General features: G+C 44.7%; 1 protein-coding gene across 1 annotated transcript; it reads right to left on the bottom strand.

Annotated features, from left to right (window-relative positions):
- Positions 1 to 9,687: 9,687 nt before the first annotated feature.
- Positions 9,688 to 39,864, bottom strand: YAF2 (YY1 associated factor 2). Its single transcript, XM_075600083.1, has 4 exons — positions 39,690 to 39,864; positions 35,452 to 35,577; positions 14,424 to 14,576; positions 9,688 to 12,259 (listed from the first exon to the last, which is right to left on the bottom strand). The coding sequence occupies exons 1-4, from the start codon at positions 39,713 to 39,715 to the stop codon at positions 12,025 to 12,027; spliced, it is 540 nt and encodes a 179-aa protein (XP_075456198.1). The 5' UTR covers positions 39,716 to 39,864; the 3' UTR covers positions 9,688 to 12,024.
- Between the last annotated feature and the right edge of the window lie 32,225 nt (positions 39,865 to 72,089).

Here is a 72,089-nt window from a genome sequence, read left to right on the forward strand (position 1 = left end):
TGGATAAAAGCACAGTTCCTCTTAACCATGGGCAAGGGAAGGTGATTTAAGCCATGTGTACCTCCCTGGGAAGCCACCTAGCACCCAGGGAAGAAGTATGTATGAAGCATTGTCTTGTGTCAATAAAGAAACCTGTTTGTCACACAAAGTCCCTGGCGCCCTTCTTAGGCCTCGGCCATGGTTCCTGATTGCGGGCGGAGGCACGCTGAGGCTGAGGGAAAGCGGGTGCTTTCCCTGGCCTTAGACAGCGCGCCGTCCGTGGGCGTGTCGGGGGCGTGTCGGCGGGCGGGCCAGTGACGTCACGGAGCTGGTTCGCCCTCATTGGGCAAACCGCTCACGTGACCGGCCCTGCGCTACGGCGAGCGGGAAAATTTAAAATTTTCTTAAGACCTGCGCTTCCGCATGCTTGCAGAAGCGTAGACGAGCCCCTACTAAAGCCGCTCTCACTGCGGCTGTAGGGGCTCAGTGCCGAGCGGAAGCGCGCCTCCGCCCGCAAGCACTATCCATGGACGTGGCCTTACACAGCTTGCAGAACCAGCTAGCACAGACACCAGCACCCTGGGAAAGAGGTATGAGAGTCTGCACCTATGTCTCTACCTCACTTAATTGTGACCCTCCTTAGGCTGCGGTCCCAGTAACTGCTACAGCTCACACCTCGGCGTGCGCTGTGCGTATAAGCACCGCCCCTCAATGGGGCTGGGCCCAGTACGCACCTTCCCGCTGAAGGTGCAGCCGCGCCGTACTGCCAGGTTTTTGAAACTCAATGAAATGGAGTTTAGTTCCGGCGACGGAGGCGTGGCCACGGCCCTGCCGGCGGTTCACCCAATGAGGGTGAACCAGCAGCGTGAGGTCATGGCCACGCCCCGTAAAACTTCCACCACGAGGCCCCCCCCCGTCGGAATCTCTCTCTCCCTGGAGGACTGCAGATTGCGGTTAGCGCCGTGCACGCGCCGCCCCCCCCCCCCCCCCCTCCGGGCACACGTGCCACAGTGCTGACTGGGAACGCAGCCCCACTGCCGCTGACCGCGCTTAGCGCAGTTACGTCTGCAAAGGTTGATCCTCACAGCCACGCTCACGCGGTGCGCGCTCATGCTCTCCCAAGATTTGTGGGAGACAAGGGAGCTATACTTTCGGGCACAGGGCAGGGTCACATGATCCTGCTCTGACCAATGGAGAGAGAGGGCGTGTTTTAATGTGTTGTCACTTTCAGCTCACAAACACAACATGGAGCAAACACAACATGGAATTTAGCGGAGAGAGGTAGAGGGGGGGAGGAGACAAAGGAGGGAAGGGGGGAGAGAGAGAGGCGGGTAGGGGGGAGAGAGAGAGGCGGGAAGGGGGGAGAGAGAGAGGCGGGAAGGGGGGAGAGAGAGGCGGGAAGGGGGGAGAGAGAGGCGGGAAGGGGGATGAGAGAGGCAGGAAGGGGGAGAGAGAGGATGGAAGGGGAAGAGAAAGCAAGGGGGAGAGAGAAACGAGAGATGGGGGAGTGTAACGTACGGGCTTGCCACAAACAAGGAGGGACCCCGAAACTGAGGTGAGATGGGTAACAAACTGCACCCACAGCTACGGGGACACGCCTGAAAAGTGGAAAATAGGCATCTGTAACCGTCTGGGAGTATAAGATAAAGTAAGATACTCGCCAGACGAGAAAGGAGATTGCAGAAGATAGGTGGTACCGAGAGCCTGGGGTCCAGAGCCGGGAGGTAGGTAGGAACTCGCAAACTGAGGTAAAAGGGTCGAGAAGTCCAAGAGGTCAGGATACAAGGCAGGAGACGAGAGTGGATCCACATCCAGGCCGGTTCGGTATGCAAGGGGATCACTAAAAAGACAAAGAGACAGAAACTGAGGTAGGCACGAGAAGATAGGAAACGCTGGGGAAACCAGCGTAGCCGCTACAGCGCTGCGAAGGCGAAGTCTGCCAGGAACAAGGAAAGCAGCGCCGGGGCTGCTATGCAAGAAGGCCTTGGGATGCGACAGGAACTGAGGCAGACACGCCACAGGAAACGCTGGGGAAACCAGCGTAGCTGCTACAGCGCAGTGAAAGCGAAGTCTGCCAAGAACAAGGAAAGCAGCGCCGGGGCTGCTATGCAAGAAGGCCTTGGGATGCCGGGGACTGGAAGCAGGATACAAGGCACAAGTAGCCCAGCAGGCCAAACACGGAGTCTGTGACATGCACTGTTACTTGCAAGTTGGATTGCAAAATCTATGTCCAGCAACTTCCTGAGGGCGGGGCAGGCACTAAATAGCACAGGAGGCCAATCAGGCCAGATCTGCACAGGAGGCAGGTGATTGCAGAGGCAGGGAATAGATTGTCTGGAACCTGCAAAGCTCCGGGTGGAAGGGCTCCAGCCAAAGCCAGGAGTGGATTCCTGACAGGGAGGGAGAGGAGGGAAGGGAGAGAGGAGAGGAGAAAGGGGGGGGGGGTCAGGAGCATGGGGGGCTGGAGAAAGCAGGGGGCAGAAGAGAGAGCAATGGGGGGGTGGGGAAGAGGGGGTAGAGAGAAAATGGAGGGACACACAGAAAGACACACACACACACACACAGCCCCGATCCAGTCAATGACACGCTTCCTCCTGTAATAGCCACGCACCCCCCTGCTCATGTTCTAAAAATGTTGCAGGACAGCGATCGCTCATGCTTGGAGAGCTGGTGACGTCACCGCTCTCAAGCATGAGCAAGCTCAGCGGTAGCGGGGCCGGAGCCTTGGTATGAGCCGGGCAAGGAGGGGTTACACGTATAAGCTCTTTGAAGAATGAAATGTCTCTTTATTCTACCATCTGTAATGTAGTGGTATAAAATAACTTACATTTTAGACATTCAGACACATTTAGCCACAAACTCCAAATATATACAAATAAGTTATGGAGAGTGACAAATGGATAAACACCCTGCATCATACAAAGTAATGATAAAGAACACGTCTGAGCACATTCATGTCTCAAACAAATCCCTAAACGTTTGACACAGACTGTTTTTTACAAACTGTGTGAAACAGCAGGTATAAGGTTAAAGTGGATAATATGCATAAAGGGATGCACTATGGATGGGAGTACTCAAAGTGCGGTGCGGGATATCTGCCAGTAACTGCCATTCAATTCAATGGTAGTTACAATCAGATCGGGTATAATATCCGGCATCCCAACTAGCAGCATGAATTTCTCATTTGCATCTCATTACCCATCTCTTGTTGCAGTGGAAGCACTGTATGCTGCGTGAGAAAGCAGCAAAAGCAGGTTCTTGGGGTCTACCTAAGTCCTTTCAGTTTACCTCTGCATTGGCCCAAAGGTGGGACGTATGAAAGGGTTCCCCAAGAACTGCGCTCCTCTGCACAGAACCAGCATGCTAAGAGTTAACATCTGGGATTGCTTGCTGCTATGTATTACCATAACTCTGGGCCCAGGACATACTTGAAAATGAGAGGTAACTTCCTGGTAAAACATTTGATAAATAAAAATAAATACATTTGAATGTGCTCATAAGTGTTCTTTATATTTACTGTACTTTGGGAAATGTTGGGAACACCAACAGGGTTGGCAGTCTCTGCATGCGTCTAGTGTTACCCCGCTGTTTCCTCTCCTGCTGCAGTCTTCTCACCTCCTAGTCCCACGTTCCCTCAGAGTCCCTCCCTTCCCAATCAAGGCGCAAGTACTGCCTGCCTTAACCATATGTATGAGTCACGAGTCATGATGCGACTGTCACATGGCCGACAGCACTGCTTAAATTCTCAAAACACGTTGGGAAGTAAGCAGAATCCTTGACTCTTTCAGTAAATAAGCTGACTTGGTGGAAGTGACGTCAGACCCCATCTGAATTCCTGGAAGTGAAGGTAGATTTACACGCTGAGGACACCAGCATCTAAAAGTTTCTGTGATCAGATTTGTGTGCATTAAATACCTGTGTTTGAGAGTAGATCGTTTCAAGCTTCCTTATATTTATTACAAATACTTAAAAAAAAACTTCATGGTGCAGTGTATTCATCTGTACTCTATCTGTTTAGTACGCTCTTTGGGTTGAATTGCTCCTGGCCTCAGGCTCTATACCCCTTCTCCGGACTCACTGCTGAATATTCCAGGAGAAAGCAGCATGTTTCTGGTTCTGCGCAGGCTGCCACCTTCCCTATGGTACTAGGGAACAGGAAACGCAGTTAAATAACTGCTGACGTTGTCTGATGGTCTCTTTGCAGTCCTTGCTCCAGAGTTAGGCTGCACTGAGGGTGCCAGCGTTGCGAAGTATGCACGCGCTTACGTGTATGCGCACAATCAGGACATTCTAATGTTAAACAATGAGGTATAGCAAGCTAAATGCTCCTCCTGGCGGCCAAGCAGCGCATTGACACTGCAACATTTTGCCAAGACAAGTGAATTTGTTTTCAGGCTGCAGTAGCGTGATGTCAGCTTCATGTGAGCTGGTTCAGCCAATGAGGCCGAACCAGCTCCGTGCCATGTTTGCCACGCCCCCGATCGCATCCCTAATCTCCTGCAGCCCAGTACATGGGATGTTTACACATAGCATGGGAGACGGCCACGTGCACTCTACGTCGCAACACCGGCACCAAGCACAGCCTTAGGCCTTGACCCCGCTGCCTACTACAGCGTCCGCTGCACGGACGAGAGCCCTCCCCTCAATGGCGCCGGGCCCGCTGCGAGGGGGGGCCACAGCGCTGGGGCGAGAGCTGCTCCTGCTCTCAATAGAATTGAGAGCAGGACTCGCGTCGAGCGATACAGCACGCCCCCCGGCGGTTCAGCCAATGAGGGCGAACCTGCCAGGTGATGTCATGGCCGCGCCCCCTTCACTCCCCCGCCACGCACCCCCCGGTCTCTCTTCCTGCAGTGAGCTGTAGACCAGGTAATCAGCTGCACGCGCCGCCAATCTCTCGGGCGCGCGTTGCAGCAGAGATACCGGGGCCTTAGCCTTAGGCTCAGTATTGATTAAGATGCCAGAGTTGGGGCCTGGCGGAAACTGGTAGCCTGGAGTCTGAAATCAGCAGCAGCCGCTCCCGGGGGTATTAACAGTGTGTATTTGTAAATTTCACTGCTGCTGCAAATATTCAATTATTTGTAATAAATATAAGGAAGCTTGAAACCATCTACTCACAAACACAGGTATTTAATGCACACAAATCTGATCACAGAAACTTTAGGTGCCGGTGTCCTCAGCGTGTAAATCTACCTTCATTTCCAGGTATTCAGATGGCATCTGACGTCACTGCCACCAAGTCAGCTTGTTTACTGAAAGAGCCAAGGATTCTGCTTACTTCCCAACGCATTTCGAGGATTACTATTCTTGCCCCCAGATTGAGGCATATTCCTTTATCACTCACCCAGGTGAGGTATCCAGTGTACAGCTTAGCAGTGAACAGCAGCCCTGCTGATTGTGGGGTGGCACCTCCACTATTTGACACCAGTCACCATGGGACCTATATGAGATTGCAGATTGTGTATTAAAGAAAGAAAAAGTCACCAGAGTACCTGTTTTCGTTGCCTTGGTTGGGAGAATTGATACTTTAATATATTTGCACTTATGCCATGAATAAATTTCCAGCCTCTTATTATAAACTTCTTCCAGCCTCTTATTATAAACTTATTATTCACATACTAATGTGGGCACTTGTCTCTAATCAGGTTCTGCTGTACACTAAATTTGCATTGGTTCCTATAAGTGAATGGATAAAATGCCATACTGTGTGATGTTTATGCAGTGGCGAGAAAAAGTTTGTGCACCCCAATGATAATTACAGAAATCCCATAGTTTTTCCATGATAACCAGTCTTTTTGTAAATATCCAATAGGGTTTATTTATATTAATCAATTCCATATTTTTTAAACAAAATGATGTAGGTAATTAAAACCCTGGTTTTGTGAGCTAAATTAAAGGGGCTAATTAGAATCAGGTGTTTAAATAATTAGGTAGATTTTCAGGGGTGAGTTTGGGAAGCCCCACCCTATATAAAGATCAGAAACGTTGTGAGTTTGGTCTTCACCATACAGCTATGTGAAAACACGTCATGCCACGATTAAAATAAATCTCTAAGGACCTCAGAAAAGCAGTTATTGTTGCTCTTAAGTTTAGAAAGGGTTACAAAACCATTTGTAATGATTGGGGGCTCCACCAATCCACTGTCAGACAAAATAGTCTACAAATGAAGCAAGTTCAAGGCCACAGTCACTCTACCCAGGAGCGATCATCCTACCAAAATATCTCCAAGAGCAAACCAGCAAATCATACAGGAATTCACAAAGAACCCGAGTAGCATCCAAAGATCTGCAGGCCACTGTCGCCTTGGCGAATATGAGTGTTCATAATTCAACTATCAGAAAAAGAGTGATCAAGACTGGTGTTCAAGGAAGGATAGCTAAGAGGAAACCACTGCTCTATAAAAAGAACATTGCTGCCCAAAGAACACTTCTGGAACAATGTCCTCTGGACAGACAAGACAAAGGTACAACTTGTTGGTCTCAATGAGAATCAATGTTTGGAGAAAACCAAACAGTGCGTTCGAACAGACGGACCTCATCCCAACCATCAAGCATGGTGGTGGGAGTGTGATGGTTTGAGGCTGCCTCAAGAACCGGATGGCTTGCCATCATTAGCACATCCATGAATTCTCCCTTGTATCAGAATGTTCTAGAAGAAAATGTCAGGCCAGCCGTCCGTGAGCTGAAACGGAACCGAAAGTGGGTCATGTAGCAAGGCAATTATCCTAAACATACAAGCAGATCTACAAAAGAATGGCTGCAGACAAAGAAATTTCACGTTTTAGAATGGCCTAGTCAAACACCAGACCTAAATCCCATCAAAATGTTGTGGCAGGACCTGAAGCGAGCTGTACAAGCAACGAAGCCCTCAAATGCCAGAGTTGAAACAGTTCTGTAAGGAGGAATGGGCCAAAATTCCTCAAAACCGATGTACGAGACTGACCAGCAGTTATAGGAAAAACTCAAAGTCATTGCTGCTCAAGGGGGGGGCACCAGGTACTTGAATCTAAAGGTTCACATACTTTTTCACACATGGAGATTTAATAATTTCACGAATCATTTATGGATCAATAAATGTTGAAAAGGTATCATGTTTTTGCTTTATCTATTATTAGGACTTAGATTAACATCTATTATCATTTTAGGTTTGAAATGTGAAAATCCTAAAGGGTTCACAAACTTTTTTTTGCACAGCACATGATTATATAGTTGCTATATACACCAAGTGCCCGGTACAGTTGATAGCCTGACGTACATATAAATGCTTGGTGATATACAAGGATTTCTGTGGTCTGGTTCCGCTCTGCTGCTGATCTATTCCCGTGTTGATCGTACACATAAAAAAAAAAAAAAAAAGTCTGTACTTAAGAATTAAATTTCCGTCTTACATGAATGCATGTAATACATAATTTAACATATTAAATGTAAGCATGGGATTAATCAAATCATGAGGTGGGGCTCACTCTTGCCACTGGGTGGTAGTTTGTCAGTCACAGGGGAGGGCCTTAGGGGCAGTACGTGAGTGTGACTGACTGCAGCCTGCTGTAAGTTTATTAACTGCAGAACAAAGTCAGAAAACTTTTAAGAAAACTTTGTTAGGGATTTCCCGCCCCCTCCTCCCCCCCAGGAAATTGTATTTCTTAAACAGTATTTTCCAGGAAATATGTAGGTTTTAAACCAGTACATAAAAAATATTAAAGTGGAAACACTGGTCAATAGGTTAGCTGGCCATGCATTTCGTCACTAGGTTTGCATGAAAAGCGGTGTGAAAGAACAGGTAGACGTTTAAAGCAATCCATGTTAAAGTGTATAGGTAACCCAAAGTTACACACTATGGGGCTGATTCATGAAGCGCTGGTATTGCATTCAAGTCAGTGGGAGTTGACGCCGGATCGGGTGCAGGAAACAATACTACTGCTTGATAAATCTGCCCCAATGGGGTGTACTCATTAACATCCCATTACCCAGAATCCCTGGCTACAACGGAAGCACTGTATGCTGGATGATTATGGACACCGGAGACGTGAATGTGCTCGTAAGTGTTCTCAATCAAAGTACAAGATGTCTTTTTTAAATGATCACCCAAATATTCTGAATTTAAAGTTTAGAGGCTGAGGCATTTTGTATGTCAGAAGACAGTCATTTAGTAAACGTTATTAAACATAGCAAAATGCTGTACTTTCAATGGGATTGACGTCACATGAACGGATACAAGACTATTTTTTTAAAGGAATTTCAGAAACAAAATAGTTTAAAAAGTTAATATAGAATTCATTGATCGCTAATTCATCGATGCAAACAATGTATTGGACTAAAAACACATAAAAAAAAAAGATATGTGCCTGATTTTGGTGTCAAAAGCAGAAGAAAATAATCACAAAGTAATTATCTTGGTGGCTCCACTTAATTTAGCAGTGAGATTATTGATCCCAACTAGGGTGCAGAAATACTCAAACTGGTCAAAATTAGAAGAGATTGTCAGTATCATTTATTTCAATATATTATTCATAATGAAAGTATCCCAATAAATTGTTTATAACAGTTCTTACGAGAGGGGCAAGGAGAAGGCACACAAGACAAAGTCCTCTATTGAAGCCCCTATTTAAAAGGAGCAGTTCCTACTTTTTGTTTTTTTAGCCCCCATGGTTTTTTTAAAAGCATTGTGGGAGCACGTGATCGCACTATCACTGGTGACGGAAGGGGAGGAATTGTCCTCCGTCCATTCCACTTGCTGATAGATCACGTTCTGCGATCTCCCCATGAAAAACGAGCAAGAACATTATGACATAGCTACTACATTATGGACAAAGTACCCATGTCTAAAGGGTATCCTATTAATTAAGCATTGCTAAGTAGTGAGGTACTTTATAGATTATCACCACTTCATAAATTTGTCTCAACAGAATGAAAATATTTTTCAACAGTAGTTACTGAATATTAACCAATTTAGATAACAATCCTCTTAAATGCATTTCAAGTTGTAATCATGAGGCTAGGTCTATTTAGGAGGTGGGGAAATCCTTACACAGATTAGTGTTTGATAGTTTTGTTTGTGTTTGATAGTTTTGTTTTTGTTTGACAAACACTTGGGGGCATTTAATGTATTCATGCCACCATAATCTGGGCCCCGAGTATCTCAGGAAACAAACAGATCAAAAACAAGAGATTTCAATAGTACAACACCACACACACACACAATAATAGTGTTGTACCGATTCCATTCACCCTGTTATTACATGCCATATAGTGGTTCAACTGCAGCCAAGCATTCCGAGTAGGTACATGTGCAGATTGCTGCAGCTTTAGTTTATACCACCATTTTCATTAATGTAAACCTTGCAAAGAATGAATAAGTACTAATTTAATGGACATATAAATAATGCATCATTTTGCTTATTATATCATTAGCAATTGACTATGTGAGGTAGGAAAATAACAAGCTTCAACAAGTCAATTTTGTGGATAAACAAAAGGCATATAAATTATTTTTCTTTTTAATATAACAGTAATTTTCTTCAACTAACTGTATTTCACAACTGGCATCTTACAAAATTCAGTACCATGTGCATGGAGAACTGCGCTTTAACAAATACAGCACTACAATAATCCAAACATCACACATGTCAGGGAATACAAAGGCATTAACTGGGTAACATGACATTTTTATTTTGGATGAAAACATTTCTTGATTGTAAACAAAAATTCAAAAATCTGTATTCATAAAAATATTTTATTGGTACATGTACAGGATACCAATTGGGAATAATGGTTTTCCACAGCAGGCCATTTTCAAATGAACAATGGTAATTTATTGTAGGCTGACACTAGTATAACTTTATGAACATACAGACTGATGTGAGATCATGGAGTGGTCACAGCACAAGACAACTCTGGGCTTCAAAAAAGGGTCAACAATAAAAAGTTCCTCTGATTATTTCATTGTCAAAGAACTGCGACAATATAAGGGTTACTGACTTAACGGCAATAGCAGTAAGTAATCAATGTACATTCATCTGACCTAAACCAAGTGTGTCAAACTGTCCTCAAGGGCCACCAACAGGCCAGGTTTTATGGATATCCTGGCTTAGCACACGATTGAGCCATTTGTGCCTAAGCACGGATACCCATAAAACCTGGACTCTTGGTGGACGGAGTTTGAAATCCCTGACCTAAACAGCCATGAGATCAACATGACGAGGTAATGGGATAAAAAATAAAAGGAAAAACAGGACCATCAAAATGTGGTGTTTAGTGTATGGAAAAAACAAACAACGTCAAAGAGGCAGCCATTCCATATAGGACCCGTCTTCATGTATACATTTCAGATAAAGTTGCTTTTTAAACCAGAAGTGAATTTACCTTTATAGCACCATTCATTTTAATATGTATTTATTGAGAGACCCAAATGTTAACATCACAATGCTAACACCCACTAAAGTATTTCCATTAATCGGGCAGCCATTTTTGAAATACAAGGTCATGGTATTCTTTCTGAAAAATGAATAGCCATAAAAACATGGAGTTGTAGAGTACGGAGTAGAAAACTTGACAACCACCGCTTAAGCTTGTTTCGCAGAACATTGTTGTGTTGCTCTGCAATCGCACAAAGCAACCTAAATACACACCCACATGCCCGGTTAATGGTATGTCAAATATTAAACGGCAATATAAAAACAATATATATTTTCATCCTCACTATTGTGCAACTTTTCATATAATTGTATTAATGCAAATGACAAGTCAAAAAGGTACATATAAACAAAAAAAAAAAAAGCTTTGGGTAACTTGACATTAAGACAACACCATGTAACAGATTTCTGCTTTTTTTCTTCCTAATATGATAGCAAAATACCAAATTTGAAATGTGTATTGGTGTTTTTTTTTTTTGCCAAATAAATCAAAAGAAAGAAATCCAGAGTAAAACAAATACATAGTGTTTTCCAGAGAAACAGCCATCTTATTATATGTTTGCATTGTATAGCAAACATTACATAAGAATATTTAAAATGACAACTTGTTACAGCTAGCAACATAATCCAGAGTAACAGTTAACCAGAAAAATACACGTATACAAGGGGGGAAAGGGGAATTGGCAAAAATTCATACAAAGGCTTTATTTTATATTTTTTTTCCTATTTAAACCACACCAAGTACCAGCAGGTGCATTTAATATAACCACTTTGAAATTCCTGTCTCAGCAATAGTTGATTAAATTGATTTGTTTGACTTGTATACATAACTATGCATCAGAATTTTCCAAATAATACATATTTAGGCAGCTTGAACTATGTTATAAAAGGTTTTTTTATTTCAGTACATGCCCGTAAGAAATATTTCAAGATGTATTAGTATTCACTAACCTAAAAGTGAAGATGGACTTACTAATAACACTGCATAACAAATGATCAACCACATTTCCATGGCACTTCAACATTAATTTGTAACACTTAAGACTAAAAATATTTTGTCTTTAAACCCCATCAGTGCCTGAAAGACGACATTGGATCGCACTGAGGGTGCTAAAGGACATTGCCAACAGCAACTTTAAGAGGGACTCTTGTAAAAAGTCACATTAAAAATGTTTTATTCACTTACACGTTCGTACTTCGTTTAATTTTACACGGCTCAAACTTACTTTTACTGGCTCAAGTCATATTTGCACATGCTCAGAAAGTGAATTGTGGAGATGTCATTAATAAATGGCCTCCCCCCTTTGACTGGTCACATCAGATAAGAGCACATGCTGCACTTTCCGTTCCATTTTCACTGAGCAGGGATTGAACATGAGAAACTAAACACACTGAAGGTATTATTTGTCCAAGCTGACTTGTTACCAAACTCTCACCTTAAGTGTGAACTTGAATACTGCACTTACAAATGTACAGATAAAAAAAAAATAAGTGCATACTTAATTTTCAACAACAACAACAAAAAACATACCAATTTTGCATCAGATAATTTTTTCATGAAAATGTGGTAACTGTTGGCAAACGATGTTTATCTGAATATTGAGCAGAGAAAAGACTAAAGAGACTGGAGAAAATAAACTTTAATGAGATTCTCCATTTACTGATGCTTCTCCTCTGGGTGAAGATGACCTGGATATTCCCCTCTCTGTGTTTTCAGAGCCAGAACCACTCTGACTGTGCTGATCCACGGAAGTAGCGCTGGATGCGGGAGGGGACTTTGTTTTCTCCTTAAAGTCTGTAATAATGACTGTCAGATCTCCCACTGTAACCTCCAAATGTTGTGCACTACTTCTATCCACATTTTTCAATCGTGGTCTAAAGCAGATGGATTAAATAAGAATTATCACACAAATAGAGGAATTGAAGCCTTTATCTCCATGCATTGTTAGTTTAAACTATATGCCTCTTCTGCTAGACACAATCTATAGAAATGTAGATATTCCATAATAGATCATATTTTAAAAGTAGGTCATAAAGGGCTAAATGGTGGCATTGTACTGCTCTTCTAACATCCACAAGTGTATCGATGTGTAGTTTTATTGTAAGCAAAAGTGAATAAATACACCTTCCCATAATGGCTCCCAGATTAATATATGTATGCCCATAATCCCTTTGCAATCAAAAGAATGAGCAATGCAAAGGCAACACTGAGGTTTTACAACTTAAAGATATATATATTTTAATATAGGAACCATAAAAAATGCCTAGAATTTGGTCAACACTTGTGTATAAAATCTGAACTGGACAAATACATCTCTTATACCGACTGAAGAAATTGCCCTCTATGCATGTCCAGTTCTCCCTTACATGATTGAAGGGAGATATCATTTGTAAATATGCCCTACACAGAATATGAAGCAATAATGGTTGTAGGGACAGGTCAACACCACTCTTCAGTGCTCTAATTAAAACATGGACATGCCCAGAAAATAAAAAAGCTTGAAGTCAATGCGACCATACAAAAACCTAAAGCATTGCTCAGCCTAATGGGCACACGTACGAACGCACTGGGCACAAAAAGGAACACACTGTATCATAAAAATAATCTCTGCAAAGCAGACGTGCTACTTGACCGTCAAAAAACACAGGTAGCTGTGGGCGAGGGATTTACAACCTGAACGTGTTCTACCCTTCATCTCTGGCAGGCTTTAAACATTTGTTCTGTTGCCCAGGGTTGCCAAATTCTACTATTTTACTAGGTCACACACGAATTTTATAGTTAAAACCGAATTGAGACTGAAAGTGTTTTAGGCCGTGTGCATGTTGCGGAGCAAGTATTTAAACCGCAATTTCTATAGCCCTAAACCAGAACTAGTTTAAGCTGATGGCATCTTTATGGAGATCAGCAATACGCCGAGATGCAAGTTTATAATGGTAATTATTTCCCATTAAAATGAAAGCGTTTCTAAAATGGACATAATGAGAGGTTATGCCACTATTGTCGTGTAACTATGTGGTAAAACCACTGCAATGATATCCACTTTCTTAAAAAAAACAACAACAAAAAACCATTTCTTAAGATAACTAGGCGGACGAAAGTTTACACTATAAAAGCCCAACTTCACATGCTTTTCTTTGGAGAAATGGATCAGCCAGCTGGGCCTTTCTGCTGTTAATGTGATCATCAGGAAAAGATTTAAAACCCAACATGGGTCCCTTAACAGTACCAACTTCTTCCTACCACAGATGCATCTACATTTTTAGAATTACAATTGTAATACATTTTTGAAGTCCAAAACATACTCTAAAAAAAAAAACGTTTGTATCTTGAGCACAGCAACTGTATTTTTTTTCTCTAAAGTTCAATATAGATGTGAAAACAGCTAATTTACACGATGTAGCAGCTGTGTTAACGGTTATGCTGGTTTTGCATTACAGAAGAACAAAACACGGTCTTTAAAAAAATAAAAAAATAAAAACTTTTTTATATTTAATTTGCCTGCATCTTATATACATTTAGGCATACCCGCATTAACGTACGCAATGGGACCGAAGCATGTATGTAAAGCGAATATGTATTTAAAGTGAAGCACTACCGTTTCCCCCACTTATCGATGATCCATGTACTGTACTGCAATCGTCATATACGTGCATAACTGATGTAAATAACGCATTTGTAACAGGCTCTATAGTCTCCCCCCTTGCGCACAGCTTATGTACAGGTAGGGAGCTGGAACTGCCGTTCAGGACGTGCGGACAAGCGCATGCGCGAGCTGCCGTTTGCCTATTGGGCGATATGTCCTTACTCGCGAGTGTACTTAAAGTGAGTGTCCTTAAACCGGGGTATGCCTGTACACACAAAAAATATAGTGGGTTGTCTTGTGGCACACTTTGAAACTCTATTTTACCATGTGTTTAAAACAGAGTATGGAGCGTCACTTATAAAAACATCTATATAGATATTTAATACAGGAAAGGAAAAATCAGATTCTCTGCACAATACTCCTATATGAAACTTTTCCAAAAGAATAAAATGTACCTGGTTTTCTTATGACTGTTCTTTTTGATAGTTGTTTCCTTTTCACTCTTTTCCTTTTCTATTTTGTCTTTTTTCTCTTTCTTTGATTGCATGGGAGGCACAAATTGCTGTGTTACCTGCTGTGCAACTAACTGGGAAACAGGTCGAGGTTTCCTATATGAAGAAAAATACCGAATTATAGCTGCCATTTTGTAAACACTGTAGTAGCTGTACTCATGAACAGAAGGTATTTTGCAGGCAGGGATACCATTAAGAGTATCTACATCAGGGAAAGGCCAACTCCAGTCCTCAAGGGCCACCAACAGGTCACGTATTAGGGAGATTCCCACTTCAGGACAGGTGGCTTAATCAATGGCCCAAGCAGAATGACATCCACCTGTGCTTAAGCAGGGATAGCCTTAAAACCCGACCTGTAGGTGGCCCTTGAGGACTGGAGTTGGACACCCCTGTTCTACATCAACAACATATTTACATTTGCGTAGGAAATATCAGTGTTAAGTGTTGTAAGGAGACAGCCAGGTAGTAAGAGATAAATAAGGGCAGATATAAGCTGCCACCAACAGCATTTGCTGCTGGAGTAAGGCTACGGCCCCAGTCTTCCCTACTGCATGCACGCCTGGTGGCACGTGCAGGGACTACAGCCGCTATCGGCAGTCTGTAGGGGAGATCTAGGGGGTGCGGGGCCATGACAGGGCATATCTGCCCAGCCACTGGTTGCGTGCAGCCACGTGTCCGCTGCGCATCGCTTTGTGAGCCCACAGAGACACACAACCACCGGGGCCTGCCCCATAGAGGCCTGTGGTGTGTGGCGTGCACGCCGCCGTCAGCCTAAAGGAGTTCCAGTTATGAAATAGCTCTAGAGCTACACAGATCTAGAGATCGAGCGAGACAGACAGGACAGACAGAGAGACAGACCGTTGACTCTTTCAGTGAACTTCTGTAAAATGAACAACAAAAAATAAATTGCTTGACATTCAGACAAGTGCTTTTCACGTATAGTACTTCTGTAATTATGACGTGACCAGAGCAGCAACAGACGTTACTAATCAAATCACTTGCTCCCAATATGACAGCACAGTTGTTCAGCACTCTGTAACCAAATAATGTAACAGTGAGGTGTTCTATGATGGGGAGCAAAACAAAACACCCTTTATTTTTGAGGTGCTTTGTGAAATATAAAAGCAAGTATTAAAAACGGATGTAAAAAGCCTATGTCCTTCTATACCACTAACACATGATTAAACAAAAAGAGAAACTAAAAGGATTTATTTCATCACTAGATTGTATATTTCCCGCCTTTATTTCCTCTTTGCAAATCCTTGCTGACCAGTGCAGCTCCTGCCTCATTTCTCTCTCTATTGTAAGAATTGCTGGGTTTGTTTGGTTTTGGGTGTGAAAGCACATTTACAGGAAAATATCTGAAAGCCATGAGTGTGAAACATGAATATGTTTTCAATGTCATGTTTATGTTCCAAAATAAAATCTTACTTAATATGTAGCTTCATTTTGGCTAAATGTTCTTGGTCAAACTCTGAATCTATATTAAACAAGCATGCTCTATTTTTAACACTTTTTTTGCGTTGGTAGAAGTAGACAGGAAAAGTGTCTTGGGTCCATTTGCTAGGAATGCAGCATGCTGCGAGTATGTGAAGCTAATGTTTTGCTTTACGTACTATACTCAAATTATTTATGTATAACTTTTTTTTACACGACTGGCCACTGAAAAGCTGTTTACATTATGGCAAAGATCGGGCTAAGAAAAACAAAGATATTTTACAATAAAAAAGGATTCATGCACGCAATTTATGCAGCAGTGATATTTAAAAAAAAAAAAATACCAACAACACTTCATACAAGTAAAGCATGTTAGGGCACAACTCACAACCCCGCTTAATAAAAGTAGATACACAAGTAATATGGCAGTGCTTTTTTATATGTCTTGGGGGCAGTGGAAGGGTTAAGAGACCTTTTTGCCCTTTCCAACGTGGTTTTTATTTTTACAATCTGATGCTTCGGATAGCAGTCATAAGTATCAGAAATATCAATTGTCTGGAAGGTTAAAATTAATCTCTTCTCAGAGCCCATTGCAGTCGAAATGTTACCAGGGTAACCCTCAGAAGCTAGAGATCAAGAAAATCGTAATTAAAGCAGCACGTGTGTGTGTGTGAAACAAATAAAATAGGATTTAAAATAAAGACATAGTAGAGACTACTGTGGGAAACAAAAAGCAAGAGCATATCATACAGCTGTGGAAAAACACCAGGTGTGTAAAGGGAATTACTGAGAAAAGCCACATAAGAAAAAATGAACAGACTGGCATTTAAAAATGCTGTTGAAATAAATGTCAATCATCTCCCACCTTACAAATGTAAGTTTAAAACTTTATACTATATCCACAGTGAGTTTACCAACAGCAAACTGGACCAATTTATTTGCTCCTGGTAATCCGTTAAGGTGCAGATCCACATAGCAATATTTATGGAAGTATTTAAAGTATGTCTATTAGCGTTACAAAGTTTGCCCCAAATGCCTGTCAAACATTACAGTTCTAGTCTACAGTAAAGCTATTGTCAGCGCTAGGACTATCTGGTAGAGGAATTGATTGAAGACTCATATCCCAAGCCTGAAAACATGATTTCCCCAATGGTCCTCACCAAACAAGATTTGCAATGATTGTTTTTTCTATTTGCAAAAAACATCTGAATATATGAACACTCCAAGTGTATGTGAACAAAATAAAACAAATAAGTACACAGTTTGCATAAAATTTTTTTGGGACAAAATAGGCTGACAAGCCACTACAGAGGTGGCATTTAACAGATCTACAGGTGTAACAGAGATTATTGCTCCCACTGGCACGTTAGGGTGAGATATTTTGCGATATTCTGTTATCACTGCCACTGAATCCTATTGAAACTGAGATAATCTGCATTTAATGTGATATGCTGTGTTCTCATACTTCTTACTTTCCCACTGTTGCATACATTGTAAAACTTTTAAAGTGTGTTATGACAATGTAAATGCAAACACCCAGGGCTCGAGAAAAAATACCAAACAAGAACAGAATCCCAGTAAATGGCACTCTGTATCATAGAATCATTATTTCAGATTACAATGCAAAGAACAGAAAATAAACACTATAAACGTCTCTGCCTGCAGACACAGGATATCTGCTCTAACTGTAACCTGGGGTACTGGTGGATCCTAGATAGATATGATATGGACACAAATGAATGATCTATGTGATTTCCACAAGTGATGCAATAAATTCAGCTGTCTACAATTGATTCATCTGGTCAGTCTCCTGTTGGATAACGAACACAATGCCTGGTAAGTACTGTAACCATTATCACTGTAGGCCGCAGCTTCTAATAATAATAATTGTTTTTTCTTGTATAGCGCTGCTAGTTTTACGTAGCGCTTTACAGAGACATTTTGCAGGCACAGGTCCCTGACCTTTGGAGCTTACAATCTATGTTTTTTGGTGCCTGAGGCACAGGGAGATAAAGTGACTTGCCCAAGGTCACAGGAGCCGACACCAGGAATTCCCCTGCTTCAAACTCAGTGCCAGTCAGTGTCTTTACTCACTGAGCCGCTCCTTCCTTAATCCTGTACAGTATGGGCACCCAGAATAGAACACTGCTGTTTGCCAAAGTCGTGCCACACAATGCCTTGTATACGCTATGAAAGGCATTTTGGGACACGACTTTAGCAACTGTTTCCTTACACTTTCTTTAGTATTTGCAGTCTTTACTATGCTAACTGGAAGTAGAGTCCCTTGGGAGAAAAGAGGTGCACTGTTGTATTCATATAAGGGCTGGATCGTATCAAAATAAAAGCAATTTATTGGGCTGTTGGCAATATCATAAAAAAGGTCAAAGGACCTCTGATGTGTTTCGTGCCTATGGGCTTTGACAAAATGCATATTAGGCGCAAAACGCATCAGAGGTCCTTTTTGCCTGTCCCCTGTTTGCAACATCATAAAAAAGGTAAATCAGCCCAATAAATTGATTTTGATACGAGCCCTTATATGAATACAACAGTGCACCTCTTTTCTCCCAAGGGACTCTACTTTCTGCTTGCAGTGAAATAATGGGAGCACGCTGCCTCCGGATACCAACCAGCATGGTCATGGAATTGGAAATGATTACATGGTTTCCAAGAACTTATTATAGTTCACCCTCTCTATCCACCTTTAAGACTCACCTTAAGACACACTTGCTTAAAGAAGCATACGAATAGCACTGTGAACATTCTGAACACATGATACATAAAGCTTGGCCCCCTGCAGACGCACTTACCAGAACTCCCTCCTACTGTCTCTGTACGTTCTCCCTACCTACCAATTAGATTGTGATCTCCTCGGGGCAGGGACTCCTCTTCCTTAATGTTATGTTTATGTCTAAAGCACTTATTCCCATGATCTGTTATTTATATTATCTGTTATTTATTCGATTACCACATGTATTACTACTGTGAAGCGCTATGTACATTAATGGCGCTATATAAATAAAGACATACATACATACATACATGATTGAATTACATGTTCTCAATTCTAACTCCATGGAGGTGTTATCTTTGTGTTGTATCATTTTGGATGTTGCGCTGGCTTCTCTGTTTTTGTTTGTTATCTTTAGCGTACCGAGGGAGTCCGAGCAGGCCATCTTTGTGGCGGGCTTCTGTCATTCCCCTCAGCGCAATCAGATCCACCTGTGACCTCTGGAGTATTATTGACCTCATATGAATACAATCTTTGATGTGGATTCGGAACAACTTTAATGTCTTGATCAGTGCAACCATGACATGCATAATACATGAATGAACATACAAATATCCCCATCAACTCTAGAGCACTGGAATTGAACCCTGGTCCTTTTTTCTTCTATTTACTATGCCGACCCCTGAGTGGACCAATGCAGCTAGATTACATATTTTGAGTGCTGCAAATATTGGGGAACAGATGTGCAATAATATTTGTCATGTTACATATCTGAGACTTCACTGTGATCCAACACGTCTGACCTACTTAAAAGGTCAATTGGGACTCAAAGATTATTTATTATTATGATCCACCATTCTATATGCCTTGCGTACATGCAAAAACAATACCTTTCAGTGCACACATTGAAGCTCAAGACCCTATACAGACTTTCCAATAAAATGGAAGCACTCTTCCATGTAACACTTTGATACTTGTTTTGAGTCCATAATTTACTACACATACAACTGTTAGATGAAGAAAAAAACCTTCACTGTAAAGTGTGTAATAAAGACAAACATCAAAACGTTTATGTACAGAGGGTTTCCAAGCCTGTATCCATTCTCTGAAATATCACTGTGTAAACTGCAAATACCCTTGACGAAGGCATGCAAATGAGCAGTTTGAGCATCTTAGTTCTTTTGTCAATTCTAGTTTTCCAAAAGCAGATCATGGAATATGTATGACCTATAGCTTCTATTATAGGTCATTACGGAGCTTATAAGAAAAGAAATACAGCAGCAGTTCCAACGTTAACAAGATTGTGGCTAAATTGTAAAATAATTTTTCACAGAATCTACACCTCTTCAAAAATGTTTGTTCATCAATATTTCTTCACAATATAAAACTACCGAAGGATTTCACAATGAACGCGATCATGTCAACAGGAATTATAAACACCACCTCTATTAGAAAATACAAGAAAAACATTGCCTTTTCATCACTGCTTTTTTTAATTCCTTTGAATATTTAGCAGTTTTCATACCTATCCTATCAGCAAAACCTGGTCAGCACTGTGTATAATATGTTGGCTTTTTATCACAAACTAGAAGCCAATGAAGAAATGAGCAAATCTGTAGCATTTTTATATACTTCCACAGACCATCGACATTAGCTGCAGTGCTCTCATGCAAAATAGGCATCTGTGATCCAAGTGTAAACAGAGAAACCCTTTGTGCTGGGCTGTTAGCAAGAGGTTCAGGTAGCATCATCAACAATGTATGATAAGCACAGGTGGACTACCAAGGTCAACCAAAAGAGTGAGGGGGAAAAAATGGTAGGCCTAAAGTATGTTATTTGTTTCTATCTCAAATGTGCTTAAAAAAAAAAAAATTATAATTTATTTCATTTTTTAACTAAAATTAAAGCAGTTTATCACAGGGGCACGCAAACTTCTTGAGCTGCGGCCCCCTTCCCGGAAGCCGCAGCGTTCGCGTCCCTCTCTCCCAATGGCTCAGCATCAAATGACGTCGCGGGTCATGTGATGTCACATGACCCCATCGCGTCATTTGACGCTTGTTGCCATGGCGAAGCGTGATGTAACATGACCCCGCGGCGTCATTTGCCATGGCGACGCCTCGCCGAAGACCCGGCTGGCAGCAGGTAAGTGAGTTACAGAGGCCGCACGCCTCCCCCGGCATTTAATTCAAATGCTTGGGGAAAAGCTCTGGGCCTTTAACCGCCGCGTCCCCCTAGAAATTCTCCAGCCCAACCCGGGGTTGCGTGCCCCCCAGTTTGCGCACCGCTGGTTTATCATACATGTTTTCTAAGACACTAATGAGAAGGACTTTAAAAAATTAAAAAAAGACAGGCTGTGGTGCCTCTGCAGGAGGTTGGCTGGCTGGCCTCATCTGTGAAAAGCCATCTGGAAAATAGGGCACGATATGCTTTAAGGCAGTGATTAAACAGGGACACTGCCTCAAGGTTTAGTTTTCTGCACATAAAACCATATGTGATCTGTAACCGTGTTCTCATTTAATCAGCTTTTATGGGATAAAAGAATAGCTTGAAATATACTTAGTGGATTCAATCCAAGTCGGCTTGATTTGTTATATATATATAAAAAAAAAAATGCACATTTTGGCAGCGAAGAAAGAAACCATACATACAAAAGTACACCCAATATCCTGTTCCTTGTGGCAGAGATCTCCAATCAGCAGCTGAAGTAGCATCATGGTAATATGCTGTTATAGGCTCATGTTAGTTGTACTGCACTACAAAATATTTTGGTGCCTTATAACTAAAACAATTCATGCGCCAAAAAGACGTTGCAGTAACTTGGAATAAATGTTTGAGATAGGATTTAGCTTATCAGAATAAAAAATATATACATGTAGGTGCTCATATGTATTGGTAATTATAGAAAATAAACAGCATACATAAATAAAAACAAGGGAACACACACATCACCACCAACAGGCAGCTACATTTAACAGGAGCATCTTAATAATAATAAAGCAGGCCAATGAAAATTGTATGCAGCCAAGTTACACGATTAGGCCGTTTATTGTGGGAAGCCTGGCCCAGGTATCCTCCACCCTTTTAATGAAGAACTCTTTACTGAAATGTCTAACACCATAAGAGAGACTTTCCTTCCCTCCATTTCAAAACCTAAATATAGTATAAGCACCCATCATATTACTCTATCTCCTTTAGCGTACGACAGAGGTTTTCAATCTTCCCTTGATTAAGGAACCCTAGAATTATATTGTGAAATTCTGGGGAACCCCGACCCTCTCTCCATTCTTCCCCTCCCATTGTCACTATTTTCCCCTTTCTCCCCAACCCTACACCTCACAGTGAGGAAGCCTCCCGTGCTGCGCCGGTCATTATCTCCCTCCTCCGGTCGAGCCAAGATGGACCCGACTTCCAGCATCGACCAGAGGAGGGAGATGAATGCCGGGACACTGTTGCGCCGCCAGGTCACCAGGCCTGGGACAGTTCGGACACTTGTCCCGGTCCGGTCCTTCTCCCCCCCACCCGTTGAACCCTCGAGGGGAACCCCGGTTGAAAATTACCTGTATAGAATATACACATTCAATGTATAGATCATAAACATGTTATCATATATACACACACACACACACACACACACACACACACACACACACACACGAAAATGTGGCATCCAGGATTTGAGTTGAGCCTTTTAAACAATTTGTCAAATGTTGACTGCAATTTCTTTCTGCCGACATAACACTGGAAAAATACAGACGACCAGAGAATACACAAACCAAAAGCTAAGGTAATGATAACCTAGAGATAACTTATTTATATGCCCCTTATAAATCCTTCCTCATCTCCTTCCTGTAACTGAGAAATATGTTTGTTAGTAAATCAATAATATATTTTTGGTAGGTTTGTTATCTATTTGCTTTTACACATTTTACTAGGTTGTATTCCCATATGCATCTAATGTGGTGTTTGAGGTCATCTCAAAAAATCAGGAAATAATGCAGAATAGATGTATTAAAATCATACCATTTTTAAATGTGAAATATATAAATACACACAAAGGGAATTTCACAACTTAGGAAAATCATTGCAAGAAACTGCCGTCTTATTTGTGGTCATAAGTTGCAAAATGCAAACACTTGTAATTAAGGCTGCATAATTCCCACATAAAAAAAGTACACATTTTTAAAGTGAGGCCCTAGACCAGCGGTGCGCAAACTGGGAGGCACGACTCCCCCCCGGGGGAGGGGGGGGTCGAGGGGGAGACTGAGTGGGGGGTCGCGGGGTTTACGGAGGCCCCGTGCGCTTCTGTAAACCTAACTTACCTTGGCTCCGGCGGCTTCTCACACGCGTCGCTATGGCAACGCAGTCAAATGAGGCCGTGAGGTCATGTGACGGCACGCTGCTATGGCAACATGACGTCATGACGCCGGAGCGGGGGGCGCGGAGGTGAGGGGACCGCCGGCAGGGGGGTGCATGGAAAAAAAGTTTGCGCCTCCCTGCCCTAGACCACAGGGGTGGAAAATTCCCAAGCACTTGGCACCTGTGAGGTGTGCAGTGACAACTGACCTATCAATCAAACGCCTCTGAGTGAGGGGGTGGGGGAAGAAAGCAGGAGGCAGCATAGGCTGTGATGGTGAAGTTGTAACTGGGCTCACTAATAAAGGTTAAGCCCATTTGGTTACCTCTGATCCATGTTTTGGGGTTCAGGAGTGTCAGCTCATAGACCCAACTGTTGTAAAAAGCATTACCTGTAATTATGCGACAATAAAGAATTTTTGTATTTTTACCTTTCATGGTATGCCAGCAAGTAGGGATTGCTGTGGTATGAGTTTCAGGGGGGGATTTGCAGAGAAAGAAAGAACCGGTATTGGGATCTGGGGATACTCCAAGCTTCAAGGTTGTGAGGGGACTTTTAAAAGTTCAGTCCTAAGTTTATTGTATAAAGTGTGGGGAATACAGCTTCTTATTCTATTTCCCATAACCCACAGACTTAGGATATTATTAAAGTGTATATTTTATTAAACTGTGTGTTAAAACATATGCTTGTGCACAGAGATGAGCTGGGACTTTCAGACCAACTTGGGTCAACATCCTGAGATCAATGGACGCTATTTGCATGTCCATTTGCCCCCCCACCAGACAGGCAGGAGCCTGTCACACGGGTGGCATTGAGGGAATCAAGGCCAGAAGTGCCAAATTGCCCCTGCCCCTTGGTTCATTCAGATTTCCAGATAACCCTGTTGTGTCTACCATCTTGTCTCTGATTGGCTGCAGAGAAATTTCTCACGCTTTGGATTGGGCTATAGTATTTTTTTGAAAGAAAGTCAGATGTAATATAACCCCTTGCACCCATGAGATAGGGGGTTCTCAGGTGTTTTCCAGTCCTCTAAGATTCTAAGTTTCCAGTCTCCAGCAAGAAAAGGGCTCCTTCAGTGAAAAGCTGCCTGGAATATTTTCTGTCCTGTTTTTGTAACTGTTATTAGGGATATGATTCCCTGCAGCTAGGAGAGTCTAGGTTGTTACCCCAGTTCCCAAGTAAGTGTGTCTATTTGCTGTAGTTTGTGTAACGTTGTGTGTTTGCCTTTTCCTGTGAATTAATGTACAATTTATTTCATTAACTCGTTTTGCTCAATGCATGATCCTGGTAAAAAGGTGTAAATGGCCTGGTCTCCTGTGACAGAGGTGCGCAAGGGCTGGGGGCGGAGCGCTTCAGTACTTTGCCTGCCCCTGATCACAATGCACTTAGGCTGCACTTCTAGCCCTCGTGACGTTGCGTGAAAACAAGTCTATAGGAGCGACGCGACGGCTTGGTTGCGATCGCTGGAAGGCAATTAAAATTGATTTTTCCGTGACGTCAGCGGCCATATGAGCGGTTTAGCCAATGAGGGAAAACCGCTCACGGCCACACCCTCCGATCGCCATCTCTTGCTAACACTATAAGCAAAAATCGCTGCTACAACGGCGATGGATGACGTCACGCCGCCGTAGCAAGGACTATAAGCGGCCTTACTGGGCGGGAGTGTCTGTGCAACCAGGTGTCTCTCAGACACAGAGCCACCGACGGGTGGACGAGGGGTAGTTGGATCGCCCCTCCCCTCCTCGTGTCGCTTAACAAAATGCATTGTTCTAACGTTTTTTGGGTTCCTAAGTATTTAATGTTTTTGCCCATGCCTGTCCTAGACATACTACGTCTGCTTCAGCATCTTTTCACATTAATTCAATTGGCTATGTCCCAAAAATATTAATAACTTTTAAGGCTGATATTCCAACCTTTTTGTTCACAGTCTTGTTTGGGGTTTTTACAACCTCTATTGACTTTAAAACATCATCAATTGTCAATATTTGACCTGCATTATGCTACTTACCACTGTCAAAGCACTACTATAATCACATAGTACATTACAAGTTATTGAACACCACTGCAGGCAGAGGAAAGCACATTGCATTCCCTGAGGAATTTCTAATCCAGGGGAAATTCATCAGAAGATTAAACATGTACGGCGATAAGGACAGAGATCTTCTGCTATAATTTGGGTTGCAGAAAACAGCCAAAGGGGAATTGTTGTGATGCCAGAATACCTACGAGGAAACGGTTTAATCATATTTTCTTCCCCATATGCTTAATTTTGTCTTTTTAGAACCTAAAGCTTTCGTCTGAAACAAAAAGGCCTTTAATGGTTAAATGCGCATTTACAGGTGGAGTGAATCTTTTCAATTTTATTTGGCATGCCGAAATAATTAAATATCCAGTACCCAGGATAATGCAATTTATTGAAATTGATATAATTTGCCTTTCTTGTGACCATCAAAAATGTACAAATAAAATACTGATGGGGCAGTGGCACAGAGGGACAAATAAACATGTAAGAAATGTTTCAAAACATCGAATAGAAGTAAATATATGCCTCCTCAAAAACATCATTTTATCATATAAAACCATCACCAGTTCATAATCATAGCCACCACAGAACCTTATTTCAGTCAAGTGTTTTGATAAAAAGCCGTAGAGTACAGTATTAACTGTTCCAAGGAGCTCTCCACCACAAGAGATTTTGCAAAGTTTGTGGCTGCAAAATGTATTTGGGCTGTAATGTTTATAGCAATGTTTAAAGCAGAAATACAGATTTCATTTTTTTTTTTACTACCAGTTTGAAGCAAGGGTTCTCCGGAGCTGAACTGTGTTCATTTCAGCTCTGGGGACCCACTTCTTCAGAGATAGTTACCTCCGAAGAGGGTGCCGGTATATCTGTGGAGTTTAAATGTCCCAGTCACCCAGGCTAATAGGAAGCCGCACAGATGACGCCACAGCTTCCTATTGGCCCGCGTGACGTGGAACATTTAAACGCCGCCATTTCATTATTCACACAGTTCCCTGGGTGCATAAATAGCAGCACCCCTACAAAAGTATGTATCTGGAAGCAGAGGGTCCCAGCAGATTACATGAACACAGGTCAGCTCGTGAGACCCCTGCTTCAAAACTGTAAAAAAAAAAAAAAAAATACACCACTTTGAAAAACTGTATCTTAAAGCAGCAATACAGGTTATCTATATAGATCACAATTCCTATTTGGTGAATGTCAAAAAGAACGATCCTGCACTCCTACCAATTAAGCTAAAATAAAATTGTGATCTCACGAATAAGGGTTATTTCGTTAAACTCTTTGGCCAAAGCGTTATAAGCCTGCAGCCAACGTCAAGGCATAACCGAATTGCAGGTACCTACACTGAATATACAGTATGTAATTATTGTCCCTTGGACAAGTGAAAAATGTGAGAAAGCCCATAAGGGGTTAAATAAAGCATATGCTTTTGTGAGTTGTGCAATTAAAAACTGGCTAAAGCCAGTATCATAGTTACCTTACTATAGAGGTAAACTGTGGGTGCACAAATTCCCTGGTGTGAATATAATAAAACTTACATATATTTCTTTCTTTCTGCAGCCTTATACTGTACATTCACCTACTCTTATTCCAGAGATCACCATTATATTTTAGCCTAATTAGTACGAGCGCAGGAATCGTTCTTTTTGTTTTTCTATATGTAAGGCCTATCTTTTTACCAGCAGCAAAGTTCTATAGGGAGGAGTGAGATCATTTGTATAGTCTATTTGGTGAAAGTGCATCATTTTTATCTCAAACTTCATTGATTGTCAATTTTAGTTACTGCTGCTTGCATGGACCCCAATAGTTAGTGGTACAGAAGACAGAAAGGGCAGATTGTAAGCCAGGTAAAACCCACCACAAACTTCGGGTTTTGCAAACATTTGAATCGTTGATTGTCAAAAGATACCGCAATCATTATTTCAGTACGGGTCTGTGTGATACTGCACATTTAACATAAAATTCTCATCTATTAACTAGAATCAAAAATCAAATAAATGATATTTACATTGTATATCTTGACAAAGGTCCGAGGCAGGACCGAAACCTAGCCGATGCAATAAAAACATTTTATATTTCACCAAGATGACTGGACTGCCTGGATATCTTCTTGTTTACTGTACATGAGTTCTCTCTGGCTCACTGGATTCATGAGCACACGTGGCAGATCAACAATACAGCAAGTGCTCCTTTTCTAGTAGATTATATACTGCCGACCCACATCCCATGTCAACCTCTAGACCAGGAGTGGCCAACTACCGTCAAGGGCCATCAACAGGTCAGATTTAAGGATATCCCTGCTTCAGGTGGCACAGTTAATGAAAGTCACTGATTGAGCCACCTGTGCTGATGCAGGGATATCCTTAAAAGCTGACCTGCTGGTGACCATTGAGGACTGGAGTTGGCCACCCCTGCTCTAGACAGTCAACAGAAAATAGTTCAGTTCATGTAAAGGACCACACATGTTCTGGGGATTGACCGATGCACCAGGAAAACAAGCTAGCAAACACGTGCATCTATATACTGTGTAGTAGCTGCTATTCCAATCAGTTTCACCATAGTCTTCTAGGATTTGCCAATCACATAATGCCACCTCCAGTTAGAGTTGGGCAATAACAAAACATGGCTCACAATCATTTTAAGAAATTTATAGTGATAAATATCGTTATCACAAGTCAATTTGGAAGGTATTTAGCTTTAACATTTATTTACAAGTTAAGGTGTTTTTAAATATATTATACTTCTGCCTATCACTGAACAAGAGAGATTGGGGAAGGATAGGGAAGAAGAGCAAGGGAGAAAACCGGTAGGGGAAGGGATGGTTGCCGAGATCACTGAAGGATGGAGAGTGAAGGAGGGTGCTAGCCTTCCTATTACATTGGCAGATATGACGTCTATGAGGCTGCCAAGTCTTAAACTGCATGACATTAACTGTCCCAAAAATCTAATTGACTCCCATGTGTGACTGACCGTATCACGATAATAACAAAATGGCAAAATCGACTTAGCATTCTTTTCGTGATATTACTATCATATTGGTATATTGCCCAACAGCACTTGTGAGCACATGACAGATATGCAACCAGGGTTAATACTCGTGGCTATGCTAACCCAGTGGTGTGCAAACTGGGGGGCGTTACGCTAAAAGAGGCTCCGCGCTAGGCCTCTGTAAGTTCCCTTACCTGGTCTCCGACGGCTTCGAGTCACCATGGCAACACAGCATCAAATGACAACGCTGCGTCAAATGACGCCTGAGACAAGGTAAGGGGCAAGGAAGGGGGCGCGCAAACGGGGAGGAGAGCTGGCTTGGGTGCGCAGACAAAGGTTTGCGCACCCCTGCTCTAGCCAACTCACCTGTCTCCTGCACAAGGTACTTTTAATGAGTTAATATTAACCCCTTACTCAATTGCAAATATATCTATCTTCCACCACCACGAAGAAGAAATATACAAAATGTAATTAATATACATCTGCCAGGGTCTCAAGTCCCTGTTTATTGTAGAAAAAAAAAGCTATGCACTTAACACACAAAAATCTATTGTAGCAAAATATGTGCCCAAAAATTTAAATTATTCTCTACAGAGCATGCAACAGTTCAGAGCCCAAAGCATTACGTATTGAATTATAATTTCATAATGCTAGGGCAAAACCATTCTTCTCCCATTGAAAACATAAGCTGACCCCTGTGAATCAGCTGCTATGTTGACGGTTTTACGACGTAGAAAATAAAACCTCCCCTTTTTACGTTTAAAAAAGGTGTTTAGATATGAGGTCTTTCATCTATCTTAATTCCTCGAATACTTAGACACACGTGAGTCATACCAATAGATTAAGGCGAATTTGACGAATGTAACAAGACTAATTTTTGACCGACTTGCTCCTACATTTGAGTGACATGGATATCTGTCCCATATCACCTACTAGAAATAAAGTGTTTGGCCTTATCGCATTTGTCTCCTTGCAACCATTACATATCTCTAATTCTTACTTACTCTTATGAATTACTGTCAGACCCATAATTTCTTAATTTTAATAATGTCCTCCAACTAAGTGGTGACCTGGATGTCACCCCTCTCTGGGATGCACAGGCGTATCTCAGGAACACTTTGGAAGCATCTTTAAAAAAAAGTGTCAGGGGTACGTACCCTAATTTAATCCCATATCTTGGCAAAACAAATGCCCTTATCTCTAGATTCTATCAGTCCTAAAACTAGGCCTGGCCTGGGGTTTAACAGGCCATAGAACATTTGTATTTTTTAAAAACAAGACAGTAACCACGTTAACCCCTGAAGCACCAGATTGATTAAAATAATTAATATTCCCCCGCATTTTCATTACAGGAACGGTGACAGATAGTCTAATTTAAAAAGTTATAGGCATAGGGCAGGGACGCTCATCTCAAGTCCTCGTGCCCCCCTCAGGTTTTCAGGCTCTCCCAGCTTCAGCACAGGTGGCTCAAACAGAGGCTCAATCGCCACCTGTGCTGAAGCAGGGATATCATGACAACCTGAGGAAGAGTGGGTGGGGGGTTGACTTAAGTTTAGCACCCCTGTACGGACAGTTTGATAAGTTAATGGTACAGAATGCAAGGCTCAATGCGGACATTATACATTATGTAACAAACTTTCCCAATAAAAATATAAACATAAAAGTAACAAATGTGTGTAAATAGCGAGAGTTGCTGGTTACTAAGGCCACGTCTATAGAAGGACAAGCCGCGCTGAACCGTGCGGACGCTCCGTGCTGAACCCCGGCATCCTCAATGAGGATGTCTTTAGAGGGGGCTCACGCGAGCGTCCGCAGGCGTGCTGAGGAGCTGGATTTTTCAGCCGACAGCCAAGCTGTTTTTCAGCGCGCTGTCGTCTGAAAACATCCAATCAGCGCGAAGCAGCGTCAACGCGCCGTGACGTTGACGTCGGTGCGTCGCGGGCGATTGGCCCAGCGACGTCACTGCCCCATCTCCCTCAGCCTCCCCCCACCTCCCGATCGCGCCCGCATGTGCATAGAATCGCACAGGCTTCAGCAGGCGAGCCTCAGCTTCAGCAGGCGAGCCTCAGCTTCAGCAGGCGAGCCTCAGCGTCAACGGGGTTCTGCACTGCTCCAACCTCTATGGACGCAGCCTAAAGCAGCAAATAGGGAGAGGGAGTGGCTCAGTGACTGGCACTGAGTGTGAAGCAGGGGCAAGTCACTTTATCTCACTGTGCCTCAGGCACCAACAACATAGATTGTAAGCTCCACAGGGCAGGGACCTGTGCCTGCAAAATGTCTCTGTAAGGTGCTGCGTAAAACTATCAGCGCTCTACAAGAAAATGCTATTATAATTATTCTTATTACCCCAAAAGTCAACAAAAAGTAAAAAATATACACATTTTACCTCATATGAACCAGAGGTTTGTCTGCAGTTGAACTGAGGCGCTCAAAGCTCCAGGGCCCATCTAATTGCCAAGATATTACGTTTTAAGTTTGCTAGTACATGCAAGGTAAAACAAACATGGCTGCAGGGTTCACCCAACCAGAAGCTGCAATGTCATCTCACAGCTTTCTATAGGCCACCAAAATTACGGGAACTCTAGTGATCACATTGTTTGTCCCAGATAAGAATTCTTATAAGAGGATTCTAAAATTAAATATCTCCGGATGCTGGGTGTCCTCGTAGCTTGGAGTGCTGCCGTTCAGCTCCGGGACCACTTGTTTCAAATACAGATGTAGCCAGACACTTTTTGGTGCTGCTTGAATCCGCGGCACAAAAAAACAGTACATTTTGTGGCCGTGAACCATAAGGCTGTGCGTATAGTGCCCGCGACGGGCGACGTCGCCCAAAAACAAATACATTGCCGCCGCGTGCGCTTATAGTAAGCGTGACGGCGACGGGGCGTCGCCAAATTTGGAAGCTGGCAATATTTGATTTTTCAAGGGCTGTCGCCTCATGTGACAGCCCCTGAACCAATCAAATGCCAGAAAGCCCGTGCCGCCGCCACTGCAAAGCGAAATATAACTTTCACTAGCGGCGACGAGTGACGTCACCCGTCCTGTCGCGGACACTATATGCGCGGCCCAACGCTGCGGGGTCCCTGCTTCTGAATGGGATCCTGCAGCGTTAATCCTTCAAGCTCTATATTAACTAATTAATTGATTAACTGAGGAAGATGTGCATAGGCCGCTTGATAAAATGAAAGTAAATAAGGCACCTGGCCCGGATGGCATACTGTACATCCAAGATTTCTTAAGGAGTTAAGTTAAAAAAAATAGACAAACCATTACATTTAATATTCAAGAACTCAATTTTGACAGGTTCACTACCACAAGATTGGCATTAAGAAATAGACTGGTTTTGATTCAAGAAGATTTTCATTGAAAAACTATGGAATTTCCATAATTATCATTGGGGTTCACAAACTTGTGTGTGACACACACAGACACACAAATGAGCAGCAGAGATTGCTGCCTTAATATGCATCAGAAGATAATTGAGACAGACAATGGACAAAATAAACAGACTGTCACTATCTGCAATCTTACTTCCATACAATAAAAACTGTGGTTTGCTGAAGCATGTAGAAATAGTCGCACTACATTGGGTATTTGAAGGTGTGTGGGATTGGAACCGTCACATGTTTTCCACTCAGATAGTGGGTGTTTTTGTCTTATGCAAAGAGAAACCAACAACTATCCCCTAAAATCAGGTGTGCGCAAGATTGTCCGGGGGGAGTGGGGGACGCGGCGGTTAGGGGCCCCGAGTTCATCCCATTGCATGTTCTTCCCATTGCCATGGCAACGCGGCGTCAAATGACGCTGTGGGGTCACGTTGCCATGGCAGCGTGCTGTCACGTAATATGGGGGCGCAAGCAGGCAGGGGGGAGTGGCGCCAGACTGAAAAGTTTGCGCACCCCTGATCTAAATGACATTGCTATTTGTAACTAAGATTTTTGTATTGTAAAAAAATAATAATAATTTAACAGCCTCTTAAGGTATCATCCTCTTTACAGATGGTCCTGCACCACACAGTTACAGTAAGGAGGAGAAATCAAACCTATACTATATTGCTAAGCACCATTGCTGCCAAGAAAAAAATGAAAGCCTGCCACAACTATAATCACGAGTTAACACTGAAATAAATAATGAAATCTTGGATAAACACCGCAAAAAGTAGCAATCCAATTACGAGTTGCAAAATAACCCATCTGCAGTAAACAACTGTTTTAGAGGGACCGCGTCACATGGGACAAAAGATAATCACTGTGGTATGTTTTATTGGTTAAATCTTTGTGATTGAGTAACAACATTTAAGAAAAATTATTCAAAGTTATTAAAACTTTGAATGTTTCCCGGTTGACCGGATTGGTAAAACTATTTGTTTTACTAATCTTAATCTCTTTGGTGTAAAAACAAAAACAATGGGGCCACCTCTGAGATCTGAACCGCTCTCCATTCAAGATTTTGTCCCATTCTCCATAAAGAAGATCTTAATTGGCCAAACAATGAATGACTGATTATATATATAAAAGGAGTTTCCATTGAAATTAAAAACATTATTTTATGTATTAGGGCCGCTATGCTTTGTCTATTCCAGTTGAATTGGAGCAAAATGGTCGTCTATACCAGGGGTGCTCAACTCTCGTCCTCAAAGCGCCCCCAACCGATCAGGTTTTCATGATATCCCAGCTTCAGCACAGATGGCTCAATCAGAGGTGCAGTCTTTGACTGCGCCTCCGGTTGAGCCACCTGTGCTGAAGCAGGGATTGATTGAGCCATCTGTGCAGAAGCTAGGATATCCTGAAAACCTGACCTGTTGGGGGCGATTGAGGACGAGAGTCGAGCACCCCTGGTATATACCTTTAGCAGAGAAAAGCAATAGCAGCCATGGGATTAAACAGAGTGTTAATTGGGCAAAGGTATGAATGTAAGCCCAATTAAAATGTAATAGTTTAGTGGCGTTCACCTCATACAAAAATATAAGTGTTTGTTACAAGATTTCGAGAAATCCTACAACAACTTTTGCAATCTTATGCATGAGATATTGTTATAAACCCATCCACACAAATTGTCAATTATCATTTTTTTAACTAAAGCTATGATAAACACTACAGAACTTGCAGATTTCAGCAAGGATATCTACAATGTAAAATAAAAATACGGCTGTGAGCAGCCACACATTGGGGTGTTCAAAAGCAGTGATCAGAATTTTTGTTAATTTAATCAGGTTTGTGCTCCACTTGGGTTAAAGGAGCAATTTGTGCATTTTTCTTTAATTATTGAAGTGAAACTTCTTTGCTGGCGCCTACAGGGTTTGCATGGGAAAAAAGTCTTACCTTGTAACGAAAATCCGTAACGCGGGTCACATCACGCTCGCGCATGCGCACAAAGCAACATTTCAGGCCGCAGAGGTTAGAAACACTGCCGAGTCGGCAGACACACACACGCACCAGAGAGACACGCACGCGCACACACAGACACAGTATAAGTATATAAGTGCAAATAGCTAAAGCAGAGGTGTGCGCCGGGCACGCGCGTTCTAAGTCAAACGTCTTAAGTCAAACTGGATGACGTCACAGCTTCCTATTGGTCACTAGGGTGCGTGAACCTTGCTAGCCGAGAAGCTACTGGCACCCTCTACAGAGTTATATCCGGAAGGAGGGGGTCTCCGGAGCTGAAATTAATAGGGTTCAGATCCAGCAATGTCCTGCTTCAATCCTGTTACCAAATTTTTTTGCAAAGAGAATTGCCCACTTGGATTGACTAATCATTTGGAAATATGTCACTATGAATAGCTGTGTGGTGTTGCATAGGGCTGTGTCTTGGTTTTACTATGAGAGGGTCCACCTGAGCACCTCACACATACTCGATGATACAATAAGGCTTGGTCCCCACTGGCTACTGCAGTGCTCGCTGTGGCGGGCGCTGCGGGGACAAGAGCCGCCTCTCAATGGGGCTGGGCCCGCTGTGAGGGGTGGCCGCCGCGCGGCGAGATCTTCTCCTAGACGCAAAAATTGAGATAGACACGGGCGACGGAGCGCTAGACCACGCCCCCCGGCGGTTCAGCCAATGAGGGCGAACTTGACAGGTGACGTAATGGCCGCACCCCCGTTACTCTCCCCCCCCCCTCCCCTGTAGCTCACTGCAGACTGGGGAATTCGGCTGCACGCACCGCCAGCCTCGCAAGCGCGTGTGCAGCGCAGGCACTGGGGCCGCAGGCACTGGGGCCGCAGCTTTAGTCCCCATGGAATTGTGTGTTTGCAGAAACAAAAGGGTGGAAAGAAACGCAGAGACTGCCCATAGTCGTGCAGACCACTGCCAGCAATTAAAAGCATGCAGAATTTGGAGAAATACATTGCAGAAATAAGAAAAAATACATAATTGTGGAATTGCATGGGGAGCTGGGGACTGCATTCTGCAGAATAGTAAGAGGTAGACTTTACATTATTGAACTATCATAGTGCTGTGTGGTAGATGGTGCTGTTTTTACACATCAGGGACTTGATTGTGTTGGTATTGTCTATGACTGTATAATGTGTATCAGTCACACAGGGTGGAGGTCTCCTGTGCAAGGATGTGAATGTTTGTCACCTCACACATCGGGAACTTGCGTGTTACTGTGCATCACTGTTGTGGTATTGTATCATTACATATCACGGTCTTGCAGTGTATGAGTTTCACAGGGTGGAGGTCTCCTTGTGCGCATCACACACCAGGCACTTGATTCTGTATTACATTGTGTGCATGTATTTTTAGGTGTCTCAGCGGGTGAATGTTCCCTGGCACATATCACATAAATATCATGCACTTGATGTTATCCGAGTATTACAAGGTGGTCATTTCAGAACATGTGCTATTGTATATCACTTTATTATTTGTGGTTGTATATCACTTTATTATTTGTGGTGTCTCATTGAGAGTAATTTACACATATTATACATTTAACCTTTTTGCTGCCATAGGAGCCAGCATTAAGCACTTGATAGTGTCTTTGTGTATCAGTGTGTGGTGTTGCTGTGTGTGTCACCAGGTGGAGGTCCCCTTGCTCACAGCATATATCAGCCTCATGCTGATGTGTGCACTTAACACATTAACCCTTTTTCTGTCAAAGAGCCCAGCCATTTATAGGCAGTGACAAGTTTAAGCACCCATCAGTGTAATATGGTGAGTCTCACAGGGTGGAGGTCCCACTGCCCACATGTTGTGTTATTGTGTCATTATATGGCTTATGAGTCTCACCGGGTAGAGGTCCCCTTGCACACATCACACTTGATGTTGTGTTGCTTTGTGTCAGTGTTTCTCCACGGTTGGAGGTCCCCTTGCGCAAATCACACACTTGATTTTGAGTGTCTGTGTGTTGCTGAGAGTCTCACCGGGTAGAGGTCCCATTGAGCACATCACACACTTGATGTTGTGTTGCTGTGTCAGTGTGTGTCAGTGTGTCAGTGCGTCTCACCGGGTAGAGGTCCCCTTGCGCACATCACACATCAGGCACTTGAAGGCCTCGGCGCTATTCTTGAAGGTGCACACGCTGCAGTCCCAGTATCCCTCGTCTGAGGACGGCTTCGGCTGCCGCTTCGGCCTGAGGTGAGACACCGGTGTAACACACAGAAAAACATCTACATGTAGCTACACATACACAGCGGCACACACACAGCTGCTCTCCCCCCCCCCCCCCACACACAATGCGGCCTGTTCTCTTCTCCCCCACCCAACCCACAAACACAAAATGCAGTCTGCTCTCTACACACACACACTGCGCGGCCTGATCTCTCCACCCCCCCCACCCACACACTGCGCGGCCTGCTCTCTCCCCCCCACCCCCGACACACATACTGCGCGGCCTGCCCTCTCTCCCCCCCCCCACACAAATACTGCGTGGCTTGCTTTCCCCCCACCCACCCCCCCCACACACTGCGGCCTGCTCTCCCCCCCCCCCCACACACACATACTGCGGCCTGCTCTTTCCCCACCCACACACACACTGCAGTCTGCTCCCCCCCCCCAACACACATACTGCGGCCTGCTCTCCCCGCCCCCCCCCCCACACACACACACACACACACACTGCGGCCTGTTCTCTCCCCCCCCCCCCCCCACACCCCAACACACATACTGTGGCCTGCTCTCTCCCTCCCCACACACCCCAACACACATACTGCGGCCTGCTCTCTCTCCCCCCCCCACCACACACCCCCAACACACATACTGCGGCCTGCTCTCTCCCTCCCCCCACACCCCAACACACATACTGTGGCCTGCTCTCTCCCTCCCCACACACCCCAACACACATACTGCGGCCTGCTCTCTCCCTCCCCACACACCCCAACACACATACTGCAGCCTGCTCTCTCTCCCCCCTCCCCACACCCCAACACTGCGGCCTGCTCTCTTTCCCCCCCCCCCACCACACACGCCCAACACACATACTGCGGCCTGCTCTCTCCCCCCCCACACCCCAACACACATACTGCGGCCTGCTCTCTCTTCCTCCCCCCCCCCCCCACACACACACACACACACACACACACACACATACTGCGGCCTGCTCTCTCTCCCCCCCCACCCCCACACTGCGGCCTGCTCTCTTTCCCCCCCCCCCCCAACACACACACACTGCAGTCTGCTCTCCCCCCCCCCAACACACATACTGCGGCCTGCTCTCTTCTCCCCCCCCCCCCACACATACTGCGGTCTGCTCTCTTTCACCCCCCCACCCTGCGGCCTGCTCTCTCCCGCCACCCCCCCACACACATACTGCGGCCTGCTCTCTTTCCCCCCCACACACATACTGCGGCCTGCTCTCTTTCCCCCCCACACACATACTGCGGCCTGCTCTCTTTCCCCCCCACACACACATACTGCGGCCTGCTCTCTTTCCCCCCCACACACATACTGCGGCCTGCTCTCTTTCCCCCCCACACACATACTGCGGCCTGCTCTCTTTCCCCCCCACACACATACTGCGGCCTGCTCTCTTTCCCCCCCACACACATACTGCGGCCTGCTCTCTCCCTCCCCCCACAACCCAACACACATACTGCGGCCTGCTCTCTCTCCCCCCTCCACCCCCCCAACACACATACTGCGGCCTGTTCTCTTCCCCCCCCCCCCCCCCACACACATACTGCGGCCTGCTCTCTTTCCCCCCCCCCACACACATACTGCGGCCTGCTCTCTCCCCCCCCCCCACACACACACACACACAAATACTGCGGCCTGCTCTTTCCCCCCCACACACACACATACTGCGGCCTGCTCTCTCCCCCCCCCCCCGCACATACTGCGCCCTGCTCTCTTTCACCCCCCACCCTGCGGCCTGCTCTCTTCCCCCCCCCCACACATACTGCGGCCTGCTCTCTCCCTCCCCCCACGCCCCAAAACACACTGCGGCCTGCTCTCTCTCTCTCTCTCTCCCCCCCCCCCCACCCCAAAACACACTGCGGCCTGCTCTCTCTCTCTCCCCCCCCTCACACACACACTGCGGCCTGCTCTCTCCCCACCCCCCCACACACACTGCGGCCTGCTCTCTCTCCCCCCCCCTCACACACACTGCGGCCTGCTCTCTCTCCCACCCCCCCCTCACACACTGCGGCCTGCTCTCTCTCCCCCCCCCACACATACTGCGGCCTGCTCTCTCTCCCCCCCCCACACATACTGCGGCCTGCTCTCTCTCCCCCCCCCCCCACACATACTGCGGCCTGCTCTCTCTCTCTCCCCCCCTCACACACACTGCGGCCTGCTCTCTCCTTCCCCCCCCCACACATACTGCGGCCTGCTCTCTCCCCCCCCCCCCCCCACACATACTGCGGTCTGCTCTCTCTCTCCCCCCCCCCCTCACACACACTGCGGCCTGCTCTCTCCTTCCACCCCCCCACACATACTGCGGCCTGCTCTCTCCCTCCCCCCACAACCCAACACACACTGCGGCCTGCTCTCTCCCTCCCCCCACAACCCAACACACATACTGCGGCCTGCTCTCTCTCTCTCCCCCCCCTCACACACACTGCGGCCTGCTCTCTTCTCCCCCCCCCCCCCCCACACACACATACTGCGGCCTGCTCTCTCCCTCCTCCCCACACCCCAAAACACACTGCGGCCCGCTCTCTCTCTCTCCCCCCCTCACATACACACTGCGGCCTGCTCTCTCCCTCCACACCCCAAACACACTGCGGCCTGCTCTCTCTCCCCCCCCCTCACACACACTGCGGCCTGCTCTCTCTCTCCCCCCCTCCCCCTCACACACACTGCGGCCTGCTCTCTCTCTCCCCCCCTCCCCCTCACACACACTGCGGCCTGCTCTCTCTCTCTCCCCCTCCCCCACACTGCGGCCTGCTCTCTCCCCCCCCCCCCCCCCCACACCCACTGCGGCCTGCTCTCTCTCTTCCCCCCCCCCCCCCACACCCACTGCGGCCTGCTCTCTCTCTTCCCCCCCCCCCCCCCACCCCACCCACTGCGGCCTGCTCTCTCTCTTTCCCCCCCCACCCCACCCACTGCGGCCTGCTCTCTCTCTCCCCCCCCTCACACACACTGCGGCCTGCTCTCTCTCTCCCCCCCCCTCACACACACTGCGGCCTGCTCTCTCTCTCCCCCCCTCACACAGACTGCGGCCTGCTCTCTCTCTCCCCCCCCCCACACAGACTGCTCTCTCTCCCCCCCCCCCTCACACACACTGCGGCCTGCTCTCTCTCTCCCCCCCCCCCTCACACACACTGCGGCCTGCTCTCTTTCCTCCCCCCCCCGTACACACATACTGCGGCCTGCTCTCTTTCCCCCCACACACACATACTGCAGCCTGCTCTCTCCCCCCTCCCACACACTGCAGTCTGCTCTCCCCCCCCCCCCCCCCAACACATCCTGCAGCCTGCTCTCTCTCTCTCCCCCCTCACACACACTGCGGCCTGCTCTCTCTCTCTCCCCCCTCACACACACTGTGGCCTGCTCTCTCTCTCCCCCCTCACACACACACACTGCAGCCTGCTCTCTCCCCCCCTCACACACACACTGCAGCCTGCTCTCTCCCCCCTCCCCACACACACTGCAGCCTGCTCTCTCCCCCCTCCCCACACACACACAGACACACACTGCAGCCTGCTCTCTCCCCCCTCCCCACACACACACACACACACACTGCAGCCTGCTCTCTCCCCCCTCCCCCCCCACACACACATACTGCGGCCTGCACACACACACACACCGGCCTGCTCTCTCACACACATACATACACTGCGGCCTGCTCTCTCACACACACACTGCGGCCTGCTCTCCCGCACACACACTGCGGCCAGCTCTCCCGCACACACACTGCGGCCAGCTCTCCCGCACACACACTGCGGCCAGCTCTCCCGCACATACACACACACACACAGCGGCCTATACATACACACACACACTGCAGTGCGACCTGCTCTCCCGCACACACACTGCGGCCAGCTCTCCCGCACATACACACACACACACACACACACACACACACACACACACACAGCGGCCTATACACACACACACACACACACACACACACACACACTGCAGTGCGACCTGCTCTCCCGCACATACCCCCTACCGGCTGCCCACAACCTCCGGCCTCGGCGTTTCCTCCACGGTAAGGCGGGGAGATGCTCTCTCCCCTCGCCCCCGGCTCTCTCCCATTGCCCCCGGCTCTCTCCCGCCCTCCTTCCCCCAGTTTCTCACCTGGTCGGGCTTTTCTTGTCTCCCATCCTGCGGCGGAGGAGCTGAGCGGAGGCCGGGGCCGAGCAGCAGGAGCCCGGTCTGTGAGGCTGGAGCAGGCGGCGGCACCGACCGCGATCAGCCGCAGCCAGCTGTCCGCCGCGGCACGTGATCCGGCGCGACCAATCACAGGGCGCCCAGAGCCGAGGCGGCGTTTCACCAAGTGACTGAGGAGAGTGTGGGGGAAGAGACTGCGAGAGGGAGAAGAAAGAGGGAATGGGAGAGCGATAATGCTAGGGACAGAGGGAGATAAAGAGACTGCAAAGGGACAGACGGAGATAAAGAGACTGCAAAGGGATAGAGGGAGATAAAGAGACTGCAAAGGGATAGAGGGAGATAAAGAGAATGCAAAGGGATAGAGGGAGATAAACAGAATGCGAGGGATAGAGAGGGAAAGAGAGAATGTGAAGGGATAGAGAGGGAGAGAAAGACAATGCAAAGGAATCGAGGGAGATAAAGAGAATGCAAAGGATAGAGGGAGAGAGAGAATGCAAATTATAGAGAGGGAGAGAAAGAGAATGCAAAGGATAGAGGGAGAGAGAGAATGCAAATTATAGAGAGGGAGAGAAAGAGAATGCAAAGGAATCGAGGGAGATAAAGAGAATGCAAAGGATAGAGAGGGAAAGCGAGAATGCAAAGGGATAGAGAGAATGCAAGGGACAGAGAGGGAGAGAAAGAGAATGCAAAGGGATAGAGAGGGGGAGAGAATGCAAAAGATAGAGGGGGAGAATGCCGGAGAGAGGAAAGGATAAGGAAGTGGGAGTTATTGGTGAGGTACTGTAGAGCGTATACAAGACATCGGGAAGAGGAGTGGGGAGAGACAAAGAGGTTAATTGATTAAACTCCAAAATTATCAAAGGAAAACCCGCATGCAATAAAAAAAAACACAATAAAAATCTGGCCTTTCCGCCGTATTCATAAAGAATGAAAAATATGCATAAAAATGGCACTGATTGGCATCTCATTTACATGCACTTTTTACCAGATTGGCTGCAATGCCGCCTGGAAACTGACAGAAATCTCACCTCTACCTATTGTATACCGTAGAGGCTAGAAAGGCATTGCCAAGCTACAGTATGTCTTGCTAATCACTGTGGCATACAAGGGGTTAACCTCTCACATTTATCTTCTGCCGACAACTGAGGTGATATGGGAGGGTGTAGGCCAGGGGTGGCCATCTCCAGACCTCAAGGGCCACCAAAAGGTCAGGTTTTAAAGATATCCTTGCTGCAGCACAGTTTGCTCAATCATTGACTGTGCCACTGATTGAGCCACCGGTGCTGAAGCAGGGATATCCTAAAACCTTACCTGTTTATTTATTTTTATTTATTTATAAAAATGTTTCACCAGGAAGTAATACATTGAGAGTTACCTCTCGTTTTCAAGTATGTCCTGCGCACAGAGTTATAGCAATACATGGTTACATTAAAAGAACAGGGGTATACAGTGAATTCACAGAAATTTCCTGGACAGATAGAGTTGGAAAACTGGGTACAGGGGATAAAGGGATATCAACAACAATGGTGTTTGCCATTGAGGACTGGAGTTGGCCACTCCTGATGTAGGCCTTATATAAAACTTCCTTATCCTTTCCTCTCTCTGGCATTCTCCCCCTCTAGCTTTTGCTTTCTCTTTAGCTCTCTATCCCTTGCATTCTCTCACCCACTATATCACGTGTAAAGGGGTGATGTGATAAATCAAGCCATCAGATTGGAGTAGTCCTCCCTGAAGAAGCATGTCTCTGATATGCGAAATGTGTGTCGGACTCTGATTGTCGTGGTGGCGCATCTAGGAAGGAAAAAAAATGGGTGTATGGCGATTATTACTTACTATCTCTCCATGGCTCTTTACTAGGTAAACTACTCTTGAACACACACTATGTATAATATTATGCTACTAACTATATTCATTGTTACTACCAGTAACTTGGACAGTGTCCGCTACACAGGACTGTGATCATAGCAATCCAGGGCTAAATACTACATAGACTGGAGAGATTGCATACATAACTGAGATCATAGTTCCAACTAAGAACAATCTCGTCTTTGTGCTGTAATGTGTTTAGTTAATACTCTGTTATCCTCAGCTGATGTACCATTGAGATATTATTAACTGTGGGCTCAAGTAAGTAGCTTTTCACTTGTATGCATATTTAGAGATTTTTGTGTATCCAAGGTTGATTAACCTAGTTATTCCTGCCTATTGTTGGAAATGATAGTTATACATCACGTTGGATGAGACCATAGTCAGTATCCATGACACCAATTGTAATATAGAGTGCCATACTCCCATAAAATAAACCTGTAAGGATTCGGGAGTCACGCGGCCTTCGGCACGCTCCCGCCTTACCTCCGTTCACGCGCGGGGCTCCTTCCAAGGGTACATCATCCGCAGGCCGCACATGCGCGCACCGGTGACGTCACCAGGTACTGCGGGGGAAGGCCCCACCTCCGGATTGCGCCACACGCACCTGACCCATGTGCAACGTGCCCAAGCTCCATGGCAACAGCTATATCGGTTCCATCATATTCACCTGTCTTCTGCACCTAGCCCAATCACTGCTTCCGCTGAGACCGCGCTTTTGCTCTGCCTCTCCATAGGATTGGACAGTCCTACCTATATATGCTCAGCTGTGCCGCTGGCACTTTGGCGGAGCATAGGTTCATGTTCCATTGTGCTAACCTGTTCTTTGCCTCCACAGTCTTGCCTTGCTGAACTTTGCCCTATGTACCGACCGAGGCTTTGTTCTTGGACTCCGCACATCTTGAATACTGACCCCGGCTATCTCGACCCTCCGCATCTCCCCAACCCTGACCTCGGCACTCGGACAATGACTACTCTCCATTCTCCAACCCCAACTACGGCTAATAACACCTTCAACGATCCGGACCTCTCCTACTCTGACCTTGGCAAGTATAACGACGACTCTTACCTCTCCAACCCCGACCCGGCTACATCGACCAATCTACACTCAAGACGTGACCCCGTGGATGTGGGTGGCGTTTATACCCATTCCCATCTCACACCCGGGGTCCCGTCTTGTTTCTGGTGAGCACAGCGTTACAATACCCCTTTGGTACTGTACAGGAGGGTTAACTTGATGCTATCTCTTCCTTATTCCTTGGAGGGTATTAACCCTCTATAGGCATTAGTCTATATTTAGCCGCCTTGAACCAGGCGGAATCTTTTTATATGATTTTATCAACACACTATATATATTATCACCTGCGTCGTTATCTATATATTATTAATAAAAGTTTATTATTTTCGATCTTGGCTATCCCTCTCTGATACCCTATATACAGTGGTTGACAAATCACCAAAAAATCTACTCGCCACACAAAAAAATCTACTCGCCACCTAGTACCAAACGTGTGCTGCTTGGGCCAATATTTACTCGCCCGGGGGTTAAATCCACTCGCCCGGGGCGAGCAAATGTATAGGTTTGTCGAACACTGCCTATGGGGTTTATTTGCTGGCTAGTTACCATTTAGCCTAGGATATTAGGATCCTTGACTTACCTTAGTCTTGATTTATACCAATACACGGAGTGCAACTTTGAGATCTGGCGTGACGCCTTTGTCACGCAACTTTGTTTATAGAGTATATATCCACTCCATGAAAGGATATTGGCAGACACCTTTAACAGAGGATTCCACATGCAAAACTACGAACGCCACCCCTCTCGGTTTATACCAGTAAATCACTATGCCATTTGGGCTACATGGAGCTCTGGCCATATTTCTGTGACGGTTCAGGGGATTCGTGCTTCCCAATGTCTCCCCGTCACCCCTGCTCCCTCTGCCTCTGACCTTCCTCCCTCGCCTCCTCGTCCATCTGTCCCTTCTTCCTCCCGCACCCGGTCCTCTGCGACGTGCCCGGACACGCGTCCAGCTCTCACGCGCGTTCCCCGCGAGGTGCGCACACCTCTCCAGGCACCCAATCCCCTCCGCGGCACTCACAGCTCGCGGCGTCCCTCTATTTCCCCACCTGCCACATTACCTCCTTTGGTCGCTTCTCCTGCTCTCTCGCCGTCCTTGGCAAGTGCCCCCGTGGCGCGATGCTCCTCGCGCTCCCTGGCACACACTGTGCGCGCGCGCATCCAACCCTTACGGAGGGCGCGTGCACACGCTCCAGATATATGCCTTCCGAGAGCCCTGGCTCCGCCTCCCATAGCGTACAAGCCATCTCCCTGTGTGATTCACCTGTCTCCTCCCTTGCTCCTTCTGACCTATCCCTGCAACCTCTGACTCAACCCTCTGCTCCTCCTTCCTCTCCTATTGGTGCTCCCTCCTTTATAATCCCTGTCTGTCCTCTAGCTCATTGCTCTGCATAGCTTCTTGTGACCCCTGTGTGTGCATTCTCTATGCTTGGCTCTCCTGTCTCTTTCAGCGCTGGTTCCTGTCCCTGCTTACTGTACCTTTGGATCTCCCTGGCTTGAACTCTGCTTTGAATTGGATTACCCTGCTTTCTCCTGCCCTTGAACCCTGCATTCGGATACTTCTAAGCTGCCTTCTCCAATCCTTGAACACTGGTTTACGGACATCACCACGCTGCTCTCTATAACCCCTGAACTCTGGCACACGGACATTACTATCCAAACTCTGGCATCCTGGACGTTTCAAGTATACGTTAACCCTTTCTCAACAGGCCCGGCAAGCATTACCACACTCCGGGCACGCCCTCACTGCTGTGGGTGCGTGTTATAACCTTACCCACCTCAGTACTGGGGACTGGCCAGGTCTGCGGGCATACAGGCGTTACAATTTCAAAGATTAATGAACAAGGTGCTACAACCCCATAGGGCATATGCCGCCGCCCACTATAGTAGGCACTGGCAAACTCATATAAAAAGGTTAAAGGCAGTCCTTAGGTCCGTAAGACAAGCTGGGCTCACTGCGAATCCCAAAAAATGTGCCTTAGAAAAAACAAATACCAAGTATTTGGGCTATGCCATTGGAGGGGGGGGGGATGGTAAGGCCACTCGCCAGCAAGGTAGCCGCCATAAAGGAGTAAACTTTGACAAAGGGCAGTTTCACGCCCGAAACACAGCACAGTTCCATATACCCACCATTTTTTGTCTCCTATGTCACTCCTTAAATAAATTGTTTTTAATCCATTTTGGAAGTTCTGTATTCCTGTTTTTTCAACCCTGCTATGCTGTGCTTTACATATCTCTCCTGAGGACTATGCCATTTACATTTTCTTCATGCTGGATGCACGCTTTGGAGCCAAGAATACCTACAATCAGTGAGTACTTTTTTACTCTATGGAGTTTTGTCTTTATGCTATACAACATAATCATTATTATACTCTGAGTAGTTCCTGCTATAAGTGTGGTGGTTAGAATGGCTTCATAGGCTATATCTTTCCCTAATATGCCATAAATCCCACTTGGAATACAAGCCCTTTATGTGGCATGTACTAAATCCTCAGTAGCATCTATACATTTGTGGATCAAGTTTGCACAAAGAATTAATCATAAACTCCTATCAATATGTTACATTACTTGGCTCATTATATGTGACTTTAAGATACAGATATGTATGTTTGTCTTTATTTATATAGTACCATTAATATGCATAGCGCTTCACAGTTGTATATACTACTACACAGATATAATTATCCTGTTCAACGTTCTGTTGCACTGATCATGGGACTAACAAATCTACGTAAGTACCAGCACTCACTGTCTAATAGCTAAATGATGAAAACAGTTGTAATGCAGAATAAACATTTAATAATAAAACGAACCAGAAATAAATCAAATGTGTTTGCAGAAACCAGTATCACAAATGGGCATGTCACAAAGTGAGGGGTGGGGGGGAGAAAAAAGGAAAAGGGGAAAAAACATGAAACACAAGGGATATACACAAAAAACGGAGAACGGCAAGTATGCTAGGGGGGCGACGTTTCGAGGGACTACCTCTTCATCTGGCCCATTCCCCCTGGTCCAAAATGTCCCAGAGTCCCTCAGCACTCCACACGAGCACAAGGAGCAGAGCCACAGGGTTTGATTACTGTCTTCATACAGAGTTTGATTACTGTCTTCATTTGCTATTCCCATTAACCTTTCATTGACTGTTGTGGACTCCTGGTGCTTCTTTGCAAGCTGCTTTCTTGCAAGCTGTGTTCAGCCTTTACTGTACCATTGCCCACAGTTTCTTGTGGTACTTGAACTACTGGCATTGACTTTAGTGGATTCTTGCTGCCCTGCTATTAGCTGTTTAGCTGTATTTAGCCTACACTGTATATTTGCTATCTATTTTCAGGGGTGTCTGATTTGACCAGTTATAGGGGAAGGGAGGCTTAGGGAAGTACCTCTGGGACCTTTTGGACCAGGGGGAATGGGCCAGATGAAGAGGTAGTCCCTCGAAACGTCGCCCCCCTAGCATACTTGCCGTTCTCCGTTTTTTATGTATATTCCTTGTGTTTCATGTTTTTTCCCCTTTTCCTTTCCCCCCCCCCCCACCCCTCACTTTGTGACATGCCCATTTGTGCTACTGGTTTCTGCAAACACATTTGATTTATTTCTGGTTCGTTTTATTATTAAATGTTTATTACAACTGTTTTCATCATTTAGCTATTAGACAGTGAGTGCTAGTACTTCCGTAGATTTGTTAGTACTATACAGGGGAATAAGGGTCCCCTTTTGTTCCGTGCACCCTGCAATTGCATAAATTTAACACTATCAGAGTGCTGTCTATCGTCCCCTTTTACCCTTTGATCATGGGACTGTTCAGTCCAATTTTCTCTTAAAATAGTTAAATACCATGAAGGACACGAATCCGAGGTTGACCCGTTGGTATATGTCCCTCCAGCCCTTCTTCTTGGACATACAACATAGACAGGGGAAGGAGCATGCAAATGCAGATTTTTTTTTCCGCGAGGAGTGATGGGTCGGGCTTCAGCTGTGTGGGGCACTATCCACACACAAACAGGGGAGGTATGTGACTGGGTGAAGTCATTTGCTCATGAGTATGCCTGGGAAACATACATCTGACTGCTGAAACCAGCCCTCATCGCTCAGTTAGAGGTACCTGAGCGATGAGGGCTGAATTAAGACAGCTGTCAGGCAGCTTGATAAGGAGGCTACTGCTGGTAGTAGCTGGCTGTCTCAGACTACAGAGCTGTCCTGTCCAGGCTGCTGGATCCAGAAGGATTGCCTGGGCTCTTTTTGGACAGGAGTCCCAACCAATCAGATAAGAAATTAATCTTATTTCTCTGTCCATGAATGTGATTTAAAGCTGGTAACCGGTTTAGTCAACCAGCTCGCAGTTAGGCTTATATTGTATAGTTAGCCTCACTACTATGGAGTAGGTGTTCCTTTTATGTTTTGTGTTTACCTTTAAGGGACAGTGTGCCTAATGTTTATTTGCTTATTAAAAATAAACCACTTAAGTTAAAAGCCTTACCCACTGTTTGTGACTCTTACTGACCCTACCGCGAGGCCGTCTGTCAGGGTGTCCTAGACATCCTGCTCCCAGCCACAGTTCCTTTCTCTGTCCATCGGGTGTTCTGCTGTTTTCTGTCTGCCCTGGGGTTCCTCTGTCTGTCTGTTTCGTCTTGGTGCTCCTGTCATCTGTCCTTATAGTTTCCTGTTTCCTGTTCCTCCCTTGCCTTTGTTTTGTGTCCAGACTCCTTATGCCCATGCTTCTGCTTCTATTCTTGTTTCTGTTACGTGTGGAGTCCTGTACTTATTAAAGGCCCTTGCTAGTAATCTGGCTTGTCCCTATTTGTTTCCTGCTCCCTGCTCCTTAGTCTCAGTTCCTGCTCCCCTGCCCTGCTCCTGCCTTCCTGTTGCCAACCCCTGCCTGGACCCCGATGATCCTGCTTGCTGCCTGCCACCGACCTCAGCCCATGACCCCAACAATCCTTGCTTCCCCTGCTGTTCCGGCCACCGAGGTCTTGCCCGCTCCAGGAGTCTCCCCTGTGACACCGTACTGCCACAGGTATATATATATATATATATATATAATCAAAAAATAAATGGATGATAGCGTTCTGTGGCTAACGAAATGCTTTTATTTGTGCGAGCTTTCGAGATACACTGATCTCTTCTTCCGGCGATGTTACAATGAATGAAGCAAGCAAAGGGTATACTTACAAACAGTGTCTCTTGGAATGTTATCTGTGCTTGTCCTTCCCCCGGTGTGGATGAGATTTATGGCTAGAGGTGTTAAATGGTTCCTGAAAGTAAGTGATGTAAGAGTGTGTGTGTGTATCTGTGTGAATATAAATGAATGGAGAGCCACAGTGCCCCCAGTGCTTTACAAAAGGGGTGTGTGGAGTGGGAGGCAGCTCTCTGATTTAAAGTATTACACCCAACTGCAGGATGATCCAACTAAAAAATACATGAGAGAACTCAACAGGATCATTAAAACACTCCCGATCCGCACAAGAGAACAAATTCTGGACCTGATACCAGCTAACCCAAAACCTGGCACATTCTACATGCTCCCTAAAATTCACAAAGAGGGTAACCCTGGTCGCCCTATTATCTCTGGATCTGGCACACTTACCGAGAATATTTCTGGCTGGGTGGAGGGCATTCTAAAACCACTTGTCAGGAACACACCCAGCTATATCCAGGATACCACCGACCTGCTAAACAAACTGAATGCCATTGCCCCCTTCCCAATAGTAACACTACTAGCAACCATGGATGTAGAGTCACTTTATACAAACATCCCCCACGAGGATGGAATTTCAGCTTGCAGATACTTTCTGGGACCGCAGGAGCCACTCACAGAGACAGTGACTAAATGAATCGAATTTATTCTAACCCATAACTACTTCCCATTTGGAAATGACACATACCTCCAGACAACCGGGACCGCTATGGGTACTCGGATGGCGCCACAGTATGCCAATCTGTTCTGGGCAAAACTGGAAAGTGACTTTCTTTCCACCTGTCACTTGAAACCCCTTACATACCTTCGCTACATCAATGACATCCTCCTGATTTGGACCTCTGGCGAACAGGACCTCCTACAGTTCTATGACAACTTCAATACGTTCCACCCGACCATCAACCTCAAACTTACCCATTCCCCGGATGAAGTACATTTCCTAGACACCACCATTACTATAAAAAACAACCAACTACAGACTTCTGTATACCGCAAACCTACAGACAGAGCCAGCTATTTGAGGGACAACAGCTTCCACCTGACACACACCAAACATGCAACATCTAGAGTCAAGCCATACGCTACAACCGGATATGCTCCGACACAGCAGACAGAGACCAGCGGATTAAAGCCTTGAGATCAGATGTTATAAACCGTGGATATAACCACAGAATTGAAGACCAGCAAATTCACAAAGCCACCAGAATACCAAGAAGTGATCTCCTTGAATACAAACAGAAGGAGACAAGCAACAGGGTACCTTTGGTGGTCACATATAACCCACACCTAGGAGCCCTACGCAAGATCGCCAGGGAACTACAACCCATCCTCCAGGAAGATACAAGACTGCAACAGGTCTTCCCTGAAGCACCCTTATTATCATACAGACAACCTCATAATCTCAAGAATATTATGGTGAGGAGTAAAGTATTCAGCAGTACAACTGAATGGGGGACGAAACCATGCCAGGACCCAAGATGCAAAATCTGCGCAATGCTCTACACAGCGGACACAATACAAATACCACACAGGAATCGGGAATACAAAATCAGAGGACGGTTCACCTGTTCCTCCAGCAATGTCGTGTACCTCATCATGTGCATGAAATGCCCAGGAGGCTGCTACTACATAGGTGAGACGGGGCAGGGGCTAAACAAGAGAATGAACCTGCATCGCCACAGCATCACACGCGGAACAAGACACAGTCCTGTCGGCGAATATTTCTCTGACTGGCCGTAAGATGAATGATCTGAGGGTTGCCATACTCAAAGGTAATCTTAAAACACTGAAAGAGAGACGGTTGCATGAATACAAATGTATGCAACTGTTCGGGACACTTAGCAGTGGCCTAAACAGAGATCGAAATTATATGAGTCATTACTGACACAAGTGAACTCTAGTCCCTTCTCTTCTGAGCGCTAAAGACCATGTCTGTACATACTGTGCTATATGTATGCACACACAGCTGTCTCTTACACATACCAATACCCCTTGTTTTTCCATCCCTATACACCAATAGGGACCACATAGTATCCACACACACTTTTAGTTATGCTACTATCTCTCACATTTCCACACCTACCCACACCATTTATATTAACTCCCACTCCACACACCCCTTTTGTAAAGCACTGTATACACTGTGGGCTCTCCATTCATTTATATTCACACAGATACACACACACACACTCTTACATCACTTACTTTCAGGAACCATTTAACACCTCTAGCCATAAATCTCATCCACACCGGGGGGAAGAACAAGCACAGATAGCATTCCAAGAGACACTGTTTTTAAGTAAACCCTTTGCTTGCTTCATTCATTGTAACATCGCCGGAAGAAGAGATCAGTGTATCTCGAAAGCTCGCACAAATAAAAGCATTTCGTTAGCCACAGAACGGTATCATCTATTTATTTTATGATTATTGAAGCTCGGCTAACACGTTACTGATACCTCTACATGTATATATATTTATATATATATATATATAGGTAACAGAGCAGATGGCACACAAATACAGATGAAGACAGGTGCTTAGTCCCATATGAATAAATATAATCAAAGGCTCCTTACCAGGCAGACCAGAGAATCCAGAGAATCCAAAGTAGGCACAGCAAGGAAGAGACAGCACACTTGTTTGCAAAAAGAATTGTATTAGTGAAGCAGGCACAAAACACCAACGTTTCGGTCCTAAAAACAGGACCTTTATCAAGGGAGTGCTTAGCACAGATAGACCATAACCACCAATATATACCCATAACTAACTACCTTAATTGAAAACAAAATTACACACACCTGTGTAACTGCAACCTCCTCCGGTGAGGGACAGATGACGTCATTACCTCGCGTCTATCTCATGTGCTCACTGCAGTAAGGAGCATCATGGGTAAGTAGGGAACCTATGGGAGAACCCCCTCAGCCACAGGAACAGGCTCTACTGCGCATGTGTGGCGCTCAAGTCCTGGGTTGCCTCGCAATGACAGGCAACAGGAAGGAGGGAGGAATGAGAAGTGAAGGGAGGGGGGCGGGCCAGAGCGCTCCGTGACAGCAGCTACAGAGCGCATGGATGTAGAGGCTGCAGGCAGAATCACATGTATACAATAAAGATGCCACAAACACCACTAAAGTGCATACATACCAGCTGGGCAAATGGACAGCAGGGAGAAGGGGAAAGGGGGGGTGTGTGTGTGGGGGGGGGGGATGGCAAAAGGGGGAAGGGGGAAAAGGGAAGGAGGGTGGTGGGAAGCGGGGATAGGAAGACATGGTTAGAGATAAGTAACATGTCAGAGATGCATATGGGTCAAAAGCCGTGCAGGTCCATAATGAGGACAGTGCCAAAAGAAAATGCCACAATTAATGGAAACTAAAATGAGCAAAAAGGCAGAAAGGAGGAGGGCTAATCATCCAGCATCATGATCATAACAGTGGGAGGGGGGGGGTGGGGGGGGACACACTGGAAATAGCATATAGCAATAATGACATTATTAAATACAGCCATTATTAAATAAAGCAATGATGACATTATTAGATAAAGCATCCAAGTCTGAAGTCCTCGTTAAGACCAAACGGTGACATGGTTTTAAGGTCATGGATCATCTTAGCCTCCAATTGCAGCAAAAGTTTATTGCGATCACCTCCTCGAGATGAAGTGTCAGCTTGTAAGATGGGCATACACCTTAATGTCGACAGACTGTGTTTTTCTTGTTTGAAATGTCTTGCGACCGGGAGCAATTTGTAATCCTCCACTGTGCTTGAGTCCAACAGTGCTTTCCTGATAGTAGATCTATGAACAGCCATGCGTTCTTTCAACATACGGCTAGTCTTGCCTATGTAATAAAGCCCACACGGACACCTGATGAAATACACGACGAACCTTTTCTCACAGTTCATGGGTGTTTTAATGTGTATTGTTTTACCAGTGTGTGGATGGGCATAAGATTGGCCAATCTGTAAAAAGCCACAGTTAATACAACCATGACATTTATATACACCAGGTTTTTTATGTAGCCATGTTGTAGTAGGTGCATATTTGTTAGAAGGATCAGCCTCCACAAGATAGTCCCTCAGGTTTCTACCCCCACGATAGCACATCCTGGGTGCTCCCTGACAGAAATCGCCTATTTTGGGGTCAGTGCTCAGGATGTTCCAGTTCTTTCTAATACTCCGTTTGATCACATTAGAAGCGGTGGTAAAAGTACTGCTGATGTTAATGTGGCTGGTCTTAATTTCTGCAATGTGTGGTGTGAGGAGAGAATTCCTATCCTCGCCCCTTGCTTTAGTGAGGGCTATATCAATTTCAGATCTAGGATATCCCCTGTCAAGAAACCTATTGGCCATTTGGCATAAAGCACCCTCTACTAGATCTGGATCGCTAGTGACGCGCTTAACCCTCAGCAACTGGGAATAGGGTAGTCCCCGTTTGAGAGGCTCAGGGTGATGGCTCATAGCACAGAGCAGGGTGTTTTTATCTGTAGGTTTCTGAAAGATTTTTGTTGCAGGTAATCCACCGTTTTTATAGACCACGGTATCAAGAAATGAAATACTATCCAAACTATGATTCACCGTGAAACGTATGGTAGATGGAATCGTGTTCAGGTATGAAATGAATTGAGCTAGTTCATCCTCATTGCCTCCCCATATCAAAAAGATATCGTCCATGTAGCGGGTATAGTGGACAATGTTTACCGCAAACGGTGCATCATTCAGGATATGTAGTTGTTTGTAACTGTCCATGAACAGGTTAGCATAAGCAGGTGCCATGTTGGAACCCATGGCTGTCCCTGTAAGTTGGAGGTAGAAGTCGCGTTCAAACCTAAAAAAGTTTTTATGAAGAATAACTTCAATTAGCAGTAGGATGAATTCGGTAGGTGGACCATCATATTCCAAATAGTTGGAGAGATGTTCCCTGATTGCTTCCAGTCCCTCACCATGTGGAATATTGGTGTAAAGACTGGAGACATCCAGCGTAACCAAAAGCATGTTGGTAATATCAAAGGTGATGGTGCCCAGTTTGTTGATAAAGGCCGTTGTGTCCTTGACAAATGATGCCATTGGTTGTAACAAAAAGTCAACAAATTGGGAGAGTGGGTGGCAAAGGGAACCTCTCGCATCAATAATAGGTCTGCCTGGCGGATTTACAATGGACTTGTGCACTTTAGGTAGCACATATATCACAGGAGTCAAGGGGTGGTCCTGGGTTAAAAAAGAGCCAGTCTCCTCAGAGATCCACAAGTTGTTGACACCAAGCCTGATGATGGAGTCTATTTCTGTCTTATAGCCTAGGGTGGGATCCTTCTGTAGTTTTTTGTAGTAATTGGTGTCCATCAGTTGCCTCTCGATCTCTGCCCTGTAGTCACCATATTCATGACCACAATGCCACCGCCATTGTCGGCTGGTTTGATGATAATGTCTTTATTGGACTTCAAAGACTTGATAGCGTCTTTTTTTGCAACTGTCAGGTTAGAAAAGCTTTTCTTGTGAGTCTTGATTTGTCTCCTAGTGTCGTTACCCAAAAGCCCCATATAGGTAGCAATGCTGTGATTAACTACCGTTGGATCAAAGGTGCTCTTGGATTTGAATTTATTACCAGTGCACTGTGTCTGTTCAATATTCGAATGAAAGAAGTCCTTGAGACGCAGTTGTCGGTCAAGTTTATACATATCAACTTCCCATAGGAAGGGATCTTGGGAGGTTGTGGGGACAAATGACAGTCCCTTCTGCAGTATGCTCGTCTCTGCAGTTGTCAGTTGATGGTTGGAAAGGTTGAAGATTATCTCATCATTGTCTTTGGACGCCATCTCCCCTTCTTGGCTTCCCTTTCTAGGTACCTTACGCTCCCTGCCGCCTCGCTGGACCGCTCGCCTACGTCGGAGTCCGGTATGGGTGGTTTGTGTGCTGTCTCTGTGCCAGATCCTAAAAAAGGCTCCAGATGTGTTCCGTCTGGGGCATCCGAGGCATCTGTGTCGCTGGTGTTGTACCCGCCGCCGGTACCGGGAGTTCTTTTGGACCGCGGAGGGTTTCTCCTCCGACCACCTCTTCCAGTGCCTGGTTCGTGCAGTCCCAGGAGCCATCTATATACTCTCTTGTCCTGGTAATCACTGGTCACCTGTTTGAGTTTCTCCCGTTTATACTTGGTGAGACTATCACGGTATAGATCGATGGTCGTCTGTATTTTATCTGTCCAGTTTGTAGAGATATCTAAAGCAAGTGTATCACCGTGTTTGTTGTTAATCACCTGTATCTCTTTTTTAAGGCGCGTGATTTCCTTACTGGACTGCTCAATAACAAGGATCATCAAATCATAGGAGCATTTATTAAGGATTCCTATCCACTTGCGGCAGAATTCAGTATCTGTCCGCCCTATGGTTGGTTGATTTTTGATGCGGAACCCTATGGGGATCAATTTTTCCCTGTGATAATGTGACAAAGTCACTCCGTGCATATAATAATCTACCTCTCTCTTTTTCAATTTAATGAGGTCATTAAAGACATCAGAGGCTTTGTCTGAGCCCAGTGCTGCCTCAAATGTTTCAGTGAATCTGATTTTGGCAACGTCAGCCTCACTGTAGCTAACACTGTCAGAAATGTTAGACAAAATCCCAGTAATATCTGGATACTCTTCCATCCCACAATAGGTCACTCCGTGTAGAAAAAATAAAAAATAGATGATTGGTCTGGGTTTAAGGATCCACTAATCCAGGGATCCACCACACATAATTGTTAAGGTGCACATCTCAAAATAAACAAATATAGGTACCAGAGCAGATGGCACACAAATACAGATGAAGACAGGTGCTTAGTCCCATATGAATAAATATAATCAAAGGCTCCTTACCAGGCAGACCAGAGAATCCAGGGAATCCAAAGTAGGCACAGCAAGGAAGAGACAGCACACTTGTTTGCAAAAAGAATTGTATTAGTGAAGCAGGCGCAAAACACCAACGTTTCGGTCCTAAAAACAGGACCTTTATCAAGGGAGTGCTTACCACAGATAGACCATAACCACCAATATATACCCATAACTAACTACCTTAATTGAAAACAAAATTACACACACCTGTGTAACTGCAACCTCCTCCGGTGAGGGACAGATGACATCATCACCTCGCGTCTATCTCATGTGCTCACTGCAGTAAGGAGCATCATGGGTAACTAGGGAACCTATGGGAGAACCCCCTCAGCCACAGGAACGGGCTCTACTGCGCATGTGTGGCGCTCAAGTCCTGGGTTGCCTCGCAATGACAGGCAACAGGAAGGAGGGAGGAATGAGAAGTGAAGGGAGGGGGGCGGGCCAGAGCGCTCCGTGACAGCAGCTACAGAGCGCATGGATGTAGAGGCTGCAGGCAGAATCACATGTATACAATAAAGATGCCACAAACACCACTAAAGTGCATACATACCAGCTGGGCAAAGGACAGCAGGGAGAAGGGGAAAGGGGGGGGGGTGTGGGCGGGGGGATGGCAAAAGGGGGAAAAGGGGAAGGAGGGTGGTTGGAAGCAAGGATAGGAAGACATGGTTAGAGATATGTAACATGTCAGAGATGCATATGGGTCAAAAAACGTGCAGGTCCATAATGAGGACAGTGCCAAAAGAAAATGCCACAATTAATGGAAACTGAAATGAGCAAAAAGGCAGAAAGGAGGAGGGCTAATCATCCAGCATCATGATCATAACAGGGACACTGGAAATAGCATATAGCAATAATGACATTATTAAATACAGCCATTATTAAATAAAGCAATGATGACATTATTAGATAAAGCATCCAAGTCTGAAGTCCTCGTTAAGACCAAACGGTGACATGGTTTTAAGGTCATGGATCATCTTAGCCTCCAATTGCAGCAAAAGTTTATTGCGATCACCTCCTCGAGATGAAGTGTCAGCTTGTAAGATGGGCATACACCTTAATGTCGATAGATTGTGTTTTTCTTGTTTGAAATGTCTTGCGACCGGGAGCAATTTGTAATCCTCCACTGTGCTTGAGTCCAACAGTGCTTTCCTGATAGTAGATCTATGAACAGCCATGCGTTCTTTCAACATACGGCTAGTCTTGCCTATGTAATAAAGCCCACACGGACATCTGATGAAATACACGACGAACCTTGTCTCACAGTTCATGGGTGTTTTGATGTGTATTGTTTTACCAGTGTGTGGATGGGCATAAGATTGGCCAATCTGTAAAAAGCCACAGTTAATACAACCATGACATTTATATACACCAGGTTTTTTATGTAGCCATGTTGTAGTAGGTGCATATTTGTTAGAAGGATCAGCCTCCACAAGATAGTCCCTCAGGTTTCTACCCCGACGATAGCACATCCTAGGTGCTCCCTGACAGAAATCGCCTATTTTGGGGTCAGTGCTCAGAATGTTCCAGTTCTTTCTAATACTCCGTTTGATCACATTAGAAGCGGTGGTAAAAGTACTGCTGATGTTAATGCGGCTGGTCTTAATACAATACAATACAATTTTAATACACATTAATAAAGAAAAATAAAAAATAGGAAGATAATAATTACAATAGTAAGTAATAGAATCAAAATTAAAATAAACAAAAATAATAAAATCCAGGCATACATGAAGAAAGAATATATGAATAAAATATATAATTGCTATCAGAGAGACAGTGAGTGAGATGTTATTGAGACACTTGACACAACAGAGAATGTTTGAACTGAAGAGGAGGGGACCAAAAAATGAATATCTTTTGTAAAAGGATAATATTGATGAATTAATTATTCAGAAATGGACCTAGGTCTATATCAACATTCAGACCTTGGGGAATGAGAGTTTTTAATGGATTCATACATCTGGTATCTAGTCTGGAGATATCATTAATTGCATCTCCTCCTCCCCAGTTCTTTTGTCATTTTTCAATTCCTATACAAATAATACCTGATGGGTTTTGTTGATGGTGTTCTTTAAAGTGTTTAGAAAGATTATGCTGGAGAAAATCTTTTTGTATATTAGTGATATGTTCTGCAAATCTAATTTTTTAATTTTCTAGTTGTACGTCCTGCTTATTACAGGGACATTGAATTAGATTTTCTACATTAGTAGAATCACAATTTATGAAGTTTTTAATATTGTACTGAATTCCTGTTTGAGTTGATGGGAATCTCCTGACCTGTTTGTGTTCATGTGGATTAAGTTTACACATTTTGCATTTCAGGTATTTTTAGAGGCACTTGGATTCCATAAAGGCGTGGGGCGCATTATTATTAGAATAGCTATTTTGGTTTTCAAAGAATTAGCCTTGGTGAAAATAATTATTGGAAAAGATGGAAGATGAGGCGGAAGTATAGGGTCTTTTTGAATGAGGTGCCAATGTGTTTTAATGACATGTCTAATTTTAGGTGATAATGCATTATATTGTGTGATGGAAGGAACATTCACTGTTCCATTTAGTGAAATTGAAGTTTTATCTTTTTTATTTTTATGTTAGTAGATCTTTTCTATTCAATTTTTTAACTTTTGTATATGCTTCGTCTAAAATAGCATTTTTATAGTGTTTTTGTTTGAATTTGTTGATTGTGACCACCGCTTGTTGTTCAAATACAATGTCATTAGAACAATTACGTTTAATTCTTCTAAGTTCCCCATAGTGGATGTTGTCTAACCATTTGTAATAATGATTGTTATCTGCCTTTAAATAGGTTGTGCAACTGACTGGTTTATGATAGGTTTTCGTGCAGTTCCCATCTTCAATATATATAAGTAAATCCCAAAATTCGAATTCTGTGTAGCTAAATTTGTGCATGAATTGTAAATTATATGTGTTACCATTAATATATTCTCTAAATAATAAAAGTGTCTTCTCCCCCTTGCCAAATAAAGATCACATCATCTATAAAACGCTTCCAGAGCACCAGGTTTGCACCGAACTCATGCTGGGACTAGATGTATTGGTCTTCCCACATCCCCATGAGGAGATTAGCATAGACCGGCGCAAACCTGGGTCACATCGCCATACCTTTGATCTGTAAGAAAATGTCATCATTAAACCAAAACAAAATTGCGAGTGACAGTGCACCTAATAATATTAATAATTAAGTCAATTATTTTCCTCTGATAGTGTGCCCTCTTTTTCCCAAAAATATATGGCTGCTGAACAGCCTTGTTTGTGCTCAATCACTTTATAAAGAGAGGTAACATCACATGTTACAAGGATGTATTGATTCTCCTACTTGATTTTACTTAATATATTGAGTACTTGTGAAGTGTCTTCTAAATATGATTTTACATTTTTAACTGGTTGTTGAGTTGTTGGACTTTGAGACTTTTCTTCATTTTATAGGTATATATGAAAGTCCTGACTTGACTCCAATCGAACATTTATGGCGAGACCTGAAGATTGCAGTCCATCGACAATCCCCACAAACTTGTCAGAACTGTATCAATTTTTCTGTGAAGAATAGGAAAAATGTCACAATCCTACTGTGCAAAGCTAGCAGAGACCGATCCAAAAAGATTCATAGCAGTAATTGCTGCAAAAGGTTGTTCTACCAAGTACTGACTTAAGGGGCTGAAAACTTACGCAACCAGTAAATTTCACATTTTTTCTTACTTTGCTGTCATTTAACCTCCTCCTTATATAACAGTGTTCAGTTTAACCACTACAGCTTTGTAGCTTTGAATAAAAATAGCTTCTTTGAAAGAAAAAAAAATGCGCATACATTATTTGTCATTCAACAACTTGTGGCATTGTTGGTAGGGGGTGAATACCTCTGCATATCCCAGAAGAAGCCTTTTTGGCGAAACGGCCGTCGGAGCGGAGCAGAGACAACCCTCTCACTACCCCTAGACTCCCAGACCCGTGTGGACCACACTGATGTTATTTTCTCTGTGCTGGGACTCCTGCAGCTGGTCTGTACTGTGCTGCTTTGTCTGCCTTACGTTTGCAGTGCTTACTGATGCTGGGCTGCTAGCCCATGGGGACTTGCTGCTTTACCTGCCTTACTTGTCCTACGTTTTAGTGCTCACTGCTACTGGGCTGTCAGCTTTAGGGGACTTCCTCACTGCCTTATTTGCCCTATGCTCTAGTGTCCACTGTTGCTGGGCTGTCAGTTCACATCTCACTACTGCCTGCTACTTACCATCAGCATTAGGCTGTTCCAACATCTTTCACAGGGTCTTTTGTTAAGTTACCCTTGTGGCTTTACCCTCATTATCTATTATTATTTTTTAAGCCATTTGGGTATTTTCTGCTGCATGTTACACATATCTCCCCCAGCAATTATTATTCTGTGACTGTTATGTTATTGTGTTATTCTATGCTATATTTGTAATGTCTTTGATATCTGATTCACAGATTTTTGATTAATTTTTCTGCGGCTCTGGTTTGTCCATTTATATTTTCCTTTGAGTTCTCACTTTGATCGGCCGATCTTTGTTACATTACTAGGGGAATTTTCTTTCCCCTGGTTCTGTTATGCTCTGTTGGAACTCTTACTATTTGGTCTTTCCAAGTTAGGGGTTGATTTGTGTTAAGTTATTAGTAATTATATTTTGCAGCAGTTTTTCATGTGGTATGTGTTTGAGTTTGTCTCTTGTGTTTTTATGATGCATTGCTAATAAAGTCCATTTTTCAATTTTTCTATTACATACTATTTGAGTGCTCCTTTATTTTGACCCTTCTTTTTTCTTTTTGTGTATATATATATATATATATATATATATTTCCTGTAACATATAATTTGGAATTTTGCAGACACCATTGACCCACTTGAAGCAGGAAGGTAAAGTGACATGCCCAAGGTCAACATGGGACTCTTCAACTCCAAAGGCAATACCATTAATTACCTTGTAATGTATATAACACCTGTCAAAAAATACGGTAACTTTTTTTTGTTTTAATATTTCAGAGGGAGGGAAAACATTTTGTTCCAGATTACCAGGACAGACTTAACCAGTGCTGCTTGTATTCGCTCATTCCAGTAAATTGCACTAATGTTGTGTTTTCTAAAACAATAATTTATATTAATAATTATATCATTTCTATACCAGATTTTGCCCAGCTCTTTGTAGATTGTCAGCTGTCTATGTAGCTACTTTGTTGCCCACTGTAAACATTTCTCATATTGAGAATTTTAACATCAAACAAATAACATGTTATAACTGAAACCTCCAACAAAAACAAAAAATCATATTTATATGTTTATTAGCTGGGTGATATTTTTGTATATGAAGGAATCTATTTTAATATAAGCAATTGTTAAAAAAAATAATAATTATTATATTAACCTAAAAATGTGTGTGTGTTTTTTTTTAAAACCGGATATAAAGAATATTTGATGCACTCTTTCAGCAAATTTTTTCCACTGTCACATTTTAACTATGCCTATATTTGGAATTCACAATGAAATAAACCTGGATCTTCAGACATTTAAATTACACGTACCTTGAATCTTGCCCTGTGAGAAATTCAAATGAGCCACTTAGTAAGCATTGCATAATAGTCACCAGAAAAGCAACATTCGTTTAGACCTGTGAAAAAGCAGAGGTCTATTTATCATATACCAGCTTCAAAAGTGGGGCAGAATCACTGCAGCAGGTCTGTGAAAGGACATCATCCCATTTATTTGAATGGGTTTCATTTTCTTTGATAAATCTGATGCTATTTTTGCACTCGTTTTGCAGCTGGGAGATATTGATAAATGACCCTGCCCTGTAATACTTTGGAGCACAACTGAGAAAACACTGCACCCAAAGCACTCTTGATTGCAATATGGGAAAGATAATGCTCATGTGTGCCAAACATCTGCTGAGTATTATTTTTGCCGTAAGAATCTGAATTATGCTGTGATAGCATTGACATTTGTAAATTACTTTCTCTATATACTTTCTCGATACATAAAACTCAACATGTTGGTTTCTGATGGGGAAGCAACACATGAGAGGCACAAGTGGTGGGAAAATGACACATGAAAGACAATTGTCTGAATTTGGGAATTCCCATGTATTAGGCACGCATGGGATGTGTATGCACAGATATCATACAATCCTCCGTTTTAGCTTAACCTGCATTTATTTATTGTGGCATATTTACTTCTTTAATTTTACAAATAGTCCAATGGACCTGCACGTAAAGGTTAAATATAGATTGTAAGCTCTCGGGAGCAGGACCCTTATTACCTTCTGTATCTGTTTGCACTTGTCTGTCCTTATTTCTATATTATTTAGTTTATGTCATTGATGTCCCTCTGTACCCCCACTGTACCGCGCTGCGGCATATGCTTGTGCTTTCCAAGTATACAATAATAATAAAATACCTTTGGGCCAGGAAGCCAGAAATGTGACTTTTATTTTGTACCCCAATATATTCACCGGAGATCTTACTCCAAAAGACTGTTCATGGTCCCAAGGTTTAACAAAGAATCCAGTCGCTCATCCTACTCTTACCATGCCTCTAATGGCTGGAATTATGTACCTGAGACACTCAAAGCCGCCACCGATCTAAGGCTTTGTCCAAGCTGTAGGCGACTGCGTGCGCGCCGCACACAAAGTACAGACCTCTATGGCGCAGGCCCCAGTCAGCATGTGTGCGCATGCACAAAGCGCTATGCGTGACCGCCTTTGTCAAAAGACAAGATTTTTGTCTTTTGGCGCAGCGGCCCAACAGTGGCCACGTCACAGCGGCGGTTCAGCAAATGAGGGAAAACCAGCCGCATGATGTCATGGCCACGCCCCCCCCGTCACAATCTCCTGCTCTTCTCTGACACGCAACCACAGACCACAGATCGCGGCTGAAACTGCTGCACGCATGCACGCAGTGTGTGGGGGCCGAAGCCTAAGTTCTTTTAAGACTTCAGATTTTTTGTCTTGTCTGTAACTGTTAATTGTCTGTTTAAATACGCCCATAACATATATTGTCCCCAACTGTCCATGAAATGTCTGTAAGTATAACGTGTAACCATGTAGTGTCATCATAACTCTGTGCCCAGGACATATATAAAAACAAGTGGTAACTCTCAATGTATTACTTCCTGGTATAACATTTTATAAATAAATAAATATTCTGCATTAAATCAACTATTTGAGATTTGTTTAAACTTTAAGTACCGATCTATTGGACCATTTGTATTTGTCTGTACTTTAGTGGTGAAGTTACAGGACCTAAGCACCAGGAGACCATAAACCGTAACACTTTTATGGAAACAGTTGGTGAGTGCGAGTTCTAATTATTTCTTCTTCTTTAATTTCAGTCCTAGAGAATACCTGCCCAGATAGATTTTTTAGCTGTCTGTAATAAAACATATAACATGTAGTTTCTATATTCAGCATTTACTAGTCTCCATAAAAAAGAGAGTCATTCTTTTAATCAGAGATCGTAATTTATGTCTTGTGTATTTTCATTCAGCATAATTAGCTCTGATGATTTGTCTGGCTACAAAGATGTCAAATAAAAGTCATATATCTAAATTTAGCCATCTGTATACACCATAAAATACACTGAAGTCAAAGTATAATAATGGAGGCAGTAAAAATGCAAGCTTACTGTAGGTGATGTTCTTAGTGATGAAGACAAGACATCATTTTGACATATTGGATTACATAAAGCTCCCTAAGTTAAAACCATATCCTGTATGTGGAACAATTTAGAACATGAAGACAAATGAGGACGGTAAAAAAAAAAAGAGTATTGAGGTTGTTTTTCTGCTGACACTACTGCCTCCTGATCTTGAGAGATTACTATACTGTAACTGTATCACAGATGCTCCTAAAATAGTTGAAAAGCAACAGAAGGCGTCAAATTAGGTTATTTTCTTCTTCTTAAAGTTGACATTGATAAGTTTGGAGTAGAAGAAAGCCTTTGTGTCCATGTGCCAATTTGCCTATTCTGATTAGGAATTTCTGTATACCACACTTCTAAAATGGTGAAATACTACTTCAGCATTACATGTTATGTAAATGAATTATTGAGATGCTGCCACATTGTATAAGTGATATCCTTGCTTCTTCTCATCTATTAACATGGCCAGAGCCAGCTTCAGGAAATGCGACGGCCCTGTGCAATATCAGTGTGTCGTACCGGTCCACCTGTTCTGTGGGGTTAAATTATATATATATATATATATATATATATATATATATATATAGACCGGTATATACACATATATACACATATATACACATATGATATTATTATTTAAACCCCGAAAAAGTACTATATTAAAATTTTATATTTTTCATTTAATTTATGAAATAATTGTATTCATGCATTAGAGCAGGAGGGCGCAAACTTTTTTCCCTGCGGCCCCCTGTCGGCGGGTCTCCTTTCTCCGCGTCCCCCCCACCCCTGCTTACCTCGGCTCCGGCGTCATTTGATGCCGCGTTGCCATGGCGATGCATCTAAGAAGCCGTCGGGGCCAAGGTAAGTCTGTTTTACAGAGGCCCTGCAGCTCCCCCAGCACTTAATTTAAGAGCCTTAGAGAAGCGCGCGCGGGGGCCTCTGTAAACCCTGCAGGTCCCGCAGTCAGTCTTGCGCCCCCCATGGGGGTCACGCCCACCACTTTGTGCACCGCTGCATTAGAGAGAGATGGGCAGCAGTGGGTGTAGGAGGGAGGGAGGGGGAGATGGGCAGTGGGTGCAGGAGGGATGGAAAGAGAGATGGGCAGTTGCAGGAGGGAGGGGGAGATGGGCAGTGGGTGCAGGAGTGAGGGAGATGGGCAGTGGATGCAGAGGGAGTCGCAGAGCATGCATTAGAGCAGGAGGGCGCAAACTTTTCCCTGCGCCCCCCTGCCAGTGGTTCCCCTCTCTCCACAACCCCCCCCCCCCACACTTACCTCGGCTCCGACAGCATGATGTCACTTTGCCATAGCAATAATGTAATGGGTGCTCACCACAAACAGGATGGGACCGCAAGGCTGAAGTGGGGATGTTTGAATACACTGATCAACAACCGCGTCCGGATTACAGAGTCGTAGTTGTGTAGCCGGGTAAGGGTAGGAGAGGATAGGATGGTCGTGATACATGCCATGCTCTGGGGTTTAAGAAGTCGGATGTTCGTGGTACTCGCCGTGGTCTGGGGTTTGAGAAGTCGGATGGTCGTAGTGCGTTGCCGGGGTCCAGAATTATAGATGGTCGGTGTCCAAATACAAGCCGAGGTCAAGGGTCAGAGAAAGTCTGACCTGATGAGTATGCTCATCCCCACAAACATGGACCCCGCTGAGGTGGGTCTTGAACCTGCACTCTGACATGTTTGCCAAACTAGAAAAGTATCTTGACCAGAATAGTCAGTGTATGGACCAACTCCAACTGACAGTGCAAACTTTTACAGACCAGGCAAAACGTACCCCTGTTGATTCTGTTCCCTCAGCGGTGCCTGATCCTGCAGCCATTCCCATGAATGCAGACTCCGAACCCTGACTTCCTACACCCAACCGCTATGGCGGTGAACCACTTGGTTACCGCGGATTTCTCAATCAATGTTTTATACAGTTCGAATTGATGCCCTCCCATTTTTGTCCCAGTGATCCAAGGTGGCCTATATCATCTCCCTGCTCATTGATGACGCCTTAGCATGGGCTTTACCCATCTGGGAACAAAGGCCAGACTTCACCTGCGACATAGCCCGCTTCTCCAAAGAATTCCGCAGAGTATTCGACACACCTGGATGCAAGGTAACAACTGCTTCATCTCTCTTCCATATATCCCAAGGCAGTGGTCCCGTGGCCCTGTATGCAGTCCAATTTCGGACCATAACCACAGAGACTGGCTGGAATGATGAGGCGTTAGCGGCAGCATTCTGGCAAGGCCTGTCCGAGAACTTTAAGGATGAACTTGACGCATTGGAACACCCCACGGAACAAAAGGAACTCATCGGCCTATGCATTCGAGTGGATTTGAGGTTACAGGAGAGAAAGGCCGAAAGAGATCGTCATAAGCAAGGTATGCAATCTCTCCGCGAACTTTACACAGGGCCCTTTAACCCTCCTTTCACGGACCTGGAAGAACCCATGCAGCTCGGAGGCAACAAACTTTCGCCCGGTGAAAAACAACGCAGATGTAATGCCGGACCCTGTCTCTATTACGGTAATGTCGGACAACAGGTAACTTCCTGTCCCCATAAGTCGAGAAACGCAAAAGTTCCAGTGAAAGACAGGAAGATCACACTGGGAACTCTATCTGCCTCCCCTCCCAAGATGCCAACCAGGCTTCTGTCACGCTTACCAGTGATACCTTCAAGGCCTCCACTTGGGCCTTTCTGGACTCCGGGTCAGGTGGGAATTTCATTGACTAGGGATTCGCAGAGAAAAATAAAATCCCTTTGGTACGCAAAAGCCACCCAATAGGTCTGGAAGCTATTGACGGACGTCCCTTACAACCCGCCTTTATCTCTCTTCAAACTGTTCCTTTTCAGTTGCACACAGCAGAACTTCATTAAGAAATTATTTAATTGGAGATCATCCATACTCCTAACGTTGACGTCATCCTGGGACTCCCGTGGCTCCAATTACATAACCCTCGGATAGACTGGATTGAAGCACAACCTTTCCAATGGAGTTCTCACTTCCTGCAAAACTGCTCTGTGCCGTCCAAAGGTCTATGCGGGGTCTCAGTACCCAACCAGGTACTTCTCTTCTACCTACAATTTACTCTGAACTCTGAAATGTGTATTCAATAAGGCTCAATCCAAGGTGTTGCCACCCCATCGGCCATTCGACTGTCCCATCGATCTACTGTCCGGCTCAACACCACCGCGAGGATGTTCCTACCCATTGTCACTTCCAGGGACCAAAGCCATGAAAGAATACATCCAAGAAAACCTACAAAGGGTTTTATCCGGAAGTCCTCGTCCCCTCGGTTTTTTTTTTGTTAAGAAAAAGATGGATTTCTCAGACCGTGCATTGATTATCGGGGTCTTAAAAAGATCACAATCAAGAACTGGTACCCTTTACCCCTTATTACCGAACTTTGACAGACTCCAGGGTTCCACCATTTTCACCAAACTAGACTTACGAGGAGCTTACAACCTAGTAAGAATTTAATAGGGTGATGAGTGGAAAACAGCGTTTAACATCCGGGACGGATATTACGAATACCTTGTCATGCCGTTCGGACTTTGCAACGCCCCCACGGTATTCCAGGATTTTGTCAATGAAGTTTTCAGGGAAGGAGTGGCTCAGTCAGTAAAGACACTGACTGCCACTGAGTTTGAAGAAGGGGAAGCTGGTTCAATTCCCAGTGTCAGCTCCTTGTGACCTTGGGCAAGTCACTTTATCTCCCTGTGCCGCAGGCACCAAAAAAACATAGATTGTAAGCTCTACGGGGCAGGGACTGTGTCTGCAAAATGTCTCTGTAAAGTGCTACGTAAAACTAGCAGCGCTATACAAGAACAAACTTGTATTATTATTATTGTTGATCAATATGTTATTGTCTATTTAGATGATATATCTATCTTCTCCAAGATCGCACACAACCATCCTGGCCATGTCAAACAAGTACTCCAACGTCTGTGGGAGAATCACCTATTCGCAAAATTGGAAAGGTTTCAGTTTCACTAGATCATGACGTCCTTTCTAGGCTACATCATCTCAGGCCTGGCCATGGACCCAGACAAAGTGAAAGCGGTTATAGATTGGCCTCTTCCCACAACCCTGAAAGACATACAACGGTTCCTAGGCTTCGCCAATTACTACCGGAGGTTCATACAGAACTTTTCAGCAGTAGTAGTCCCCATTACAGCATTGACGCAGAAAGGAACCGAACCAGCACTGTGGCCTCCTGCAGCCATCCACGCTTACGAGAAGCTGAAAACAGCCTTTGTATCAGCCCCTGTGCTCATGCATCCTGATCCGGGGTTACCCTTTTCCGTTGAGGTGGACGCTTTTGATGTCGAAGCCGGAGCTGTGCTGTCCCAAAGGAAGACTCCACAAGCCAAACTACACCATTGTGCCTTCTTTTCCAAGAAGTTCTCACCCGCCAAACAGAACTATGATCTTGGCAACCGGGAACTATTGGTCATCAAAATGGCCTTGGAGGAATGGAGACATTTGCTCGAGGGCACTGAAAATCCTGTTACTATTCTGACGGACCATATGAATCTTCTCTACATTGAAGGTGCACGTTGCCTAGGGTCGCGACAAGCCCGATGGTCACTTTTTTTTTCTCACTTCAATTTCATTATTTCGTATTTACCAGGGTCAAACAACGTGAAGGCAGACGCTCTCTCTCGACAATTTCTCATGGAAGACAAGACTCAGGTCCGAGAAGAAACCATACTTCCCCCATCTTGTATAATCTCCACCAACACTTTTGATGCTTTAAGAAGACATCACGCAAGGCCAGTCTGATATTCCGGAGGGTCTCGAGGTTCCAGATGGACGCCTCTACACCGCACCAGCATATCGCAGAAATGTGCTGGGATGGAGTCACTCATCTAAAAGCTCCGGACACCCAGGTACAAGGAGAACTATCGACCTCCTGGAACTGACCTTTTGGTGGCCCAGGATACGTAAGGACATAATGGAATTTGTCACCGCATGTCCGACATGTGCCCAAAACAAGACTCTCCGTAACAGGCAATCAGGGAATTCCGGAGCGCCCATGGACGCATCTTTCCATGGATTTCATCGTGTAATTACCCTTATCCAAAGGCAGGAATACCATTCTGGTGGTTTTCCCAAGCAGGCCCATTTCATTCCCCTCAAAGGTCTACCCAACGCCCTCAAATTATCGGAAATTTTCGTCAAGTAGGTCTTCTGTCTTCATGGGGTTCCCCAAGTTATTGTGTCAGATCGAGAATCTACATTTTGGCGGGCCTTCTTCAAACATCTGGGGTTTTCTCTTCATTTTTCTTCCGGCTATCATCCTCAGACTAATAGTCAGATGGAGCGGACCAACCAATCACTTGAACAGTTAATCTGCTGCTTCATTTCGGATACCCAGGACAACTGTAAAGCAAAATAAGAGAGCACCATCGATGACTGGAGTCAGGAGGGGATCCAAGTAACAATTCTTTATTGGAGTAAAAGCACAGGAACACCTCCAACGCGTTTCGAACAAAGGTTCTTTATCAAGGAGTAAAAAACTACTGCAGATACACCTCTTTAAATACCCAGCTGACCCGTCTCCTTTTTGCGCCAAATCGCATCGTGACGTCATCACGTAACCTCCCTGCGCATGCGCATCATAGAGAGGTATAACGTGAGTTTCTAAAGTGCCCGGCGAAATAGCTACGGATCACTATGGGAGAAAAAAAGGGGAGAAACTCAAAGATATACAGGTCTAGCTGTTACAGACAAAATACCCACCTCCCTATCAGAAAAATACATGAAAAGTGTGGGAAAAACTAACCTGCAATCAGGACTTACTCACCTTATGGCATACACCTCCCTATGTTTTGGAACTGAATGATTTCATTTAAGCGGGGTATTTGAGCATGTTTACAATCTTTCTTACCCAGGACAACTGGACTGATCTCTTGCCTTGGGCCGAATTCTCCCACAACAATCTCCGTAATGAGTCGACCCAAGACTCACTGTCCTTTACCAACTTTGGCTTCCATCCCTCGGCTCTCCCTACCGCAAGACCTAGATCAGGGTTACCAGCGGCAGATAATAGGATTCTGCATCTGCAAAGCCTCTTGGGAAAGGATTCAACAAAATCTCAGAAAGGCAGTCTTGTTGCAGAAGAAACAGGGTGACTGACATCATCGTGAGACACCAACCTACATTCCTGGGCAAAAGGTATAGCTGTCCATGAAAAATATTCGGCTGAAAGTTCCATCTGCAAAATTGGCACCCAGGTTTATTGGCCCATTTCCCGTTATCGATAAGGTCAATTCGGTGGCCTACCAGATGCGGTTGCCAGCATCGATGAGGATTCCTTCGGTCTTCCATACTTCCCTACTCAAGCCCTTCATCCACGATACCCAGTTCCCTGCTTTGACGTCTCCTCCCGAGCCTCTCCTGGTTGAAGGCCAACAGGAATTTGAGGTCCAGACCGTCCTGGACTCCAGGTTAACTAGAGGAAAACTACAATACCTGGTCCATTGGAGGGGCTTCAGTCCTGAGGAGCGATACTGGATCCCCTGGGACCAACTTCATGCCCCAAGGCTCGTTCAGGCCTTCCACCACAGGTTTCCCTCAAAGCCATCCCTGGGACGCCCGGTGGTCGCCCCTGGAGGGGAGTACTGTAAGGATTGGGTTTCGCCCCCGCCCCCATGATACGCCCCATGACAAGGCAGGTGACACGCCTCGCACTGAAATTGCACCCAGATGTGAAGTCACCACACGGATCGGGCTTAGATCCCGCCCCCGGGATGCCACGGAGAAGCTCCCTCGCGCACCTACCCGCCGGCGCCGTGTTGCCAGGGACATGCACGGGGTTAACACAATTACCTCCAATTACTCCACACCTGCGGTACACTCTGCCCCTACTTACTAGTGGACAGAATATGTTTGATTATTCATCCCTCACAGTCTGGTGCAGCCTTGCTATTGGCTGTCACTCCCTTTTATGCTCAGCCAGCCCTCCTCGAAGTTGGCTGAGCATAACCATGGTTTGTGACTCGTGCTTGCCTCAAGCAACCTGCTGTTTACCTTGCCTTGTTTCCTGCCTGCTGCTTTTTGTTGTACCTGACCCTTGCTTGTTCCTGGACCTCTGCCTTATAGTATGAATATACAGTAAAGCTGGGAAATGGGTATTACGCAGGGCTTTTTAACACAGTATAGTACCCACATATACAGTTGTGAGTACTGGGGTTCATTATATATTCTGTATGACTTCATTGGCGCAATTGGAGGAGGCATCTTTCCCCAGGCACCATACTTTTCTATCTGGTTGAGGGCTATTTTGTCATTTGTTTTTTGATTACTTTGTGAGAGACATTGAGAACGTTATTTTTTTTACACTATAGAGACTGATTTATTGCAACAAAACACTGATGTATCCAGAAAGGGTTGTGTATATTCACAATGGTACCATGATATATCTGATAAGATTTATCCTCTCTTGGATCCTCATAGTCTTAACTCTTTATATACAATATGCGTTTGCTGCACAGGAATTCTATTGGATAATAAAAAATGCACAGATGCGCACCAGGGATTAGTGGAAGGTAATTTATTATAAAAAAGTTCTTGGTACGAAACGCGTAGAGGTCACGACAGGTCATCCTGCGCGTGTATGCTGGTAAGCTGAGACGGAGCCTGCAGGAGACAGCAGCGGTTTTATCCATCTCCGCGGTGCTGAGATCCGGATCCTGTGCAGCCGCCGCGAGTCTGCTGACTGTCTCAGTGTGAGTGTCCGTTTCCCCTTGCCAGTGCCCAACCCTATGGCGGTTTCTATACAAATCTGTTGATAGGTTGTTTTCATGTTTGTTTTTTTCTTTCATGTTTTTTATATAAATTTTACTGTATTTGTATACTGTGCAGCTTAGGGTTTAGTCACCATCAGGTGTTCTCCTTGGTAGTACTTAGCCGTCCAGCTGCACAGCTGTTCTGAGGTGGGGTTGGATCCCCTCAGTTTTTGTGTATTTTTAATAAATTACCTTCCACCATTTCCTGGTGCGCATTTGTGCATTTTTTATTATCTTGTATTTCAGGGTGCCTTCCCCCCTTTCTAAGGGGGGTTCACCTAGATTTGAGAGTTTCTGGGGAGACGCTTTATGTACATGCTGCAAAGGGATCATCCACACCATCACACAGCACGAGCGCTGAATATCCTGTTTTTTTCTACCTTCAGGAATTCTATTGGCCTCATTCAATTTATATTTTTTGCAAACTTGATACCCACTACAACTCAATATGCCGCTTTGTCCTCCCATGCAACACCCATGCAACTACAACACACATCACTGCGAAATGCTCAAGGAACTAGATTGGTTATCTTTTGAGTCTAGCGCAAAGTTCATTTTTCCTGTCTTGCTTTCAAATACTTTCTGGGCAAGCTACCCGTCTATCTGAACAAGCTCCTCACCCCTACCACATGCAGCACTTATCATCTGAGATCTGACTCCAAAAGACTGTTCATGGTCCCAAGGTTCAACAAAGTATCCGCCGCTCCTCCTTCTCTTACTGTGCACCCCAAAACTGAAACATTCTACCGGAGACTCTCACAGCCACCACCAGTCTTAGGGCCTCATGCAGTAAGCGTTGATAAGGGAATTATCACCATTTTATAGCCAAAATTGGGTTTGAGATTCAGTAAGCGCCGATAAGTGTTTCATATCGCCAGGTTTCGGAGCCGATAATTTGGTTATGGCCAGTCGGGTGCCGATAAGCCTGTTTTCGACACTGATCGCCACTTTTTTAAATCGGCTGGATTCAACAAAAAAAACCAGCTTATCGGGGCTGATCGGCACTACGAAATTGAGATGTTATGGCCGATTTCTCCCGCCAACTAAAGTTGGCAGTTTGGACGGGAGAACGATCGCTAAGGCTGCCGGAACGGCACTTAGAAAAAAAAAATCTTCTGTACATCAATGGAAGTCAATGGAGCGGGGACGTATAACAGTATAGTACTGTTTACGTTTCATTGCTCACAATACAAACGTCATTTGCATTACAGTGTGGGGGCATTCCCTGCATTGTGTCACAGCTGACGTGTATTATTTGCATAACATTATACTTTTACATGTTTGCAGCATTTGCGGCTCACATTACTCATCATGTGATGATGTGTCAAGGGAAAATACTATACTCCACTCTTAAAGGAGAACCTCACATCATATCACACATTTTACTGAACTGAGCGACAATTATTTACATGATGTTACACATGTCACACATGTCACACATTCACCGTATATTCATCTTTCTTTACATTACACAATGCTTGTAATGTGTCACGCATCTTTAAACCTTCATGTACATCTGTCTTCTCATGTTTACATCTAGGTTTGGGTCCTCCCTATTTTCATGACGTCACTTATTGGATGCTCAATCACATTGCATGTTTACATTGTAACCGTAGCATTACAAGCACTTCAACCTAACTTATACACACATGTACAGTAATTCATCATTGGGACACCTTGTAAACTCATTCTATACCAACTATCCTCATTACAGAAATGCATGCATATGCACACGACTATTCATTGTTGCCAACATGTCACAATAACATGGATAATTACACATGTTACACAAAACTTTTCCCACGTCAATCTCAGCCTTTTTGTCTCATTACATGACTGACTCTTGCGTTCAGAAGTTTTACATGCATTGCACATGCAACTATTTATTTGCAAGCAATCTTTGTACAAAGCTTCACGTCACATCATT

This window comes from Ascaphus truei, chromosome 5 (assembly GCF_040206685.1).
Source record: "Ascaphus truei isolate aAscTru1 chromosome 5, aAscTru1.hap1, whole genome shotgun sequence".
In the NCBI taxonomy this organism is placed as follows: Eukaryota; Metazoa; Chordata; class Amphibia; order Anura; family Ascaphidae; genus Ascaphus; species Ascaphus truei.

What these genes read in the sequence shown, in the direction of transcription:
- YAF2 (XM_075600083.1), bottom strand. Translation starts at nt 39,715, where the DNA reads ATGGGAGACAAGAAAAGCCCGACCAG. An exon ending in GACAAGAAAAGCCCGACCAG is followed by an intron (nt 35,578 to 39,689) that starts GTGAGAAACTGG and finishes GTCTCACCTCAG; the next exon opens with GCCGAAGCGGCAGCCGAAGC. An exon ending in AACAGTCATAAGAAAACCAG is followed by an intron (nt 12,260 to 14,423) that starts GTACATTTTATT and finishes CATCTGCTTTAG; the next exon opens with ACCACGATTGAAAAATGTGG.